Source organism: Thermobia domestica, chromosome 7, assembly GCF_964235325.1.
Source record: "Thermobia domestica chromosome 7, izTheDome1.hap1.1, whole genome shotgun sequence".
NCBI classification, from domain to species: Eukaryota; Metazoa; Arthropoda; class Insecta; order Zygentoma; family Lepismatidae; genus Thermobia; species Thermobia domestica.
Genome location: NC_137460.1, coordinates 82,331,080 through 82,403,168, shown reverse-complemented (window position 1 = coordinate 82,403,168; position 72,089 = coordinate 82,331,080). Strand labels below are relative to the sequence as shown.

The 72,089-nt window shown below is 35.7% G+C and overlaps 1 protein-coding gene across 1 annotated transcript; it reads left to right on the top strand.

Moving 5' to 3' along the window:
- The first annotated feature begins 18,226 nt into the window (after positions 1–18,226).
- On the top strand, positions 18,227–55,271 carry LOC145688899 (uncharacterized). The gene is made up of 2 exons (XM_081763067.1): positions 18,227–18,309; positions 54,399–55,271. The coding sequence occupies exons 1-2, from the start codon at positions 18,268–18,270 to the stop codon at positions 55,221–55,223; spliced, it is 867 nt and encodes a 288-aa protein (XP_081619193.1). The 5' UTR covers positions 18,227–18,267; the 3' UTR covers positions 55,224–55,271.
- Positions 55,272–72,089: the final 16,818 nt, after the last annotated feature.

The following is a 72,089-nucleotide window of genomic DNA, read 5'->3' as shown; positions in this document are numbered from 1 at the left end:
CTTTATTGTACTAACAAATACTGTTCAAACTGTCCCGCACCATGTTGAGTACAAAAGGCACCTCTCTTTAGGACTGATTTGCGAATACCATGATAGAAATACAACAGAGAATCGGCATCTAATCTTTCGAATGGTTGTTCGATTATCTATTTCAAATGATCCAGATCCTGCAGTTGTCCAGAAACCCCTTATCTTTGACAATAATTTCATTGAGAAGTATGGTGTGAGCTGGTATGAACGGGGTAGCCAATCTGTCGTACTCTGATGACCAATCCATTTATCGAAATGTTGAGCCGAGAAATCCCTTACCCAAAATGAGGCTGTGCTCCATTGTGTTGCCACGTGAACTGAATTTTTTTTTCGTGAACGAGTGTTATTTCCAAGTTCTGGAATGACAACTTCCTGCATCATCTGAAGGTGTGTCATTATTAACAGTTCCTTCAGAAAAGACTGATCCTATGACACCACCACTCCGAGTACCACCCCAAACAGTGACTCCAGGGACGTCTAAATTTTTGTCACACTTTCGTATAGATATTATCACTCTAACAAACACAATTGTATCTGTTTACCCGACAATTCATCTTGAATGAGGCCTCATCTGTCCACAAAATTCGTTTCCAGAAGTCTCTGTCAGCTCCGTTCCGAATGAAAAATCACTCACAAAACTCAACAGCGCGGTCCGGACCACGTTCGTGCAACACGTGTGTAAGTTTTGGCCGGTAAGATTTTACCTTCAAATCCCTCGAATGTTCCTTAAAGAGGTATGTGTCATTTCCAGGTCATGTTTGTGCTTTCTAGTAGACTTGTTCGGGCTAGATACACAACTCTGAGCAACAAGTTCAGTGTTTCTTTCATTTCGTACATTTTAGGTTGTCCGCTAGCGGCAGATCATACACAGAACCTGTAGACTCGAATCGTCGGTTCAGGTTTCACATGGCTTGATGTGATGGTGGATGCACACTTAGAAATATTCTCCTGAAGTCTGCTGTCACCACATTTGTGTTTTTGTTGTGTATCCACGAAACTTGCAACACCAAAATACGTTGTTCCTTTGTTAATTTGCGATTCGTCTCAGCATCTGGACTACTCGGCACAACTTCAGTCAGTAAACAACTCTTAAACAAAATATGCACGAAAACATGGTTACCAGTCCCAGCCACATTAAGAGATATGGTGCCAGTTCTAGTACAAAAAGAAAAAAACACTCGTTGATTGTTCGCTTATTTTATTTTGAGGAAAGCGATTTTGTACCTACCCTGTACATATCATTTGATGGGTCACATTGAACTGAACAAAATACGTGCTAGAAAATAAATTGTCGTGCATAGTTTATGAGAAAATCACGAAAAATACACTTCTATAGCGCTAAAAATTATTCAGTGGCGCATTTAGCCCGGGGAGGCCTACAATCCCTCACTTTTTTTTAGCGACAAAAACAATTTAAGCTTTATATTTGAAAGTTTATAGTAAACTCATGATATACCTATCATAGTCTTAGTTCTTGCTGTCCCCCTAGTTTTTACCTTCTAGATCCACCACTGGATTTATCTGCTAGAATAGATAGTTTACTTAGTTATTTATCTCCTGCATATGCATTTATTGTTGTTTATGTTGTTCTATCAGTAGTGCATATATTTCTTGTAAAATTTATTTTAAAAGTGGAACTTTTAATATATGCTATATTATATTTAGATTGTTATAAGATTTTTTAAAATCTTGAATTCTATTATTTTCTGCAAGATAAGATACTAGGAACTCATAAACGGACGGAAATAATGGACTGTACCATTGTTTAATTGAACGTTCCATGATTGTAAAATATACGCAACAGAAGTGCGTATGGATTTATTTCTTGGGATTGTTGAATCAACGAAATTGTCCACGAAATGTTCGATATGCAATGTGTTGTTTGTTGGCCATCGTGAACTTTTATCTTGAGGCAGTTCCCAATATAGATTATAGTTCTATTGCTGTCACGTAACAGGCCATAATAATCGAAGTCACGTTCAGAAACATTGATAAAACTTGCAATTCTATGTATATTTTAAAATAATAATAATAATAATAACCAGCAATGTCAAAAATGTACTAGGTACTAACAAGAACAGGATGTTTAGGTTTAACTTAACGTTTCTGCGAATAGGCATTGTTCTTTACATTCAGTTTTGAGAACACATACCAAATTAAAAATAACAAAATAATCTTAACTAGAATTGTGCTTAATCTCAGTTCAAAATGTTTGAATTTTTTCACGAACAAACTTCTAAATCGCGACTTAGCACCATTGGAAACGTTTACGTCAAACAATATAATAGCTAAATATATTGTGTCAATTTTATAAAGATATTTAACATTACTAATGTAATGAGCTATTATTCATTGGGTTAAATTGCTACGGTCTTATATCGTATTATGTACATAATATTTTCAAATTGGCAGGCGACAATGCGAAAATCACTTAAATTAGCCATATCTGTGTTGTTGGATAAGTTCATGACTGAAACTATCCTGGATATAAGAGAATAACAAGGAAGGGAGCATAGTAATGGTTCTTACGCACTCTGTGTAACGTCGCTATTACGAATAATCTGTGGATCCATAGTGACTTGCAGTAGAAACGAATAGAAGAAATTCTGGAACTAATCAGGCAAGTAAAATCCTTTCGTGTACGAAGTCCTGGATATTTTATGGTGGACAACATCGTGTTTGTGGGGTACTTCCGTTTTTCCACCAATCCGTCCATCATCATCCACTTGCTTTAATCATCGTCTCGTCTCCCTTAGCCCAAAGGGCATAATCGTAAGATGTTAAACTTAAAGATTGCATTTCATTTTTTCTTGATACTTTAATTTTTGAATGCCATAGACATTTGTTCGTTAAACTGTATCTACTACACATATCTCACAGCATGAAACTAAACTTTATAGGATATCCCCAAAGAACGTATTATGTTCTGTCTGTCAATCTACAAGAGCCATTTAAGTTCTAAACTCGCACACTTTAAAATTTCCTTTAGTTGTGGGAAGAGATTGTAGTCTCTGGGAAGTAGACAAATCAAGGAAGTCGGATAGGAGTAATTCTTAGCCCAATCGTTTCAAAATGTCCTTCCTAAAACTGACTGGTCTTGCGTTATCAGTTGCAGCAACCACTGGCGTCTCTGGCATGTAAATTTGGGGGGGGGGACATTTTAAAAAAAGGTATTTAAATGGTACTACCTAACCTAAGCTATGTATTATCTTCGATTCCATTTGTTACTTTCACGGACCCCCTGAGAACTCTGTTATAATCGTTTCGCAGCCCGAATATTATATATTCAAATACGGTCGTTAGTAAATAAATTAAATTAGAATAAAATATGGAATATTTTGTGCTTCAAAATATTGGGGGAACGCGTCCCCCTCGCCCCCCTCCCGCCAGAGACGCCCATGGCAGCAACGACAACTTCTGTAGCTTTTCAGGTCAGTGTTTAACAAACATCTGTCCAGTTAACAGGGTAAGGTAAGAATAATATTCTGGATAAATTGTGATTGATTCTTTTGGCAGGAACTTCACACAGATCATTCCAACACGATTTTAGAATATTTTATGACCAGAGGAACACATGTTTTTGGTGGAAATTCTCCTAACCTGCATCACTCCTTAGATTGTATTTGGCTTCTGAATTAAAGTACGGAATTCATATTTAATTAATTTTTCAAAATAAGTCTCCGTAATGAGTAGAACTCTTGAAATTGACGATAAGCGTTTATCTGTATAATTTCTGATCCGGTCCCTACAAGATAATCCTCAACAAGCTTCAAGTTCGCTGACTTCAACTGACTCATGAGTAGTGTTGTAAAACTTCTGGAAGAAGCTGTTGAAAAAAAAAAAAAAAAAAAAAATCCGGAAAAATTGGGAAGATGACAAAAATCTTTGTATTAGGTTAATTGTACTAGTAATGGAACAGTTTTTCTTCGAACGCGTGAAAAATGTAAGTTGACAAAATTTCAATATTGCGATTTTAAAAAAAACATTCGAAAATAAAACTGTTATAATTGTTCTTGAAAATTAATAGTCTGCACTTATTTCGTTTAATCGTTTATTCGTGGTTGTGCATTACAGAACAGTTGCATACACATCTATCATCATGAAGCGTTTCTGTTGCAACAAATAGGGCTCTTGAATGAAACTGAGTTCTTAAGGTGCTCATTGCTCTGGTGAAATTTTGTTAATTTTAACCAAATTACTTCTTAAAAAAAAAAAAAAAAAAAAAAGAGTACAGTAGGCAAATTTCACTAATAGTCATGAGCTAAAACGTATAATTACTATTATTTAATATTCTAATATAGACTTTATGTAAACACATACCTATTTTCTTGTGCGACAAATTATATAAAAATGAAAGTGACTATATTTGTTACTTAACAACTTTTGAAAAACCAGACCGATCTCGATAAAATTTAACATGAAGTTTGGGCCTGAAATGGTTTTTATCATTTCACTTTGAATATGCAACTTGCAAGAAGGAAGGCGGAATATACAGGGTGACCGCGTGACTATGTTACAAAATATAAGGGATGATTCCTGACACGGAAACAAGAAAAAAAGTTCAAATAAACTTTTGTCCAACGTACATAATTTCGGAGCTACAAGGTGCCGAAAGCGTGGGAAACTGACATTCAACGCTCTATAGCTCGACTATGGTGAATGATAGAGCTAATGCGGCATGGTCACATCAAAGACACCGAAGCTGCTGTATTCAAAAATGCTTAGGTCGAGATCGTGCAATTCGTGCACAAGGGATTCCCCAAAGGAGCGTAGGGATTCCCGGATAATCTGTCAAGAAAGATGGGTCGAAAAGGATACGGATGAATAGCTGTCCCAACTGCTAGCAATAATGCGTCTGTACTAAGTCGATATCTCGCACAAGCACAAAATGGCGAACAGTTTTATACGTGCCATGTGTGGTTGCATAACGCGCACTAAATAAGAATGGGAAACATGAAAGGAAAATGTGAATAATTTAGTACAAATGTTAAATACATGATATTACGCTGTCCTATCATTGAACATACGCATTTAATAAAAGGCAATAGTCATGAAACGTTCTAAAATGTTGTAAAAGGATCACACTATTAGTCTTTCTTCCATGTATTGTTGTCATTGAAAACAAATCAACAAAACTGAGCGAAACAACCATAATGCAAAAGAGGTTGTTTCCTAAAAACAAAAGTCACAAGAATGGGAATAATGTCTTCAACCAACATTTTACAGCAGGATTGAATGCAGCCAAGAACATCATCAATTACCTGTAAATGAGACAAATCTCCCAATTATCCTACAATAGGTGATGGACATGGCGTCCCTCTACTTCAACACAGGCGTTACAGCGTCGCAGTAAGATCTGACGCATCCGCTGTAACAACCCAGGAGCTGTTCTTATAGTATCACAGACAGCGAGTATTCGTGCTAAGTTCTTCTGCGTTGTCTATAGACGTTTCATAGACAAGTGTTTTGACATGACCCCACAAGGAAAAATTAAGTGGATGCAAATCTGGGGAACGTGCATGCCAATTACAAGGACCGCCTCTTCCAATCCATCTGTCACGAAACGTTTGATTCAAATACTCTCGAGCACTAGCTGAAAAGTGGGCTGGGGCGCCATCATGTTGAAACCACATCCGTTGACGAATACCGAGAGTGACATCCTCTAATAACTCTGGAAGTATGTCTCGCAGGAATCTCGTATACACTGGTGCAGTTAATCGTGGTGGTAGTAAATATGGAACTATTATCTGATCACTGATAATACCCGCCCACATATTTATGGCGAATCGGTCTTGGTGGCCCCTTTCCACAATTGCATAAGGATTTTCGTCTACCCATACATGACTATTGTGACTATTAAATATCCCGTCTTTCGTAAAACAAGCTTCGTCGGTGAAAAGCAGGTAGGAAGCAAACTGTGGGTCAATTACAGAGCGTTGGAGAAACCACTCTCAAAACCGAACGCGAGGTTGAAAGTCAGTTGGACGTAAGGCCTGAACCCTCTGCGGGTGATAGGGGTGTAACTGTTGCTCGTGTACTACTTTCAAAACAGTATCTTGTGCTACTCCCCTTTCACGTGCTACTTTCCGGGTACTAACTGTTGGGTCTTGGGTGAAACGGTCAAGCACTTGTTCTTCAAAGTTCGGAGTACTTGTGGTTCTTCGTCTTCCTTGTTCGTAGTATTGAGGTTGTAAATTCCCCGTGTCTCGTAAGCGTTGAAAAAGTCTGGCAAACATAATATGGGCTGGATGTCTTCTTTCTGGATACTTCAGTCGATATAACCTATTAGCTTGTCGATTGTTGCCATTTGCTTGACCGTATACCAATATCATGTGCGCAAGTTCTGCTATCGAATACTCCATTTGATCTTACATTCGAACAAGCAAAGCACAAACTGCACTAAGGAACTCGTACGCTACGAACAAAACCACATGAAGAATGACCTTCCACCTTCCACAACACCTTCTAGTAGGGTTGTCTTATACTTTCCTTACCTTCGATTGTTTTCTACGACAGAAGGAAGAACAAATGCTTGTGATCGAACCTGCAAACTGTGGTGTACTTCAGGTGATAGCACCGTCTGTGAAAACAAAATATCTTCTAAACGATAACAATACGACATGTTAAGCATTCTAGACAAAATCTCGGAATTAGCCCTGCAAAACATCGGAAGCAGCGACTAAAACAAACGTCCTGATAAATTGTTTTTCCTTGTTCTTTTTCAATGTTCGGGTAACGCACATTACGGCTAATGATAAGAAACGGATATTTTACTGTTGTTCTCTGGCAGTGGTCAAATTAACATGGGATGGCGGAAAAATCCCCCTCTCGTAAAAAGTATCCTCGGCTCGTATCATCAAATGAAATAAAGTTTCTGCCTGGAAGAAAGCACCCATATCCCCCGGTTTTTCCCCTTAGTTTTACTTGCTTTCAATGACAAAACTACATGAAAGAACACAATGATAGTGTGATGTTTGTACAACATTTTAGTACGTTTCATGATTATTCCCTTTATTAAACGCGTCTATACGTACAATGAACAGGACAGTGTACTATCATGTATTTAACATTTGTACTAAATTATTCACATTTTCCTTTCATATTTTCCCCACTCTTATTTAGTGCGCGTTATGCAACCACACATGGCACGTATAAAACTGTTCGCCATTTTGTGCTTGTGCGAGATATCGACTTAGTACAGACGCATTATTGCTAGCAGTTGGGACAGCTATTCATCCGTATCCTTTTCGACCCATCTTTCTTGACAGATTATCCGGGAATCCCTACGCTCCTTTGGGGAATCCCTTGTGCACGAATTGCACGATCTCGACCTAAGCATTTTTGAATACAGCAGCTTCGGTGTCTTTGATGTGACCATGCCGCATTAGCTCTATCATTCACCATAGTCGAGCTATAGAGCGTTGAATGTCAGTTTCCCACGCTTTCGGCACCTTGTAGCTCCGAAATTATGTACGTTGGACAAAAGTTTATTTGAACTTTTTTTCTTGTTTCCGTGTCAGGAATCATCCCTTAAATTTTGTAACATAGTCACGCGGTCACCCTGTATAATGAAAATGACCGACATAAGTGTGAAATCCATAATTTTCGGGGTCGTTGAGATGAACAGTGACATTTCCGATGCCGTTTAAATCAAAATTCAGCACCGTAACTTAGGGGCGAGGGAAGGAAAATATATAAAAATGATCAAAAATGACAAATATTAATGTCGAATCCATAGCTTTTGGAGCCGCAGGAATGAACAGGAACACTTCCGATGCCGTTTAAATCCAAATTCAAGGGGGAGGGAGGGAGAGTTCTCCTAAGGAGGAAGGTCACATGTAAAAATAATTGAAAATGATCGATACTAGTGTCGAATTAAGAGTTTTTGGGGTCCCAGTTAATTGGTGACAGTTTTGGTGCCCTTTATGTCCAAAATGAAAGTATTCTCCCCATGCAAAGAATAGGTATTTTGCTATTCTTTAATAGTAACGAACGGAAGTTTCACATGTTAAATTCTTTAATATAGTTCTCGCTGCTCAAATTTACGCACTTATGGGGTGTATGTGTGTATGTGTAAATAAGATCATCTTTTGAGCTGTTCGAAAACTGTAAAAATAATAAAGAGGGATTTTTACTAGAAATCAGAAAACTAAAATGTAAGCGAAACGGATTGTAAATATGTTGCTGACACGTTACAGCAAAGAAGATTAGTATCAGGCGAAAAATACTTTTAAATTATATTTCCCGGGTTTTGCCAATATTTCCGAACAAAAGATTTTTTCTAATGAGTTCAAAATTTCCGGAAATTTTACACAGCACAAGGAAGAGATGTATCTCCATAAAATATATATTTGATTTTAACATACCGGTATTCACTAAAATGATTCTGGCGCCGTAATTTTAACACTTCCTGCCATAAAGCGGGAACTTCATAAGATTGCTTAAGATAATTTAAATGCGTCTACGTTAATTAATGCTAGGATTATATTTTAGTATCTTTTGTAGCCATAACTCTATTTTCCCACGATGTTTGCTTTGAATTGTTTGGATGAGTGGTGAACATATATTTGTTCCCCAAAATTTTCCCTATTCTAATACAAGAAACATAAGCAGTCAATGATCTTAACTGTAAACTAGTAAATATAAAATAGTTTTCATTTTAAAATCATCGAAACTCAATTTTCCCAAATTTTCTGTTGTTTTTTTTTAAACTCGGTAAAAAACGGTAAAAAACTGGTTTTTAACCCAAAATTTCCAGGCCTTCACATTACTCATGAGCATGTTATGTAGCAATAGCTATAGCCACATTAACCTCTCAAATATTCATATTATTTACCATTGGATATATGTGGGCGGAAAGAGATCTGTAGCCAGAACACTATATTTTTTTGGGGAGGGGGGTAACTAGAGTTTTCCTTACACTCATTCATATATTAACAAATAACTTAAAATTTCAGGGAGGCCGAGGGTGGTCGCAGTGGGGGTTATCAGGTCTTCCTGGACACTTTCTACCTATGGAATTCATTATTCGAGTTATTAATGCTATCACAACCTGAAACAAGGCATTCGGTTCGCTTTTGGTATGTAAAAATCGGGCTCCCCTCACAGGCATTACCCCCGTCCCCGAAGAAAACTTGCTGGGTACATCCCTATGCCGACAGCTCGACGTTAGAGAGTGTATATTCTGGATAATTTCTTCTTCATATGATAGATTACATGGTGATGGCACTTCCGTTAATTATGCGTTTCTACTTTATGACTTTAATTAGAGATGCGGAAATGTGTTTCTCAAATGTTACACTTTCTTTGTGATAGATTTTACTCATAAATTTTCTAAATAATGGCCCTCATAATCAACCTGTATCTTTTCAAACCAACTTCACTTCATCTTAAAAATACTCAACAATTGTGATTCATTTTAGGCATAAATGTGTATTATACGAGACTTTACAATACACCTTTCTCTTCATGTGTTTGTATTTAAAACACACACACACACTTTTATAATGGAATAGAAATGATATTACTATTTCAGTAATTGCATTGTCTTATGTTCAGGGGCGGATCCAGGGGGGGCAATCGCCCCCCCCCAGAAGAAGAAACTATCTTATTTTATATATAAATAAATCCATCCATAAAAAGTTTGGAGCTCTTAAAAGTAGCTCTAAGTAGCAGTATTACTACCGACCGCCCCCCCCAGAAGTCCGTCCTGGAACCGCCCCTGCTTATGTTAATATATCCTTTTATTATATATGTAACATGGTGGGGACTCTTTCCGTATCAATCGCAAAATTTGCCCACTGCAATTCAACGCGAAATATCCTACTTTTTGATGGAGACTGTGAGTGTGAAGAACTAAGTTGGAAATGATAGAAGATTGCAAAACAACATTTGCATGACTAATGCCATATCACAATGTCAGTATGTGGTATAGATTATAATCTATACCATAATTATCGTAAACAAAAACGCAAACTTTTTGCGTTGTGTTGACGCAAACCGATACGAATCAGTCCCTTGATTATTACCCTCATTTGACATAAAGGGCGGTATGCAGAGTCATTTTGACGCATGATTAGTGCCATGCTAAAGAGTTCGACTAACATAAGGTTCCTAGTAGTCAGACCTTTAGTACGATAGTAATCATACGTCAAAACGATTCTGCATAAGGCGGGAAATGTTCTATTACATCATCTCTGAGCAAGCTATATTCGTCGTCTATATTCGAATACAAAGCCGGAAGTTTTTAATAACTATTAGGCGACGTCATAGTGCACGCAATCAACCAACAACTAAATATTAATTTCCTTTAAAGACTTAGGTATAATTTATGTGGTTCTTTTTCTGACATAAATGCGTTTTTCTGAAATGTGATTGTGTAATTTGGCTTAAGATCAATAAGCGAAGAATATGGATAGAGCTTAGACATTATTGCACCTATTAAAGTGCTCTTTATCTAATCTGTTGGAACACCATTGTTTAATATTGGTGTAATTTCACTGACTTTCAATATATCATAGTATTGACGCAAATTGTCGTAAAATAAGATGCATATTACCTATGCCTACATTCGCTTGAATTTGACTTCGCATCCGAGCAAACAATATATTCAGATGCGAGGATACCATATTCAATGTCTATTATACTGCTTGTAGACGATCCAAGAAAGCTTGAACAAGACTCTTGTTCAAGACCATTCAAGACTATTTGATGAAAAAGACGTCAGCAGTGACGTCATTTTTGTCTTGAATTCAATAGTTTCGTTCAAGAAATTTCCTTTCGGTCCTGTTCTAAACAATCCAATTCAAGAGCATTCAATAGCCAATCAAGGCTCGAGTTGAGTGCAGGAAAATACAAAACAAGTATGATGGCGTCGTGAGACAGAGCTGCAGTTGAATAAATATCTTTTCGTTACTCTTTTCCATAAATATCTGATATTCCAAGTGTGCATTGTAATAATGAACAAAAGCTAACATTTGCGCCGGGAGATATTATTAGTATTTTTTGTTGATAACATACACGATTTATATAGTTATAATGTTTGCATGCTCATAACTTTTGTTAAATTTTGAGGTAATGAGAAGTATAAGTATTAATTTGGGAATTTTATATATGAGAATACCGGGTGTAGGTTAGATTAAAAAGAAGAGTCCATTAAATAAAAAAAAATATTTAACTGACATTTCTTGATTTAATAAGACGTTTTGTACTGTTATTAATCTCTGATAATATCAAATAATTGCGTACAGATTGACAATATGCTCGCAAACTGAAATATCCTGGAAATGATTACATGTTATCCTATTGTAATCTAATTATTTTATCACGAAATCCACACGTATTATTTCAGAAGTTATTTCTTAAGGTAGAGGTTGCTTTCACGCGTGCAGATTAATTCTACCAGTGTTTTCTCGTAAGGTACAAATGTGCCTCTTAACATATGCTACATACAAGACTGTAAAAAATATTAATAAATAAATAAAATCGAGAATGTTATTTAACAATGTCGGGGCAGGAGCATTGAAGGGGGTCCAAGGGAGAGTACGTCCGTACGAAGTAGGCGCGTCATTGACGGAGGTTATAGTGTAAGAATAAGAATCATGTATAAATGAGAATAGTGCAACAAACCCTTGACTTCGTATTCACTCATTTGAACTGAACTATAGCCCTTGTCATGATTTGATATTGGTAACATTAAATTTCTAAACATAAAGTACTGGTTTCCTACATTATACAGGCATGTTCTGACAATGAGAATTATTACGGTATCTCAGATAATTCTCCTTCATACACACTCACACATTTTAACAGTAAAATTACTATTCGTTTCTCGGGTTATTCTTAACCAGTACCAAATCAGGGATAGATTTGTGAAGAAAGTCTGAGGCAGATATGGGCGGTAAGTCCAGTAGCTGAAAAATAATATCATTGCTTCGTTTGGTTTTCTGTGATTTCAGCCTTTTCTTTAAACAGTCTTCGATGGCATAGCATAAATAACATCAAATGCTTCGTGATACACACAATTTTAGGAAACAGTTCGATTTTTCCCTTTGAGTGTGGTTCTGTCATCAGCACGCCATTTGAAGAATCAGATTTTTTTTTTAAAAAAAAGCTTAGTATAGGGAACGATTTTATACCTAAGCAGCACTTTACTTATTTTAACGTTAGCTAACCTAACTCGCATTTAATGTAAAAGGGACAAACTACTTAATGAAAATTCGATGGTATTGCTGCAAAATCAATTGGCCTGTTTTCTAAATTATTTAATACAATCTATTAAATTACAAATTCCTGTAGAATGTTACGAAAAATATGCTAATATTATAGTTATTCGTGCGCAGATCTGATCTATTATCAGTACGCAGTTTCGCTTTTATTTGTTTTCATAGTTACAGTGACTTGTTTTGGACTGTCATCTATTAACAAGAATATAAAGCAAATTCAATACCTCTATGATCGTGTAAAAATTGTTTTAAGTCCATTCGAGACTCTTGTTCAAGTGTCTTGAACAATACTCCTTTGAACGTGCATTAGGCATTGCCTTCTTAATTAGAAACAGCGATAACTAGAAATTAAAATTGTTAAGCGTAATTTGTATGATTCTTACACTAACGTTAATACATTCCTTTTTTCTAAAATGTGATCGTGTCAGTTAGCTTAAGATCGCATCCAAGAGTATAGGTGGAACTTAGCTCAATATTATGCAAATTGAGTTGCATTTTACAGAAAATGGAACCTTTTTCAATTCAATTGCCAAACTGTTCGTCGCCTTCGGCCAAGAGACGAGTCAGTCGAAGTCCTGTTTACACAGTCAACTGGTTCGAAAGTGACGTTAATCCAATTGAATTTACCATAAATCGACTAATTAAAAACGAAAAAGGAGAGCAAGTAGCCTTTAATTTTGATTGACATAATTGAACGAAATCTAAAGAACGAGTTCGACGTAGTAGCTTCAATTTAGACAACGATGCATTTTTCGTTGCCGTCCCTAATCTATGAATCTTTTCAAAACAAAGTAGTGAGGGAAAATGAAAACAAAGAACAAAAAACTTCATTGAAAATAAAAGAATGATGCTCAGTTGCATCAACCCAGGATTAATCTATTGATAGAAATGAATTTAGGACAGAATGGCAGGAGGACAAAATGGCAGGGGACATAATGGCAGGAGGACAAAATGGCAGCGGACAAAAATAAAACTAAAGTTAATAGTCGAACTGAGGATAATGGGAGTTCCGTGATGCATGTGACAGTGTTAACATCTCACAAAATGAGGTGCAGAAGAGAAAGTGGTTAAAGTGAACAGTTTTCATCGTACACTTATTTTATACATCTACAAATACTCATGAAAACACCTAGATCCATCTACAACTACTTTACACGTCTTCATTTAATTTATTTTTTACTTTTACCAATTTTCATACTCTGACCAATTGGGTGGCTGGCCCTTTTCTTCCCGTTGGAACTCCTTCACGATCTTGATTGCATTTATACCTTATTTAAACTATTATTACATCCTATTGTGACTATACATTTCTTACATTGATTTCGACAAACTGTTTTTATGATCTTGAATTTGCACTATGACAATTTTTATTCGAATACATTTTCTTAACATACTATATATAACAGGCAATTCGACTCAAAAGTCGACCAAGAAATGCAAATGGCGGCATCCGCCATTTGTAAATTTCTTTACAATTTTAATACAAATAATAGAATTTATGAATAAGTACGCGTAATTCAAAATACACACATTTTTAGCATACCTGACTTATATAGCTGATTCACCTATTAAAGCACCATTAATGGTGAAGAAGACACGGCAAGACAAGAGGATAATGTGTTGCACTGAAACTGATTTGAAAAGTATGTCCACATCAAGGATCTTATAAAATAGAGGATGTGCCCTTACACCAAAATCTTGAAGCCATACGTCACAGTTTCACCACCCCTACTCTGCCCACTCCACCCAACAGGATCGCAATGTTTTGAGCCAACAAACATGGCGGAAACGAAAGTAGCCAATCAGACGATTGCGGAAACTAGAGTAGCCAATCAGACGTGCCGATGCTCGGTTGTTTTTTTGGCTTCATTATTTAATAGGATGAAGATATATATGGGCAGATCCTCTATTTTATAAGATCCTTTTTCCACATATAATCAGATTCAGATAAACCGTTGAAACTGGAGAGTAATCCGTGATTAGCGTTTTGTAGGGAAATACAGCTGTGAGTTAGTTGTTACTGCGATTATCTCAATCGTCCCTAAAACAAGAAAGAATTATATTTCTTTTAATAATCTATCATTAACCACAATAAAATGATTAAATCATCAAATTTGCACTACTTTATTATAATATTTATTTTATTACAGTACAACCCCTCAAATCCGAACTAATTGGGGCTGAAGCCTGTTCGGATTACCCGGGAAATAATATTACGTACTTATTTCGTCACTGAATTGGCGGTAAAAGAACGACTGAGGTTAAACAGGGTGGCCCAGTGGTCCAAAGGGCAGTGACCTTGACTGGCGGGTGTACACTCATGTCCAAAATGATTGTTGCATATCTATAACTGTCTTCTTGTAAGAATATAATTAGATAATGATTTAGAATAAGCATTAAGTCCAAAAATGTTAAAACCTTAAAAAAAAAACTAAATTTATGTGATTAAATCTAATTTTTTCATTTTCCAGCTGTAGTTATTTTTTTCTCTTGAGAACGTGTTCGGATTTGCCGGGTTTTCGGATTTCCGGGGTTCGGATTTGAGGGGTTGAACTGTAATTAGTTTATATGTTCACTGTAGTTTGTAAATTGAAGAAATTAGATTTAGGTGGTCACCTAGTACAAGTGGACACAGTACTTAAATTTTTGTTACATTTAAGCTGATTATCTTTTTAAACAATCTACTTTACTGCATGCCACTCTCTTTCGTTCAATTATGTTTTAGGCCATACGGCACCATTTATTCATTTAACAGACCTGCTGACATTTTAAATCTTTATAATTTCGCTTTATTGGAGTTGAATATGCCCTTGTATATTAAATACTATAGTACTAAACACGAAAATCAATTAATTAAACAATCTGGATCAGTAAATCAGAACAGTTAACTATGTATGCCATAAAAAGAGAATTGCTCCAATCCTTGCATTAAATTTGCTGGAACGTTTTCGAAATTTTACCTAGATATCTAGAATAAGAAACTATTGCTTGCTGGTGCACTGTTAATCAAACACAGAAAACTGAATACTATCATGCTTTCAACAAGGAGAAAGCAATAACTTTTTTAACTACCATATGTAATTACCTGATGTGTATAGTTAATGTTAAAAAATGGGTGCATATTTACTGTACGTATTCATATTTTTGTAAAATTTACAGAACAAAATTGTAATAATATTTTAATAGACTAATGTGTAAATATCAATATATGTTGTACTCCTACATGTGCGATGCATATCTACATAAAAATACATTAATGATATTTTAACTTGTTAACCACGGATTCATCCATTATATAGCCATTAACTACTATACGAACTATAAATTAAATACTTGAAATCAATGTCCTAATTTATGACGCGCAATCATAGAAATGCCCAAGAGTTATGATACCTACTCTGCATACTTATGAAACTTACGTTAGTAATGTGTTATATTACTTTGGAACACAAATATGCTAATAATGGGCACATATCGGGATATTACCCATAACAGCTTTATTAACATATATATAATTCAACACGTAATGTGTTTTTATGCCATATATAGTGTTTGCGCTATCCTCGTTTATATGTATACTCACCGTCGCTGATGCGCCTGCTTCATTTGGACACTCCCGCTCGGGCCCGGTTGTGCCCCTGTCTCAGTTGGATAATATTCATGCTTTTAGAGGCCATCTAGCATAATTTGGTTAGTGCTTTTCGGTTAATAGTTCTTATGATGTACATACACTAAAACCCTCCTAAAATGAATCTGTACAGATATATGAAAGTCCAAACCCCAAAAATGCTTAAGTTTCAGAGATGCGATTTACAGAAAAATAAGTATATATGCAATGAATTTAGGCGTAGATCCGTACAATAAATCTGCACCAAAATATGTGATCAAATTTACATGAACATTATGCAAACCCAATAGTAAATTAGTAAAACAAACTTTGTTTACTTAGTTAACAAGTGCCACATTTACGTAGACTAGTGCTACTTGCTGGAGTTGAGCAAAACAAACTGGCGATACAAATATAAACTTAATTCAAAATTTGGATTTTTAGAAAAGTATACGACTCAGGATCGCGGGCGAGATTTTTGTTGCGTACCTGTTAAATAAAGTACCGTGGTGTAACGCAGTCATGAGGTGAGCTATGCAACCTAACCTAATTTACCCTACATTTGAAACTAATGGCTAAACATTGGATGTAAAGTGGGCTAACGTAAGTCATCTGCTCTACTCTACCGTAGGTAGAGGGGTTCAGTTAAAGAAGTGTGGCTCATTAGAACATTAAGTTACTTTTTCAGCTTTTTGCCTACAATATCTGATCTCCAGATAAAATAAATTACATTATCCATAAAATTAAATTGAGCGCCCCCAATATTCTGAAATGTCAAAAATACAGACTCCTTTTAAGTATTTGGTATGGCATTTTTTCTTCTTTCCAGAATATCTTCGTATTTGTCCAAGGATGTTATAAAATAGAGGGTCTGCTCATACAACAAAACCTTGAAGCCATACGTCACAGCTTCGCCACACCTACTCTGCCCACTCCAAGCCACTAAGATCGCGTTTCGAGCCAACAATCATGGCGGAAACGAGAATAGCCAATCAGATGATGCTCGGTTGTTTTTTGGCTTCATTGAGTTCATATGATGAAGATACGTATTTGCAGATCCTCTATTTTATAATATCCTTGTATTTGTCTACCTTCCCGAGGATTGAAGCTCTTCGTCCGCTTTCTTTCCATATGTAGTAACAGAGTTGCCACATGGTATGCGAATCAGTTTTCGGTTGTTACGAGTTCTAGCCAATCAAATGTACGATATTACATGACGTCATGTCGTAAACGTAATAGCTTTATGGAACTTCCGATTATTCGTGGATAAGTTCACAAACTGTTCGTGCAACAATCTAAGATTCTTATCCAAAGATGAAAATAACCAACGGATTGTCTTATCTGATTTTAATCCTCAATTTGTGCAACTCAGCATGAGTCAAATAAATATCCAAGAGCAACGACTATGTCGCGTCCACACGCCTGTTAAAACTAAATGGATGTATGAAATAAATAATAAATAAATCGGCGTTGCCTCCTCTGTCGACCACACGTCAGCTGACATACACGGGAAGAATACAGTTAAGAGGAACGCCTGCATTTCCATCCTTAAATCTTCGTTGAAAGTAAAGGAATCAGTCAAATAAATAACGAAGAGCAACGTCTTTGGCGCAGCCGTTCCACACTTTGGCGTTGCCAACCGTAATTCCTGCTCAATACCGATTTGAAAATAAAAAGACATGAGCGATATAGGCTAAATAACGAAGAGCAACTCCTTCGGCAATGTCGCTGTCGAGAATAAAGAAATGAGTGAAATAAATAACGAAGAGCAACACCTACGGTAATGTCGCTGTCAAGAATCAAAAATGTGTGAAATAAATAACGAAGAGCAACACCATCGGGTATGTCACCAATCATCTCAGTGACCCCGTTCACCCCTATACTATTCGTAGATAAGTCTTACCCCCGAAACATCTTTTTTAGATTAAAAGTTGTATTGTAACAAGTTTTGTTAAAATTACTCCAGGTATTCCAGACATATCCTATAATATACACAAATACATACGTACATTTCTATAAAGGTATATGCCCCTTTTAGCCCTTCTTAAAACGGAAATTTTAGGAACACTGTAACATGGATTCGTTTATTTCTAGTGAAGAATCTATTTACCAAGTTTCATCTTCCTAACTTGACAACCTCGTGAGATACTCAACTTTTAACTTAAATCATGACACTCCACACTCCACCCTTAGTATGGGCATTTTTATAAATTTAATGTCATATGACTGTTGGAGTGCTAATGTTCAGGACCATGCCAAATACTTCGATCGGCCAGTAGTTTATTGCGTGTCTCTACTAGATATAAAATCACATTTCCTTTTATATAATAGATTAAACTATATTTCTTTCATTTTATTTTCAGAGGCAGAAGGGAAAGAGATAAATCCAAGGTTTTCCTTAGCAGAATGATGATCAAGATTTTAGCAGCTCTGCTAATAATTACATTGGTGAGTAAATGAATCTACTAGTCACTTTATTTTCTCAACTTTACTATATGTATTCCCATCTTCTTTCTCTCCGCTTCTTCTACTTATATGGGGTTGACGTTTCTGACGATTCTTCTCCATGAAGTCCTGTTCCGCAATTCTTTACCTATTATACCTTTTCCTCTGAATTCATTTTCTTCTTTGTCTCTCTCTATCTCTCTTCTTATCCGCTTCCGTTGCCATTATTCTTGAGACCATGGAGTTGTTTGTTCTTCTCATTAGATGGCCATATCACTGCAATCTTATTTGATATCTCTACAACTTTGGTTGTTCTCATTACTTTTTCATTCCTCACTTTGTATCTTCTTCTTATCCGACACAACACATCCAGCGTAATATTTTCATTTCGGTAACATTCATTTTTTTTCTGTATTTTCTTTATTGGTCATGTTACTGCTCCATATACGTACTGATTACCTAACCACTGTTTTTGTAAATCATCGGTTTGTTCTTTACCGTGATTCTGTGGTCACACAGAACGCCATATATTTTCTTCCTAATTGGCCACTTCTCTTATATGATATGTGTTACTTCCACGTCGAAATCACCATTCTTGACAACAGATGAGGCTAAATATTTAAAAGTTTTCACTTCATTTAATATTTCTTCTTAGGTATTCACTTTTTTCGCACTAATTTTGAGGTCTCTATCTTCCAAAGAACTCCAACTCTATAATTTCTTTTCATTTTCCCCCTTATTTGTATTCCAAAGTAAAATATCGTCGACAAACATCTTACACCAGGGGATTCCATTGAGCTATATTATGTGTAATCCAACCCTAACAGGAATTTGGCATGGTAATCTCACACTACTTCTTACTTGGTTCGTTGCTTCTATATACATATCTTGAATTATCCTTACTTTTTTCTCTGGCACTCTTGTTTTCCTCGGACGTTTCCATACTACCAGGCGCGGTACTCCTTTGTAGGCTTTCCATATCAAAAAGACCCTATGCAGTCCTATTTGTTTTTCTGTTGTTTTCCCATGGTTTATCTTAATTTATAACTTATAGTAGATAGAATACATGATTAGTACGTAGATATTATTTACATATGAGTTATAAAATAACAAAATATAATGTGTAGACTATCGAGAAATGTTGCATTGTGAAGATTTTCAGGATACGCCACTAGTAGATATTCCGTCGATATGCTCTGTAAACATGTCCTAGATAGACTCTGTTAACATCCTGTAGAAATATTATGTGGTTATCCCGTAGATATACTGTGATGACATCGTGTGATATACTCTGTAGACATTTCGTGAATATATTGTAAAGATGTCCTGTAGATATACTCTGTAGACATTTCGTAGATATACTCTATAGACATCACGTACATATATTCTGTAAATATCCTGTAGATAGACTCTGTAGACATCCCGTAGATATATTCCGCCTTATACAGAGCCGTTTTGACGTATGATTAGCGTCATACTAAAGGTTTGAGTAGTGCAGGAAACATATGTTAGTCGTACTCTTAATATAGCACTAATAATGAATCAGAACGACTCTGCATAAGGCTCATTATGTAGTTATCCCGTAAATATACTGTAAAACATCCCGTAGTTTTCTCTGTAGACATTCCTAGATAGATACACTCTGTAGACATCCCGCATTTTATTTGTTTTTACTTATTTAGCATATTTTCACCTAAAAGAGTTCATTTTTTACTTCCAAACTATGAATAAGTAAGGAAAGCCTTACAGAATGACTACGTCTGTCCGTCCGTGCCCCTGTCGACAGATATCAGAGAAAAAATGGTCAGATATATTGAATAGTGGATTTCAAAGTCAATTCAATGTCCCAAGAATAGGTTTCATATGTCCCCTTAATCCTCTATTCAGTCCAGAAGTCCTAGAAATTTACCATGTCTGGTTTCAATATTTATTACCATAGATCAAATCGCTAATAGATAGTAAGATGCGATTTAGTGTTCCAGAGATAGATTTCATATCCACCCTTATCCCTCTCTACTAAAACCGGAAGTGACGAAAATCTACAACCACTCCTGGTTTCAATATTGATCTCCATAACGTATAAGCGATATCGAGAAACGGCTTTCTTATATGAATTCAGCGTCCCACGTACAAGTTTCATCTCAATCTTCATTAGAATCACTCATTATCATCATCACAGATATTCTGCCGTTATTAGCAGATCACATGCTGCAACTAAGAAGCATGCTCAACGGTCTTCCGCTAATCTCTTCATCCTCATGTACGATTTCTGTTTTGATATCGTTTATTAATTGTAGTTACCTTCATCCCGTTTCTTTCTTTCCTGCCATCATACCCTCTAGCACATCTCTCATGATACAGTTCCTTTTTTACTCAATGTGCAAACCAGTTTCTCTTCCTCTTCTTAATAATATCTAAAATTGAAAGAAGACACTAAAGTATAAAATTATCAATATAATGTAGTTTTATTTTATATTATAATAACTATTTTGCAATATTTTAAGGCTACCGTCGGCAGGCTCGGTAGCCCAGAAAATATGTCACTGGTTCCAGTCACCATGGCTTTTGCCTTTCTGACATTTATTTTCATCCCATATTCTTCATAGCCCTTCCTCACGTTTTCTAATATCTTCTTGACTTTCTGTTCAGATTCAACAGGCGCCATATCATCTGCAAATCGTATGCACCTAATCATCCTACTTCTTACTGAAATACTGTCTTCATTTTGTAGGCTTTTATCACTGTCTCTTCTAGATAGATATTAAATAATGTAGGAGAGACAGTATCTCTGTCGAACTCCCCTTCCAATGCACGCCCCTCTATCATTTCCTCCCCTTATTCTAACAGTTACTTGTTGGTTCATATATAAGTTTCGATTCCAACCCAACTTTCTTTAGAACTTCGAACAACAATCCCCAATTCACGCGGTCAAAAGCCTTTTCTAGGTCAATGCGACTTAAAATATTGTTTTGTTAGTATGTGTCCGTCCGAGCGTTACTCCGCTCAATAACTCTTGAATGGATACGAATTTCTTTTCTTTTCTTTCTTTCATTTTTGCAATAGATAGCTAGAGCGATTATTTCAGCCGAGTTCATTAATAAAATCGGTTCGTTAATATCTTAACTGGTAACGGCACTTTAACGGAGGTTATCTATAACACACAGGTGGGCTATATTCTATAGGTGGTTATCTATATTTCATATATGCAAGTATGGGATATTTGGTAAGTGACTATCTAAACTAATTATGGCCTATGGAATTCGCAGGTTCAATGCCACGTTCACAGAAGCTGTTCATTTGACTGGATCCAATTTCTACTTTGTATTCGTATTTCTGCAAGATCCATCTTAATATTGTCTTCCCATCTGCGTTTAGGTCTTCCTAATGATCGTTTTCCAATTGGATTTCCAGTTAAAATCTGGAAATGTTCGTACTTTCTTCTGTTCTGGGTATATGACTCGCCCACCTTAATCTCCTAGACTTAATAACCCTAAGAATGTTTGGTAAAAGATATAAATTATGCTGTTCCTTGTTATGAAGTTTCCACCATTCCCCATTCACGTTTCTCTTGGATCCGAATATTCGTCTCATAATTTTATTCTCTAATACTTTCAGTCTACGTTCTTTCCTATTCTCTTTATTGACTTTACCAGAGTTTGTCTTTCTATTCAAACCGAAAGCGCTGAAATTCTTCAATTTTTGGTTTCAGTATTAATCGTAATAGTGAGTAAACTTGAATATACATATATTGAGAAGCACGGCCGGATCCAAGATTTTCTGATGGGGGTGCACCAATAATTACTAGTACATTTGAATTACGTTTATTTTTTAAATGCCTTTAGGTATCTGTGATGTGAATGAGGAGTTTTCCCGAAAATGTGTCTGTTCTCGGTAAATCCTTTTCCTTCAACCTTCAGAAAATTGACAACTATTGCTTTTGCAAAACTCCGCTTTCGTTTATACCCGAAACGAAAACATGACATGACATTTTCGGAAATTATTGCTATTTTCACTGCTAGATAGTGTATACTCACAACGAAGAGGAAGGTGGTGAACGTGTGGGGTGCACTTCCCTAATTCCGGCCCTGTTAGGAAGTAGTTTCTTGCTATTGGTTCAGTACTATAAGAATAGGTTTCAATTCCGGTTTTTGTCTTCTATTGAAACCGGAAGAGCAATTTGAAATGGATTCAGCTTCCGAAGAAAATGCTTGATCTTGAATTTTCTCCTTCTATTCAAATTGGAAGGGTTCGATTTCCGGCGGGAGCTCATATGGTTCGGGTTCCACGTTAATCAGTAGGTCCCGTTTCATATAGCCTCGCTGCTGAAAAGGACGTTAAACTCAAAATCACCTCAACTCAAATTGGAAGTGGTACACATTTAGGATTTATTGAGTTGAGTTGAGCTGATTTTAAGTTTAACGTCCCTTTCAGTAGCGAGGCTATATGAGACATGGGCCTACTGATTAACGTGGAATCCGAACCACATGAGCTCTCGCCGAGAATCGAACCCGGGCTCCCATTAGGATTTATGGTTTGAATTCTGATTAACATGGTGAAAAATAGTCAAAAGATTACTAGTGTTTTTTGATACGGACTCAGTACCGCAAGAATAGAAAAATGAAATGAAATGAAATGAAATCTTTGAGTTTTACGTCCCACGATTATTCCGCCTAGGCTAATGATGTTGAGAAATGAATGGAATGAAGAAAATGGGAGGAAACGGGAGAACCCCGAGGAAACCCACGCACACGGTGTTTGTCCATCACAAGGTTCAGTTGGCGGAAGCAGGGTTTGAAACCGGGACCCTATGCACCAGAGGTGAACGCTCTACCAGTGAGCACCCGCGGCCCCCTCAAGAATAGGTTTTATCTGTGATTTTGTTTCTGTATTCGAAACTGCTAATTTGGATTTGTAAATTGGTGTTCATAGTGTGAAAACAACAATAGAAGACGACAAATGGTTTTCCAACATAGATTCAGGATACCAAGAATAGATTTCATCTCAGCTCTTGTAATTCTAACACTGAAACCGGAAGTAGGTAAAAAACGTAGTACAACTTCCGGTTCGAATATTGATCTCTTCATAGTAATACGTGTAAGAGATAGCAGGAATTTGTTTTAAATATCTGTTCAGCGTTCTAAGAGCAAGTTCCATCTCTGATCACATTTCTCAATTGCAAAGGGAAGTTATAGCGCTACTAGTTCCGGTTTCAATGGTTAATTCTCATAGCTTGGAATATGAAATGAATACAGTACAATGTGAAATGGATACAGTAAAATACAATATGAAAAGAAACTCACTTGTTTCAATTTGAATTTAACCTTGAGGAATACTTAATGAAATTTGCCTTTTAAAAAATTACTAATAATTCTAATTTTACAAATGACATTGTTTATATATATATATATATAAAGTTACCGTTGACATGACGACAGTGCTGTTGTTTATATTGAACACTCAATTATACGAGGAGTGATCAGAAAGTAAGGTTACAAAACCTGCAGTGAAACATGTATATATTGTTTCATACAACGAATACAGCCAACAGATAGTACATACATTAGGTTATTTTTCGACATAATCTCCATATCGGTTAAGGCACCTGTCTTATCGTGGGATGAGTTTGGAAATTCCCTTCTGGTAAAAATCCTGTCCTTGTGTGTTCAGTCATGTTGTTACTTTCCGGTGCTGCAAAATATCGTGCACAAGGTAACGAATGCTTTCGAACGACATTCCCAATTCTGTCATCAAATGCTGTAACGTGATCCTCCTCCTGAATCAGCTCCTCCACGCTAGATGTTTTCAAATCTGTTGATGCCATGCTTGGTCGCCACTACGGTCCTCGTTTGTAACGTTTTCTCTACCAGCCGCGAATTTTCGACATCATTCTGCAACATGCTAACGAGATATTACAGTTTCTCCGTAAACCTATAGCAGCTGCCGATAAATTTCAGCCGCGATTACATGTTTCGCCCACAGAAATCGAATTACTGAGCGGAAGTGATGCCAATTCCTTCAAAGCCGTTTTCCCTTCACAAGCTTCAGAATTTCCCTTTTCCGGACAAAATTTCCCTTCATCCAAACCGTTCAAGTACTGTATTTAGTAAACGTATTTTTAATCGTTTTCGCTTCCACCCCCTTACCCCAATCTTATAACCACATACAAGCAGATACCTGACAGCCTTCTTTTGAGCTTACGCAGAATTTGAACTTGATTTGTTGTTGGGACCCGGACAAATCTGCCAATTACCAAATGCGCCAAACGCGAAAATGACCAAATGTGCCAATTGTGAAAATGGACAAATCAGCCAATGGACAAATCTGCCAATGGACAAATCTGCCAATTGACAAATCTGCCAATTACCAAATCTGCCAATTACCAAATCTGCCAATTACCAAATGCGCCAAACGCGAAAATGACCAAATGCGCCAATCGCGAGAATGGACAAATCTGCCAATGGACAAATCTGCCAATTGACAAATCCGCCAACTACCAAACCTGCCAATTACCAAATCTGCCAATTACCAAATCTGCCAAACGCGAAAATGACCAAATGCGCCAATCGTGAGAATGGACAAATGAGCCAATTACCAAATCTGCCAATGGACAAATCTGCCAATTGACAAATCCGCCAATTACCAAACCTGCCAATTACCAAATCTGCCAATTACCAAATCTGCCAATTACCAAATCTGCCAATTACCAAATGCGCCAATCGTGAAAATGGACAAATCTTCCAATTGACAATTCTGCCAAACGGAAAACACCCAACTCTGTTTGTATTATCATCAAATAACTGGATAATCTAGTAAAAACATAAAGAAAGAAAGTATTTATGAATAACAAGCAAGAAACTAAGAGTAATTAAGAGAAAGTAATCAAATCATCGCCCAAATATTTGAGGATTTGAACGAGGTAATCATTTACAATAGCATTAACATTTACTTATTGGGGGAGATCGGGGCTGGTTGACGAACTGCATATAACTCCTTCATTAATTAACATAATGAGCTGTTGCTACTGTCATAAAAGAGCGACCTATGGATGCAGCTGACACCTTTATATGGAATTTGTAACTTGCGGATTATTGTGTCTATTAGATAAAGAGTGTTTTTGCCAGTCTGAAGTATTTTTTTCAGTTCTCTGTTACATCACAGAATCGTCACTACTTGGGGTACAGAGGTAAGTAATATAGCATTAGTTAGATCTGAACTTTGTTTTTATGGATATTCAAACAATAAAACGTAAATGCCAAACAATTGCTGAGTAATTACGACTTTGTTGCACAAAATGGGCTTGGGGTTAGTTGGCGTATAGCATTTGGGGTTGGTTGGCAAGTGCGCCAAACAACCTCATGTGAAATTTTATTTCATTTTATTTTTATTGTTACATTGTTTGTTTTATTGTTATATAGTTTACATTTCTACCAATCTTTTACTTCAATGTTATAGAATAGCATGCAGATATTGGATTGCTGTCAAAATTTAGAAATCGAGAAAAGACTGTATGCCGGACTCTGAATTTTCTGAATAGGCCTAATTCTCAGGATCAAGAATATTTTGCATGTGTTCTTTTGTTACAAAAATAGAGGCCTAGCTATTGCTTTTTCTTTCTTTGTGGAAAGTAGGAAATAAATTGCATTTCTCGATAACTCAGCTAAAACATATCTTAGTTTCTCTTAGCTACTTTGTGAACAGCGAGAAATAAACTACCTTTCTTGATAGTTCAGTTATTTTAATTACATTTTGAATTAATATGAAGAATTAACCTACACCAAATCATATTAAAACTGATGTGGTTTGATAATCTTGTAGCTTTCAATGTCATGACAACCAAGCTAGAATAAAAGAAAGAAGTTTTCATATTTCATAATGCTGATTCTTTTAAATGTTGTGAATAAAAGTAATTTCAAACTTCAAATAGCCTACTTCATTTCAATATATATAATAGAATTCAGAAAAATAACGTATATTTCTAATAAACCCAATTTTTTGTGTGCTTTGCTATATTTAAAAAGAATGCCAATTAGCCCCACGCTATCAGCCAACCAGATTCTCAGTAGGGGTCGGTTGGCATACTCCGTTTTAAAAGAAAGAAAAATTATTTCTCGAAAACTGAAAGCAACAAAACAAAAAAAATGGAATTTATTAGAGGAAACATTGGTCTGTCCGTACACATCCATTACATTGCAATACAGTGCACAATCTGCTCATAAAAAAAATAAAGAATGAAAAGTTCGCCAACCAGCCCCGTTCTCCCCTATATGTTTAAAAAGTTGGTTATTTTGTGAAGACCGGAGAGACATATGATGTAAAAGTTCAATAAATCGTACATGCTCTAAGGCAATGAGAGATAATTTGCTTGTAATTATGTGTTAATTTCGATGAATTTATAACTGTTAAAAATGAATGTTTTTGTTATTTGCTGAAGTGATTGGCCACTTTCAGAACTCAGGTTATAGTTTGGGGCGCCCGACCTCTTGGACATTACTAGTGATGGGCAGTGGGAATATTCCCAGTGGGAAGGGATTTTAAAAAAATAGGAATATTCCCGGGTTTTTTCCCTGGCCTATAAATTCCCGGGAAGAAATTTATATCCATTTCTTTACTTTATCTTCCAAATTATAAGAACGTAATGAATAATTACATTATTTTAATATATTATTTGGTCTAGGAATTAATTCGGGCGCTTTATACGCACACATTGAAGCTGTAGTACAAACACAAAATACATAAATACCTTAAGAAAAATATTGTCCATCGCTAGCCACCACTTTCGCCCATCTGTCAGGCAATGTACGGATTCCGTGGCGAAAGAAGTCCTCATCCTTGGAAGCGATCCAGTCAGAGACCCATGTTTCGATATCTTCTGAAGAAGTAAACCGCTGTCCAATCAAATCGTTGTTCATGCAATCGAACAAGTAGTAGTCCGAAGGAGCAACGTCTGGTGAATACGGCGGGTGGGGTAAAACTTCCCATCCGACATTTTCTAAATAGGTTTTGACCGGTTTTGCGACATGTGGGCGAGCGTTATCATGTTGAACAATAAGTTTATCATGTCTGTTCTCCCATTCTGGTCGTGTTCTGGCCAGAGCTTGCTTCAAACGCATTAATTGTCGTCGATAACGTTCTCCATTCATAGTTTCACCCGGTTGCAGCAGCTCATAGTACACCACACCTTTCATATCCCACCATATGCACAGCATAACCTTTGCACAGTGAATATCTCGTTTTGGTTGTAATGGACCTGGTTCACCTGGTTTCACCCAGGCCTTTTTTCGTTTAGGGTTCTCGTAATGGATCCACTTCTCATCACCCGTAATAATTCGATGCAGAAACCCCTTTCTGCTCTGTCGTTGAAGCAGCAATTCGCAAATGGTTTTTCGTCTTTCAACGTCTCTGTCTTTCAATTCATGTGGAACCCAATGTGACATCTTTTGAATCATTCCCATGGCTTTCAAGCGTTTGCAGACTGTTGTTTGATCAACGCCTAATGCTGCTGCAAGTTGTTCCTGCGTTTGACACGAATCCTGCTCGAGCAATGCTGTCAATTCTTCGTCTTGAAATTTTTTTGGCTGTCCAGCTCGCTCTTGGTCTGCCAAGCCGAAATCACCACTTCTAAACCGTGCAAACCACTTCTGACACCTTCGCTCAGCTAGAGCATGGTCACCATACACTTCCACCAAAATACGATGACTTTCAGTCGCACTTTTCTGCATGTTAAAGTAATGCAGCAGGACACCCCGCAAGAACACTTTATCAGGCACAAATTGCGCCATGTTCACTTAACTACAAACTGGTGTTGTTGACGCTTTAATCCACTGCCCTATACTACGAACGATACGCGATGACAGGGGTTTGCAACACATGTGTGGATACACGGAACTGTGGGACGCTCCGTTCATTGCGCCATCTCTTGTCCACCCGCACGAATTAATTCCTAGACCAAATATGATTTACTTCTAGATTTTAAAGAATTTGGAGGTTAAAAAATTTAAAATTTTTTTGACTGTACTTGACATAATTAAAAATATGAGTTTTTAAGTACCATTTCCATTTGCACTAAAAGGTAGGGTAATTGTTTAGTATTGGGGGCCCAAAACTAGCAAAAAGTAGGACGATTTACGGAACAAATGAGTTGATAGTGGTGTTCAATTAGTCAAGAAAGTATTGAACACAATTTTGTTTAGGGCAGTAGGGGATTTGTACAAACCGTAAAGGTAAGTGGAAGTGATTTATGTGAGAAAAGAAAGTGAATTGTTGGTAACGAAGATAGAAAATAACGTGCCCTGCGGGGCTCTACCCCGCCTTCACTCGCTAACTCTCGCTCGGCAATGCTATCTGAATTTAATGTTGGTAACGTAATTTAACGTATGAAACCATAAAACAACCGCATCGGAATAGAATATCGCAAAAAAAGTAGGTGCAAGATCTGGACCCACCAAACTAAACAATAGCCAAAAGTAGCAAAGTACTAATTTACAAATGATGAAAAGAATCCATTTTGTAAAGTAATGTAGAATTATGTAGAAATAGAGATGAAGTACTATTAATAAACCCTGAACCACCGTTAGTAATAGACGTCGGTTTGTCTCCTGTCTCTGACTCGAATTTCTGAAGAGGTACTCGGACTTCTCTTACATGTGAATTAAAGCATGAAATTTCGAGAAATGGGCAGGAAAAAATGTCGTGTATGGCAATATTACATGCAAAATTATAAAGATAAGAAAGTATCTTGCAATCGCAAATGTTGACAAAATGGTGGGACATGTGTCTTCTGGCACTTATCCAACCTAATTTGTTTATAACACTTAAAAATTTAATATGTTTATATCAGTAGTAGAGTCAAGTTCAGATAATCCACTTACATGTAAATTTAAACTTTTTAGCGGTTTAAAAGTATGTCGACTTACTATACCATTTTTGAAACATATTTACTTTCGTAGAACATATTGTAAATAAATATAGATTTATGCGTACTCTCTAAATATAATAAAATATTAATAAAAAAAACATCGTTCAGAATATACATTTTAAAGGCTCCGCTGGGAACAAGAGTAATAATATACTGTGATATAGAAACGAATTTAACTTTGAAATCATAATATAGTAATAGAATGCAATTTTATTTGTGATTGTAGATAAATTCCCGGAAAATTCCCATTTTGGGGAATCTTCCCGGGAATATTCCGGAAAAATATCTTCCCGGGAATTTACCCATCACTAGACATCATATATACATGTTACAGTTGGCAATACTTTTTAAAACTAATACTTTTAATGACGCAGTTGTAAGAAATTTATAAAGCGATCGTTGCTTGTTTTCGCACCTTTGATACTTGACCAACAGTTTTTGGTAGTTGTGATTACCACATATTCTCCTAATTTCACGACTTTTAGTAGTATTGCCAACTTTAACATTCATTATTATATCTCCTAAACGGTGTAAAATATCAAATTGCTGTAAACGGCATTATGATCATTACATCTCTTGAAAATAATCTACGTAATTAGATGTGATACATATCTCAGCTCTTTTTCGAAATAAAGCCCTTTGCAAGAAGTCAAGTTTTGAATTCCTTGTAGATTTTTTCTTCTGTTTGATACAAATAAATCATATGCTGACCATAGTATTCGACACTAAGGTGCTTTCGATGTGCGATGCACCATCCGTCTCACTTGCGTCATCACTGTTATAGAGACCTCCAAAATTGGGATGTTTCTGGATTTTTGTGATATTATAGCATAATTAGTTTGCAACACTGAACAATAAAAGTGGTATTGTTTGTTTTCGATTTGTATATAGACTTAAAATTTGTAATAACTTAACGTAGTGCAATTCAAAAAATACAACTTTGTGTTGAGTTGGCAACATTTTACATCCGGTGATATTAACCAATACGCGGCTAGGTGTCCCCTTTCCTACAGTTCCTTCATGCAAGGTTTCGCTTCCTTCTCTCTTTTTGTTTTTCTCTGGTCACAATGGGAGAAACGTCGAGAGGAAACGGGCGGCGGTAATTTTGTCACCGGAAAGTTCGTCACCGAAAAGTTCGTCACGGTAATTTCGTCACTGGTAATTTTGTCACCAAAATATTACCATATAGGTAATTTCGTCACCGAAAATTTTGTCACGATAATATCATCACCAGTGTCTTTTAGAATATAATACAAGTACAATGAATGAATCGGAAAAGTTTTTGAAGTTGCTTTCTTTAATCTTCAACTGAAGCAAATCGAAATATAATAATAATAATAATAATAATAATAATAATAATAATAATAATAATAATAATAATAATAATAATAATAATAATAATAATAATAATAATTATTATTATTATTATTATTATTATTATTATTATTATTATTATTATTATTATTATTATTATTAAATAAAGAGTTACATATTTCAGATATCGTATTTGAGGGGATACGGCTGTTTCGGTGTAGGATGTTTTGATGGACGTTTTGGTACAGGGCGTTTCGGTGTAGGACGTTTTGGTGCACGGATGTCTCGGTGTAAGGACGTTTAGGTGTGAGGCTGGTTCGGTGTAAAAGTTCCAATGTTTACATCGAAATGTCCACTCTTCAAAATGAAAATTATTCGTTACGGAGAAATAAATTCATGAAGTAGAAAATATAAATTAATAAATAAAAAAATTAAATGCTGCTGTAATTGGCAGGGGTTACTTATTTATAGTGGGTCCCCTCGCTTCACTCTATGTCAGAACTTCTTATATCCTCAAATGTTATAATTATGAATTGATTGGGAAAACGTTTTACGGTAATGATATATAGTAAAAAAAAGTGTGTGCTGTATAAACATTGTGTACACCACACACACCTTATTACGGCAATAACTGTGCACAAATCGCAAAATGCTGCACAATCTTTGAAAGGAAATTTTCAAACACAGGAGGTTTTTCTTCAAAATAACCGCTTTTATATCATGCATACCGAATAAGATTAGCAAATCTAGGAGAAGAAAGCTGATTATGAATCAGTGTTGGGATCTTAATTATATTATTACGGAGATGTAAATTGATGTTATAGTTGTAGAGAAGGACAGTGTCAGATAAGTGTCTCAAGAAAATTTTTTAATGGCCTAAAGAGCACAAAAAGAGCCTGAATCCTACCAGTTGTTCCCGCAGAAATGGTTTATATTATGAGTTACTCTTTTGTTCTTAAAATAGGTTCAAAGTTGATGAAATGTGACCACTCCACGAAGCTAATAACAAAATGGACTTTGGATTAGACGCTTGAAGAAAAATCTCTTGGAACCATGATCTCACAAGACTTGATGTTAATTTTTCCGGATTTGATGTTTTTACGAGGATGCTTACAAATTTAAAGAGGTTGTGTTGGACTACAAGACCAAATGTTCCATTGTTTTCCTACAAAAGAATTAACAGTGGTGATAACAAAACACTATTTACAGAAATTATAGGCTGTATGATGTAGCTATGAGTCATAGAATTTACTGACTGCGCCACACTTTCCACTGTTTGTGTCTCTGTAAACAGTAGAGTACGTCCCGTCTACATTTAAAAATGAAACCATATTGATCAGAGTTATAAATATTTTCTTTTCCAATAACATGTGTTGCTTCTTCTTCGCGACAAATGCATTGGTACTGGCTTCTAACTTTTTGGGCTATAGATTTAATCAAACGTCCTGCTAAAATAAGTACAGAAAGGGGTTTCGCGTCAGTGTGCACCTTCTCTCAGTAGTCCCTGCCAATTATAATTGTTCTTGGCTAACTGCAGAACATTTCAAACCAGAAGACTATTTGTAATAGTAATCATCATATTGGATCCGCCAATTTGAATTATGTAATTTTAACGTCAGGTTCTGAATCACCTGTCCTAAAACCCCCTTGGCAGTAAGCTGGCTGTATCATTTAATCTTCTATTTTAATGATTATTTTCTGTTTATGCTTGGAAGCCACCTCTAAAAGGGTGGTTTCTACCCTTAAATCCGCACCATTGCCAAAATAAAAAAAATATATACGTGACGATTATTTTTTGATATTCTACAAGTTTGCAAAGTTTCATTCAAATCAGTAAATTACACTTCCGTAAGTCTCCTTGTTAGTGCTGTTCAAATGGAACACACAAGTTAATTGGCGGACATGAAGTCAGAAAAAAGAAAAAAAATACGCTGATGTTACGAAGAGACTGAGCAATAACAATGAGACTCAATTACAATATTAATCAGTTTACGCTATTGCAGAGTGACTACACTATGACACTTCATGACTGTTCAATACAAGCATATGATTAATGCAATCAAATATTAGGCTATACACCGAAACGTCCTTTACAGCCAAGCGTCCTTACACCGAAACGTCCTTACACCGAAACGTCCAGCACCGAAACATCCTACACCGAAACACCCTACAGCAAAATGTCCTACACCGAAACATCCTAGACCCGTATTTGAGATAAAAGTTTCCAGTAATTCTATCACAGAAATATTATCAACTCGTGTACAGCATTGCTTTTTTTTCACCTGACTCACTCATCGTGGAGAAAGGTTCAAGAGATTGGATTCACAGAACGGTGCAAGAGCAATGACTATTATGGGAGAAAATGAACGGATTGACATTTCTTCCCGCAACAGATGTGCATCAGGAATACAAGAGGCTTCGGAGGAAGAGCTGGAACTTCTGGACTATTTTGATAGTACTTAATTCAACAAGTTGAAGAAACGGTTTCAACTGAGCTACATCAAGATGCTGTGGGTCAACCACCAAAAAAGAAACTAAAAGAGTGTTTCAGATTTTGCAGAAACGGCTCCAGTCTTTGTGTATAACGTATAACACTGGAACTAAATGTTTGAAAAAAAAATTGCTTGTTGTTTCCTATCATGTTATGAATAGTAGAAAATCAACCTGCAAAACACTTATTGCATTATAACAAGTTATATTTTTTTCTATTTTCTGTTCTGAAATTTTGAAAACTTAATATTTGTAAATAGTGATATATAAATCCATTAACTACACAATTTGCCTATGCTTTTAACATTTTCTGAAGCTGACAGTATGTTCTTTTATTATTGTTTGTTCTTGCGTCAAGTATCCGAAACTTTGATTTTCCAGAGTCGAACACCAACTGAATTGTTTTCCAAGTTTGATTAAGATAAGATTAGCTGTTTTGGTCGTTTACTTTGTCTCTACTTAGTTCAACAAAGGTGAAAAAATGACCATGACAAAATTTCCTACATTCTAATATTTTGGTGACAAAATTACAGGTGACGAAATTACTATGTCAAAATTTCCGGTGACGAAATTACCTAAGTTCAGAGGAAACACCTTGGCATATTTCTTCCTCGTTGGCAGCAACACGATCGCATTACTAGGTGAAAGTCAGATGGTGCGAGGATCTTTCCTCTCGACGTTTCTCCCATTATGCGATTGTTTCAATGGAGGCACAACCAACCCCTGTTTCCATGTCAAATTTTGCAGATGACCCCCGTTGGAGATATTCACGATACCCCACTGGTGTCGCTACTATTTTTATTGCATTCTACACATACGATTTAGTAGTTCATTTTTTTGTTTGACTGCTCTATGTGCATTATTAGCTGAGATAAAGGCCTGCTACGGGTACTCAGATACAAGTCTGCAACAACGCCTCTAGCGGTTAAATGGGAAGGGATATAACAAAGTTTGTTCTCTAAAAGTTGCATGGCATTTAATGTCCTTTTGAACTATTTCAACAGTTATACCACTTTGCATTGCAAATTTCGAAGTTGCTCCCCGTTGGAGGTATTCACGAGAAGCCACTGGTCACGCTACTATTTTTATTGCATTCTACACATACGATTTGGTGATGCAATTTTTTGTTTGAAGGCTATACGTGCAATATTAGCTGCGATATAGGCCTGGTACAGCGGGGGACACTTCTAAATGGTACAGCCATATGGAGATTTACGGCTAAGGTGTACCATTTAGAAGTGTCCCCCGCTGTACATTCTTATTGAATCACCCGGTATATATATATGCAAAATGGTGTCTAGTATTTAAATAGTAGTAAACCAGAAGGAGACCCGCACGCTGAGAATTAGTCGACAACGTATGGAACCGGCTGGGCTAGCCACTTATGCCCTATCCGTACCTCCTAGTGGTGCAGACTGGTAACTTCCTGTCCACGGTGAAACTAACAGGCTTCCCTAATGATAGGAAGGCGAACATTGAGGGCTATCACCAACATGCCTGCTAGGCACGGTGATTTTTGCCAAATACCTTCAACTTGTCTAAACAATCATGATAGGACACAATAAGCCAAGAAGACCTTTATTCTCCGGAAGCCGAACTGTGTCTGGGCAAGGCAACGTTCAGAATCACATGCAGGCAGAGGGTGCTAAGAATCCCCGGAGTTACGGACTAGGTTGCTATTTAAAACTGACCATGGCTACATACAATGCAAAATCCCTGGCTTCAGAAGCAAGATTCCAGGAGCTGGAAGAAGAGTTACAGAAAGTCAACTGGGACACCGTCGGATTGAGGGAAGTAAGAAGAAAAGGAGAAGAATTAATCGAATTGAAGAAAGGACACTTATTCAACTACAGAGGATCAGAATGTGGCAAGACTGTCGGAGTGGGATTTCTTATCAACGAAAAATTGAAAAACAAGGTCCTTGAGGTAGATAGTATATCTAGTCGAGTAGCAAGGCTTGAAGTCAAATCTCCCAGAGATATACACTACAAGTGATTCAAGTGTATGCACCTACTACAAGCCATTCAGAAGAGGAAATGGAAGTGGAAATGGAAATGAAATCTTTAAGTTTTATGTCCCACGGTTATGCCGGTTAGGCTAAAGGAGACGGTGATAATGAGAAATGAGTGAAATGGTGGAATGGAGAAAGTGGGAGGAAACGGGAGAACCTCGAGAAAACCCACGAGCACGGTGTTTGTCCACCACAAAGTCCACACGGCGCGAGCTGGGATCGAACCAGGGACCCCAAGCACCGGAGGTGAACGCTCTACCACTGAGCCACCGCGCCCCCTAAGTGGAAATGGAAGATAGGTTGTTGCGGAAAAGAGTTGGAAAGACCTTCACCCAGCACTGTATTGACAATGGTTGACTATGATTATATATCCAGTGAAACTTGTAGAAACCGGAACTTGAATAAAACGGAAATCTGTCTATAACGGAAACTCCTCACAGTCCTTATCGCTGTTATTCCTTCGAGTAAAATTCGGACCCACCGCCTTCTGTTTTATACAAGTTTCACTATATATATTAGCTAAAATGCTAGTTCTTCGCACAGTATGACGAAGTTTGTGCAAAATATTTGAATCCCCCAACTCCCCATATAATGCTCATTTCAAAGATTGATTACCCGGTTTATTTCGACTGAATCTATTCTTTGTTCATGTCATACTCACCGTGACTTTTTATTTTTAACTCCCCCCTCACTTCCCATACCAGTGGAGGCAATATTTTACGGTAATGGCATTGAGAGTCACCATTCATCTCCGTGACCCCGAACACTAACATAAGAATTTGACACTAATACCAGTCATTTTCGATTATTTGTATATGTGATCCCCCTGTGACCCTCTTGGGGATGATAGATGTATCTCATCCCTACAACATTTTTTCCTGATTATAAGTAATATGTGTACAAAGTTTCGTTAAAATTGCTCCGGGCGTTCCAGAGTTATGCTACACAATATATAGATACATACAGACACACCTACATACATTATTTTTTACATATCATCCTCTTGTGACCCTCCTAAGGATGAAAGGGGTATCTTTCGTCCATAGTGTTTGTTTCCTCACTGTAAGTAATACTTGTACCAAGTTTGGTTGAAATTGCTCAAGGCATTCCAGAATTATGCTAGAACATATACACACATACACATAGGGTCTAAATCCGTTCATACATACGTATTTTTTATATACAGTACATCCACGTTTATCCAGACTATCTGGGACCAAAGGCAATCTGGAAAATCGAAAATCCGAATAATCCTGATAATATGGATAATAAGCAAAACAAATCCTGAGTCAATTCACTTCAACGTCTTGTGAGTAAAGCTTTCTAAAACTCGATAAGAATCATTTTATGTACATTATTACCATAATTTACTGTGAAATCTATACACGGACTGTACATTTAATCAAAACAAAAAGAAAATGTTTGTCGTACTTATGATTACGTTCTTGCTATCATAGTTAAAAATTATTATCTATGTGAACATTAAATTTTAAAAAGTTTGCACAAATCCGGTTTGGATTATCCGGAGATCCGGGTGAACGAGGGCCGGATAAACGAGGTTGTACTGTACGTAGATTAAAAACTTCAAACTTGTTAAGGCATTATCTATACATATAAAAAGGATGTATGTATGTATGTATGTTCAAGCATAACTCTCCAATTCCTGGAGCAATTTCAACCAAACTTGGTACACGTATTACTTGCAATGAGGAAACAAACACTATGGGCGAAATATACCCCTTTCATCCCTAGGAGCGTCGCAGGAGGATGATATGTAAAAAAAATAATGTATGTAGGTGTGTTTGAATGTATCTATATATATATTGTCTAGCATAACTCTGGAACGCCCGGAGCAATTTTAACGAAATTTGGTACACATATTATTTATAACCAACACAAAATGTTGTAGGGGTGAGATATACCTACCATCCCCAAGAGGGTCACAAGGAGATGACATATACAAATAATCGAAAATGATAGGTATTAGTATCGATTTCTCAGTTTTCGGGGTCACGGCGATAAATGGTGACAATCCAGATAGCGTTTCAGTTTCAGTGGAGATCAGATACCCCTACCATCTCTAGGGGGTCACAGGGGGAATGAAGTACAAATAATCGAAAATGAGCGATATTTGTTTGGAATCCATGGTTTTCGGGGTTGTGGAGATGAATGGTCCCAAACCCGATGGCGTTTCTGTCCAAATGTGGCTAATGAACCCCAGTCAACCCTTCGGGGTCACATGGGGGATGACATGTATAGTCGGGATGAACCGTGTAATCAATTATTGAAATGTATATTGTTAGGGTAGTTGGGAGTTCAAATATTTTAATAAACCTGATCTCCCCGTTCGAAGAACGGGCATTTCAGCTAGTTTAACCAATAAAATACAAACCAGCGACATACACAGGCGATAGGTTCTGGTGGTCCGGACTCAGCTCCCCCCCCCCCAAAGCTGCTTTTCTGTGAATTTAGTCTAATTTTAGGAGCGATTTTACAAATTTTAAAATTCTTTATTCTCAAATTGAAATTGGACCCCCCTCTAGAAAGAAATTGCTGTGTATGCGCCTGATAAAAACAGTAGAGGGAAAGTGGGTTGGATTGATTGTAACTACCGTTCTAAGAGTGATTCGTGCAATTAAATAGGGATATTAATTGGTGCATCGATCGGCATCAGAGTGATAAATTTCGGAATAAATTCCAGCGAAAAATTCTACGGGTGCTGAACGCCTATCAAAAATCCTCTATAAATGTTTGATCCTAGAAGCACCCATCTAATTAGTTAATTATTAGTGTTTAGCGTTTCTTTCCAGCACCGAAGCTATATATAACTTGGACCTAGAGTTTGAGATGGGATCCGAACCACCGCAATGCGCTTAAACTTAAAATCTCTCCCACTGGGAATCGAACCCAGGACTTCCTGTGTGGCAGATATATCCTAGTAACTAGACCTGTCTCAAATCCAGTCTCATGTGTAATTATATTATGCGCTTATCGTAGACACTTTTGTCTGATTATCAAATGAAAACCACCGGTTAAGTTGAAATTTACGTATGTGTATACAGTTACTGTAAGCAGTAATGAAAGTGATGTTTAATTTTGTATAGGTGAAAATTCTTTGTAAGATCTCCTTAACATGCACAACGATATGTTCAAAAAATATTTCTAACGTTAAATAAACCACCTGTAGACCTTGTAAACATATTTTATATTTAACTCAAAAGTCGTAACAAGGTACAACACTTTTTAGTAAAAACACTGTATAAGATGTGAAGTTTTAATACTATAACAGTATCTTTATCAGACTTAAACAAAGTTATCTAATGTTTTTTTTTTGGAGGGGGGAAGACCCTGCTATGATCCAAGCTTCCAGCAAGTGAGCCTTCTGGACAAACATCGTGTAGTTTTCTCTAGTTATTTCCGGCTCCTCTCACTTTCTTCATTTCACTATTATCGTCTTTTTTCTTAAATTTGTTACATAATCACTGGAAAGAAAATCAAAATGTTGTTTCTACTCTTTCTACATCCCGTGGTGTAGGCCAATGTTGTGGTTGCAATGAGGTACCTGAAAGAACACCAAAAGCGATTCTACTAATGTAATGTCGTATAATGCATTGCCCTTCTTCCTAAGATGCCTCTATTGGCATGCAATAGGTTGTAATAACTTTATCAAGAACGTGGTATGTATAAGCTTTAATGTATGACATTTTAACGAACATACGTAAGACACTATAATATTTATACATGCCATTAAATTGTGTAATTGTGACTCTATATTATGTTTGCAATTGTAAAAAAAAGTACATTATATATCTAAAACAAGGTGACTGAATGAGAAATGGAAGAAGAATACATGTTGATTTCGAAGTTACGACTACTTACTTTATAAATTTATAGTTTATATCTATTCTCAGGTTATCGAAATGACTAATGAAAAATATATAACTACAGTAGTTATGCAAGTCAAAGAAATATGAGTCGAAATGTTAAGTTTTGTGTAAATAAGTTTATAGTTATAAATAAATTTATAAGTACAGAAAAAGGAACATGTCATACGAATCGTTATTTTAGAGAACCTAACCTATTCATTGAAAACCATAAAGTGAAAATTGTAAGAGAATAACACTTACCCGAATAATAAGAAAATATATATACTTTATTATAAGTAGGCAACTTGTGATACTTTTATTGAAGTTATAGCATTTGTTCCAAAGGACGAAACTCAACATGCCCATGAATATATTATAATGAAAGAAATACAAGAGAGTATGAAGATAAATATGTGAGTAATGTTCGTCGCCCGCATGGCAGAGGGGCGTAATTTGCATTTTTAATTTTTTACAGGAGAAAAGAAAAAAGATTTTGCTTGATTTGAATCTCTCGGTACTCTCTCAGATTAGAAGCAAACACAAATCTTTTTGTCATTTTGATATTTGAGGTCAAAGTTTATTTATCATGCCTTTTATCATGTGCATTTTCATACATAACATTTTTATTGAATTTCTACATGTTAGTGTCGTACATACGCCCTTATGTCATAAACAATTTATTTCCAACAAAGTACTTTAATGAATTTCTACATACCGCTGCTGTTTACTTACGCAATAATAAAACAGTATACACAAAGATACAGTATACACAATGAATTAAAAACACAATTATAACAGTAGTCCTTTCCGTCAGTACTTTTTTCTATCAGAGGAATAGTAATTTTTCTAGATTGGACTTTACCACGTTCTGTTTACACAACCAAGATAACGAAAGAGAATATTCAATACTTTTTTTCATACATAGAGATGCAATAGTGAGATTCAATAGTGCTGATTAATTTTTACCCATAACAAGATTAATTCCAATCTTCATTAGCTATTTCAGATTATGCACAAGTACTTTTACTGAGTGCCCGAGTAGGAAATCTCTAAGTAGTCCTTGGCGTAATCGAATGTAACAGGATTTATGGAAAAGCTGTGATACTCTTACAGGATTACTTTAGTGTTACAGAGTTTCATTAAATCATTCTTCATTTCCTTGGAAATTGGTAGCAGTCCTGAGTACAGATGAAAAGGATTGTATTTCTTTCTAGGTGTTCGGAAGGATCTTGAGTGTGAGGATTCTCTGAAAGGCTCTGTCATCCTTTCCTTGAAGAGAATCTTATTTTCGTATTTTGTGAATCTCAGCCATCTTAACTTTTGCCATGGAAAAGTAACACCGTTCCGATCTTCGAATGTAGCTAACTTATAATAGCTTTTTGCTGCATCAAAATTATAGAAATATTCTGTTGTCATCGAATGTTCCGTGAATGGCTACAGCTTTCGTCTTGCCATCTTAGCAACTATACACCAATCAGAAGGTGTATAATTATCTATGTTCTTCTTTGCGCGTTCTATGACTCTATGCATGGAATCAACTTCCATATGAGTGCGTTCTGGTTCAAGAAACGTGTGGTCAATACAGGTTACACTTGTATTATGGCTGCATACATACACATTGCTGCATTTTCCTTGTTCAAATTCTGTCCACTACAACAGTCTGAATACATCGTCACTTGTTTACTCCAGGAGGTAAATTTCGCAAGTAGAGTAGAATGCAGGAGGCAATTTCATCAGGGCCTCTCTTACCCCTTGTTTCATCCCATATGTAACAAAGCCCTTCGCGCGTGGCTAGATTTTAGATGGTGAGGTTGTAAACATTAAGTTTACGAACATAATACATAACACCCGTTTTACGTGAAGGCGTTGTCAAGACTTGTTTGAGATCAAAACAGATAGCTATATGAGTATCGTCCTTTGTTGCTTTTTCTTTGTCTTTTTGCTCTTCTTACCTTGCTTCTTTTCTTTTCAAATGTTATTAATAAACAAATTTCTCTCTTTCTTTTTCCTCAGAAGACAAATTTTTAAAACTGACAAGTTTTATATTGATCTTTCTTCGGCTTGTGTATCTTGATATTCATTTCTTTCAGAATTTTCCAGTATGAAGTAAGCCCCATCACATTTCCAGGTGGGACTTTCTTCTCCTTGCAGTATTCCTTATAAAGGTTGTAAAGCTTCACATACGACAGTCCTGCCTCAACATAATAATAGCAGGTTGAAGATCGACAATAATGAGAGTCAACTCGGGACATCGATAGCACATGCTCTTTTACAATATTTTTGACTGCTGATGTTAAACTGTGTTTCGGTTTGTGTTTCCCTCGAAGCTCGTGACCTGTACTTCCCGAAGAAAGCCCTTTCTGCAAAACGAAACGACACACTTTATCACTAACGTCAAGAGTACAAAGAAAAAAACTGCTTGCAAACTTGTATCATTTTCCCATCGATAGTTAAATAATAGTCAACTGTGTATTGCCTTCTGGAAGTGGTGTTATATTTGTTTTTGTTTCTAAACTATAATCTGATCTGGTGTCTTGTTAGTACATTTTAGCGTTTAATAAACATGCAAAAGTTCGATACTCTGGAAGTTTGGTGACTTTTTTTTGAGCATTGATGCCACTGTTACATAATTATGCAAACAGGTATTTATTAATTTGGGATAGCGGATACTGGATACTGTAGGCAATGCTGTGAGAAGTCATATGGTTTTACACTTGTTTAGTCATGGTTCTGGCCATTCTAAGCTATGTTGTCGGGTGCCTGCTTGGTTATCTGAAACCGTAATAATGCGACTAATCGAATGAATCGCTGATTAGAATATTTGAGGTCTATTAGTCTACTAATACTCATAGCGAAAATACATGCGATAAAGCAAGTCCTAACACTGCAACAGAATATCGATTTATGAATATCTTAAAAGGACATGGATGTTTGTTCCAACTACATTTTCAAAGCGTGCGAAAACTCAGCTATAAAATTCAAGAAGTAGTTTTTTTTTTTGTATGTAATATCGAATCCTCTTCTGGTATTTTGTTCAATACATGACAAAATTGGTAATTTTGAAAAGAAAAAGCAATGTATGTTCAAGATGATATCAGAACAAGGGTTCGATATTGCAAACTAAGAATTAATTTCAATTTTATTCTTATGGATATTATGCACGTCGTAGGTGCAACGCTTCTTTCATTCACTTTTGTGTTTTCTTTAGTTAAGTAGTCTTTAACACCAGTGGACCAGCGTGCACTCTAGTTGCATCCATCCAGGAAAAATTATTGCTAGCTAGTGTGTGTACTGATACAGTTTCCAGCAATTCGATAAAACTTGGGTCAATATATATTGCCCAGCAAGAATTCCTACTGGATCTAGCAAGAGGGCACGCTGGACCGGCAAGGACCTCTAGATAGGGAATCAGTGTGATAATTACCGTAAATCTTGTACGGTAATAACACACCTGTGCTTTTTTTAAAAAAAAAAAACGATCCCTAAAATATACGGTACCAAATTTGTTTCTAAACACGGTCAATATTATTTTGCTTCTAAATATACGGTCTGCCGTTTTTATGAAAAAACGGTGGTCCGTAAAATTTAGGGTAATCGGATGGCAGCGAGAGTTGACGGTATTCGGTCAGTAAATTTAAGGCTAAATTTTTTACAGTGTATATGAAAAATAACTAAATATTCTAAACTTTCTAAATATAGTACTCAAAAATGATTTCAAGATACGTGTTTGTAAACAAGTCATGATTATACTAACTACTGCTTACTTATTAACGATGTTATTATTGCTATAATAATTACATTTCTTCTTACTTTCCTTATCCATTTTCTGTTAAAGATTATAGCTTCTTATTGAAGACTTTTTATTATTAACTGATTACCAGCTGCATTCTTCTATTATAATAAGGAATACATATATTGGTTTATTTCGAAAATATAAAAAAGAAGCTGACATCCGCTTAATGAATTAGGTCAGTCATAGACAGGGCTGCTCGTAGATTTTATGGTCTTTTACACAAATTCTATCAGAGGTCCAACCAAACTTGTGAAATCTCCATCCCCGTAAAGGTCGTCAGCACAGTTGTAACATTGTTTTCGTTGAAATAGTAAAGTAACAATATTTATATGGTTCAAGTCCTTTTTTATTATTTCTTCCACTACTTTTAAAGGGCTTATGACACATCCGTAAGGTGTCTGCACCACAACCCTCGATTTTGACGAAACTTCGTAGATTAATAGGACACTTTGCATAACTAATGTAACTAGCAGGAATTTGTCGAAAAAGCTGTAGTTTCTGAGATTCGATTCAGAGCCAGTCGACTCATTAAAAATGACATTTGTCGTGATATCTCGGGAACGGTTCCACCGGGAACAAGCATACTTTGCAAGCCATAGTAGATACATGATACCTTTGAAACGAGATTAAAACGAATTGTCTGCACCTAAGCAGAGCGTAAGGATACACTTTCAGGCCTATGATCGCGGTCTATTGGAACACATCAGTGTGATGCAGGCATCTATGCATCAAAGAAACATGCCAAAATCATAGCCCATAGGGTTACCTATATATAGTTAGTGTTGCCACGAAACGAAACCTTTTTCATGTCTCGTCTCGTCTCAACAACGAGCAAACACTTCGAGACAAAATCTGTCTATTATTTGCAAGACGAGACACGCGACAGTGTTGTAAGGAGACAAAATGCGACAGCCCCAATATCCCGCCTCGTCTCTTAGCAATACTACCCAGTTGTATAAAGCAAAGGCTGACGTAAGAGATCCGCGACGGTAGTTACACAGGCGTGTTCGGGTCACGACTAGCATATATTCGGTTTTTCCTTCAATTTTATCATGAGTTTTGTCTCGTAATGTTCTACGAGACGACACCAGTATCTCATGTTTGCGACGAGACTGTTTCACGCGACGAGATGAGACAACACCAAAGGTTTCATCTCATGGCCACACTAACTATATATAAGTAAACCCTATGACCTATGATTTTGACACTTTTCTTTGAAGCATAGATGCCTGCATCACACTGATGTGTTCGAATAGACTGCGTCTATAGACCTGATAGTGTTTCCTTACGCTCTCTTAATACTGTGTTACTGTTGTGTAACATTGAAGACTTACAGTACTTGATATCACTACACCCGAATATGGCGACTATTAATGTTAACTATATGACTTCTACACAGGTTTAATGGAAATGTATGACTGAGAAACCAGACAAAGTGCGTAAGTAGACACGGGTGTCCGGGGCCAGACCACCCTAACATCTTCTCACCTGAATTGGTTGAAAACGCTCACCTTTGAGTCTAGTTTTTTTCTTGCATTATGTTATACTTGTCGTGTAGTTCAAACTAAGCAAGAGAAAAAATATCGCAGTCTTCACGTTTTCGAGATATGCGAATGCGCACAATTATTTTCGCATTATGCGCAGTTTTGCGCAGGTGCAAACAATTCGTTTTATTTTTTTTAAAGCTATCGTGTATCTACTATGGCTTGCAAAGTTTTCTTGTTTTCTGTGGATTCGTTCTCGAAATATCACGACAAATTTGGTCTTTAATGAATCGACTGTATCTCAGAAACTACAGTTTTTTCGACAAATTCCTGCTAGTTACAGTAGTTTTGCAAAGTGTTCTATTAGTCTACCAAGATTCATCAAAATCGGTTGTTGTGACCCAGATACATTATGGATGTGTCATAGGCCCTTTAAAAGTAGTGGAAGAAATAATAAAAAAGGACTTGAACCATATAAATATTGTTACTTTACTATTTCAACGAAAGCAATGTTACAACTGTGCTGACGACCTTTACGGGGATGGAGATTTCACAAGTTTGGTTAGACCTCTCATAGAATTTGTGTAAAAGACCATAAAATCTAGGAGCAGCCTTGTCTATGGCTGACCTAATTCATTAAGCGGATGTCAGCTTCTTTTTTATATTTTCGAAATAAACCAATATATGTATTCCTTATTATAATAGGAGAATGCAGCTGGTAATCAGTTATTAATAAAAAGTCTTCAATAAGAAGCTATAATCTTTAACAGAAAATGGATAAGGAAAGTAAGAAGAAATGTAATTATTATAGCAATAATAACATCGTTAATAAGTAAGCAGTAGTTAGTATAATCATGACTTGTTTACAAACACGTATCTTGAAATCTTTTTTGAGTACTATATTTAGAAAGTTTAGAATATTTAGTTATTTTTCATATACACTGTAAAAAATTTAGCCTTAAATTTACTGACCGAATACCGTCAACTCTCGCTGCCATCCGATTACCCTAAATTTTACGGACCACCGTTTTTTCATAAAAACGGCAGACCGTATATTTAGAAGCAAAATAATATTGACCGTGTTTAGAAAAAAATTTGGTACCGTATATTTTACGGTAACTTACCGTAAAATTTAGGGATCGTTTTTTTTAAAAAAAAGCACAGGTGTGTTATTACCGTACAAGATTTACGGTAATTATCACACCGATTCCTTATCTGGAGGTCCTTGCCGGTCCAGCGTGCCCTCTTGCTAGATCCAGTAGGAATTCTTGCTGGGCAATATATATTGACCCAAGTTTTATCGAATTGCTGGAAACTGTATCAGTACACACACTAGCTAGCAATAATTTTTCCTTGATGGATGCAACTAGAGTGCACGCTGGTCCACTGGTGTTAAAGACTACTTAACTAAAGAAAACACAAAAGTGAATGAAAGAAGCGTTGCACCTACGACGTGCATAATATCCATAAGAATAAAATTGAAATTAATTCTTAGTTTGTAATATCGAACCCTTGTTCTGATATCATCTTGAACATTCATTGCTTTTTCTTTGCAAAATTACCAATTTTGTCATGTATTGAACAAAACACAAGAAGAGGATTCGATATTACATACAAAAAAAACTACTTCTTGAATTTTATAGCTGAGTTTTCGCACGCTTTGAAAATGTAGTTGGAACAAACATCCATGTCCTTTTAAGATATTCATAAATCGATATTCTGTTGCAGTGTTAAGACTAGCTTTATCGCATGTATTTTCGCTATGAGTATTAGTAGACTAATAGACCTCAAATATTCTAATCAGCGATTCATTCGATTAGTCGCATTATTACGGTTTCAGATAACCAAGCAGGCACCCGACAACATAGCTTAGAATGGCCAGAACCATGACTAAACAAGTGTAAAACCATATGACTTCTCACAGCATTGCCTACAGTATCCAGTATCCGCTATCCCAAATTGATAAATACCTGTTTGCATAATTATGTAACAGTGGCATCAATGCTCAAAAAAAAAGTTACCAAACTTCCAGAGTATCGAACTTTTGCATGTTTATTAAACGCTCAAATGTACTAACAAGACACCAGATCAGATTATAGGTACTCAGAACAAAATTAAAGATAAAAATATTTACAGAAATATTTTTCAAATCTAACAATTCATTTATCCAGAAAAAATAATGACAGCATGGGCGCCCGATGAAAATTTTCTAGGGAACTCATCTCCCTGGTTACTATATACCCTATTCCATTGGATATTTTTTAGTTGTATTAAGAAATTTAATACGTTTTCGTTAACTAGGGGAGCGACCCCCTGCCCCTCCTACGAGCACACATGAGTGACAGTATACTTTTATTTCTGTAACATGAAAAATTCCAGTTGATGTAACACAATTTATGTAATGCTGTACTAAATACGGTAAACTACGAAGCACTTATCCTAATTTTTTTCTTTTTTTAAAAAAAAAAGAAAAGAAGAAAGAATTTCAACATTGTGATTCTAATTCTAGTTTCACCACCACTCGTAGTTGGCTACATTATCATAAGACGTTAGTTTATACATCCAGCAGCTTCTATAGTTCACTGAGAGACAGCTTTGCTGGGTTCTTAGACTGTAGGAACTTTGCCCATGTTACAAGTAACTGTTGTCCTCTTGACCTGATTTACAGTCGTGAAATTTAAAACCGAAAGTTATAATAGAAGAAATTGTTTTACAACTATAAATTTTGGTATTTATTTTTTGTACGACCTTGTACTTAGTGAGAAATTCTAATTTGTAATTGTGAAAGTTGTGAATATTTGAAAGAATGTGAATAAATATTTTTATAGTCTTGTAAATAATAAATAAAGTAAATATTTTAAGTAAACACTTTTGTAATTTTCTTCAAAAAGATTCTAAAGTGACGGCTTATATTTTGAAGTCCCTATTCAAATTAACCGTCCCGGAAACAGGTTCGGATTCATTTTAACCAATTTGAAAATACTTATTACCAAGACTTCTTAATTAACTTGATTGTTATTACCTACGATTACAACTAGCATGTTCGAAAACGTATATGTGTGTCACCTTACGAAAAGACAAGCAAGCTGCTAGTTCGCTACTGAAAGGACAATGAATGAAAGCTGTCACTGATTATTGGCAACGAAAGATTCAGTTGTTAGTGCAGCATATTTTTAAAAAAAATAAACTAAACATGTAAACGTGTACTCGAGCATCTCATTTTAATTGGTTCGATGTGATTTATTGATTTATACATATATAATGTGTTTGACATATATATATATATATATATATATATATATATATATATATATATATATATATATATATATATATATATATATAGGCACGTAGCCAAGATTTCGTTAAGGGGGGGGTCCGTGACATGAAATACTGTGGTCATCACACCAGGAGCTCGATCATTCTAAACTATTTTACTGAAACATATATTGGTTCGTTTATCCAGGATTTCGTAACGGCGGTGGGGGGGGGGGGGTTGAAAAAATTCTGAAAGCCCAGGAGCTTGTGCTTTGTTAGGACAATAAAATGAGGATATGTTGGTAAGTATTTTAATAAAAAACTATGAAGAAATCTCGAGTAAAATAATAATAATAAAAAAACGTATTGAAGATTTTACAATATTTACGTTCTTCCTCAGTTTATTAAAATATAACAATTTTCCTTTCATTATGACCCCAACTATTATAAAAAGTACATATTCACTATTATAAAAACTACATACTCAATAATGTCTTGTAAACTATATTACAATATCTGTGCTCCTTTCTCTGTTGAATCGAATGCTAACAGAACATTCCACAGAAAAAATTTGTTTTTATTATTCCGCCAACTACTGTCGGTTCCAAATGACAGATTAAAGGAGCAGTAGAAAATTTTTCTTGAAATAACATGTTTGATACTGCAAAGATGCGATGACGAAAAATTATGATAAAAAATGTCCACACTGTTACACAACAACACTATGCTTTCGGAATTTTGAAATCTCCCTGACTAGTAGCAGAAATTCTGAGAATTCCGTAACTTTTCTAGAAATTTCAAATTCCCTGACTCTTCCAGGATATCTCGCTTAGCTCGCCACCATGTATTGCAAATATTACAAATCTCCTCATAAGAAAGAGTAACCAAAGCCTTCCTTTAGTTTTTTTAAATAATTTTTAACGTTGATCCTTCTCTTTCTCATTTTATTTTGTTCAATCCTTCCTTAATTTTTTTTTCATTTCTGGTCTCGAAGGGGGGGGGTCCGGAACCCCTGGACCCCTCTTTGGCTACGTGCCTGATATATATTATTTTTAAAGGAAGAAAATCAATCAACATTCTGGACTATATTTCATTATCTGAGTAATGTAGTCTTAGAATTGGTGTAATAAAGATCTTAATGACAGAGACGACGACTTCTATATAACTTTGGGGAGGCATTGAAATATGTGTAGTTCCTTGTCACAAATGCGAATAAAGATATCTACATCCAGGGAGGCCGATCCCTAAGATCAGCGCGCATGGTTAATGACGATATAATTCAGTATCACTTTTATATCAGTAAGTAGCTGTAACAAAGCATCAATTTTCATATCTACGAATAGGATGTTTTAGTACATGTTCTAGAAAAGTTTACACGGGTTTTTACATGGCATTTTGTTTACCTCAATATTATCAATGGAATGATATATGTCTCGTCATTGGAAGACTGTTAGGACTACGCGTATCATCCTTGGAAATATGTGTGTCAGTGTTAAGAGAAATGAAGCAACAAAGGGTACAATCCGATTGTTAACAGTTAATATTTTTCACTTTAGGAATCTGTTATCAAGATCAAAAAATTATTTTATGCACTAAGCATACAAGTTACAAAACACTAGTTGCTAATGTGGATTTACTAATAGATGAAAAGTTAACTCAATTATACTAATTTTCCTTTTATATCAACTAATCTTGGATCATATTTAATCCACATTAAACGTATTAACTACATAAAGAGAAACTTGCTCTGAAAACACTGGTCAACACTGAAAATGCTTCGGAGATAAAACTAATCAATTCTCACTAATTTGAGGGTGCTGATAACGAATATGAAATTCGTTTTTGAAGATTGGTTCGGGTTTCAAAGAAATACGTTATCATCCGATGTGCTCTGCTGGGCAAATTAAGGGTTCGTAGCAACAGAAGTTGTCTACTTATTTCAATAAACTTCCATTGTTTGACGGTTAGTTTCATTGCTACCCTCAGGGACATACGCAGGGGTGGGTCCTGTGGGTCTTGACACCCCGACTTGTTTGTAAATTTAGTCTAATTTCAGGTTATATTTTACAAATTGTAATATAATTTAGCTTCAAATTGTATTTGGACCCCCGAAAAGCTTAGGGCCCCTCCCGAAATAAATTCCTGTGTAGTCTCTGCCTATTCATATTGCTCGCACTTCATCGCTGACAAAGAAATATCAACCACTTCACGGTTTAATTTGTATTGAAGAGTTTGACAGAGAAAACATGTTGTGTAACGTTAGTTTGTAGTTACAATTTGCCATCTCGGAAGTAGTGGTAGTGGTATATTGGGCGGGAGGGTGGGTGCTGCTATTATTATTATTATTATTATTATTATTATTATTATTATTATTATTATTATTATTATTATTATTATTATTATTATTATTATTATTATTATTATTATTATTATTATTTATCTTTCTATGACTATACTAAGCAGAAACATGTCGCGTAAATGTGTTTGCAGTGAAGAGCAAATTGTTTTTAACGAAGTGAAGCGAAAAGTGGTATTTCGCTCCTATCATAAAGAAAACCTATCACTTGTCACTTGTACTTTGGCTGTAAAGTGGGAGATGTGGACAAGAACTGAGCACCACATATATGTTGTAATACTTGTTCTACAAATTTGCGGGACTGGCTACACGGAAAAAGGCCATGCGTGCCATTTGCAGCTCCAATGATATGGAGAGAACAGACAGATCATACTTCAAACTGCTATTTTTGCATAGTTCTTCCAATTAAAGGTATATCCAAAAAAAGAAAAAAAGTGGACTGCTACTTATTCAATTCAAATATTCCTTGAAATGTTCATCACTGAGCTACACTCTGAAGAACTAAAGGTTCCACAACTTCTCGTACCTTACTCCAGTGTTTTACCCGATGAAGAACAAAAGGTGAACAATGTCGACCCACATTGTCAAATTCTGCTGCAGATTCATCGTCTTCCAACGATTCTAACCTCAAAAAACCAAAATATCATTATCTATTCACCATATGATACTCAACCTGAATTAAATTACCTGGGGTTTTCAAAAAGTGGCGCAGAACTGCTGGCATCCAAACTCAAGAAGTGGGGAGCTTATTCTGAAGATCTAAAAGTGTTCGTGTTTTGAACAGGTCAGAATCTCCAAACAGTAGTTTCAGTGGAAAGTGACATATTACGTTGTAACTATGTAGGCCTAACTGATCTTATGAGTAAACTTAACATAGACGATAATCTCAATGAATGGCGGCTATTCATAGACGCATCAAAACATTCTTCAAATATATTCTGCGTAAACTTCCACAAATTGCTGAAACTAAAATCAGGTATGAATCCTTATTGGCACTCAAATTCGCCTCCTCAATTCAACTCCTCAATGATCCTGAATTTGATGCAGTGTTAGAAAATGAAGAGAGGATTGCATGAGATTCTTTCCGAAAAGTGGTGACGAATGTTTTGGAAAACGAGCGGTCTCAGAACTATAAGAAAGTAGAGTTGCACCTAATACCTTCTACCAAGCAATATGGTGTAATGTATCACTAAAAATACATATGTTCCACTCCCACATAGATTTCTTCCCAGAAAATTGCGGAGCAGTCATTGATGAACATGGAAAACATTTCTATTAAGTTATATATATGATGGAGAAACGATATCAGGGCTACTGGAGCAACTCTGCTCTTGCCGATTGTTGTTGGACGGAAAATTCCCAATTTTACCCTTTTCTCGTACAACACACACACACACACACACATATTATCATGATATCATTTGAAAGCCTGTTTTATTCTGAAGAGAATGACGTATAAGTCATGATACTCAAATAAATAATAGGGCCGCGGTTGCTCAGTGGTGGAGCGTTCACCTCTGGTGCTTGGGGTCCCGGGTTCGATCCCAGTCCCCGCCAAGTGAACTTTGTGGTGGACGAACACCGTGTGTGTGAGTTTCCTCGGGTTTCTCCCGTTTCCTCCTACTTTCTTCATTCTACCATTTTTTCATTACTCATCATCACCGTCTCCTTTAGCCTTACCGCCATAACCGTTGGACGTAAAACTCAGATTTCATTTCATTTCAAATAAATAATACTGTTCGGACTAATTTGATTTTATAGTTATCTCACTTTCTTTCTATATGAAATTTGGTATTGTCTAGCAGAACTGAGAAATATTTTTCCGTCACAACTATTGTAGGTATTACAATGAAACTTGGCACATATATTATTTATAAACTACAGTAGTTTTAAAGGTATATTATATTTGGGTGCCTTTAGTTGGGGCCGTACCAGGGGGTGCTACATTTGAACAAAGGGACTTTTGGACGGGAAATTCCCAATTTTACCTTGAATTTCCTTCTTCTTATACATCATGTACACATGTGCATAGTACCATTTGCAAGCTTGGTTTATTCTGAAGTGAATGGCGTATGAACCAAGATAATCGGATGAACAGAATTGAAGCAATAGCTACTTAAGTGAAAGACCAAATAGGCTTGTTGGCTATCCAATAATTACAACAAACATTAATCTTTTCGGGTTCGATTCCCAGTGAGAGGGCATTAAAATTCAAACGTGTTACGTCACGTCTCATATAACCTAAGTACAGCAATGGGATACTAAACTCCAAAAACCAACATCAGTAAACATTCATTTTGAAACATAATTGCGAATTTATAAAAGTAAAACATATTAAAATTAAAATACCCTTTTCCGCTCTTTCCTTCCTCTTCTACTTTGTAATACTGTGGGACGATGATTGAAGAATACATCTAAAGTAAAATGATAGTTCGGTGACTTATCCATTGGCAGATTTGTCCATTGGCAGATTTGGTAATTGGCGGATTTGTCAATTGGCAGATTTGTCCATTTTCACAATTGGCGCATTTGGTAATTGGCAGATTTGGTAATTGGCGGATTTGTCAATTGGCAGATTTGTCCATTCTCACGATTGGCGCATTTGGTCATTTTCGCGTTTGGCGCATTTGGTAATTGGCAGATTTGGTAATTGGCAGATATGGTAGTTGGCAGATTTGGTAATTGGCAGATTTGTCAATTGGCTGATTTGTCCATTTTCGCAATTGGCGCATTTGGTCATTTTTGCGTTTGGCGCATTTGGTAATTGGCAGATTTGGTAATTGGCAGATTTGTCCATTTTCACAATTGGCGGATTTGGTCATTTTCGCGTTTGGCGCATTTGGTAATTGGCAGATTTGTCCATTGGCGGATTTGTCAATTGGCAGATTTGTCCATTTTCACGATTGGCGCATTTGGTCATTGGCAGATTTGTCCTAGGCCCTTGTTGTTTAGGTATCTAAGGCGTCGCGATAGAGGAGGGGAAAGGATATGGAAAGGTGTAGGCTAGGACCTATGTTAAAGGTGCAATCTCTGCATTTGTCTGGTGTGGCTGAGGAAAAACCCTATAAATACCTCGCTCAGGACGGACAACCTAAATAAATCATAAAGAATATAAAATAAATATTATGTAAATTTAATTTTTATCCTAGATATCATGATAGATTTTAATATTAATGTAGCCTAAGGTACAAAGAAAATATTAAGTAGGCCTATATATTTGGTATGTACTTACTTAAGAACAGCACTCCCATATTTACTGAAACGAATACGAACAGTTACGAAGAAAACTCTAGCTGCTACTGTCTTTGGCTGTAAACGAGGAATGTTCGTAAGCACAATACAAACTAAATCAAAGTTTAGAGATGCGTAATTCTTAAGAATTTATAATTCTGTGCGCACAGTCACCAGGAAATTTGTAAACTTACACAAACACACATACACTAATGACCCAGTATTCGCCCATGTATACATATTTACATTCACTATACGCAGATTTTTTTCTGTTACATCGATTAATCTTCTTCACAATCAATTTTCTGGTTGGGAAAAAACATCTTCTGATTGGGAAAACCAAACTGTTATAATAGTTGGAGTGATAATTTAATTGAGAAATATTTCATCTTATTGCATTGCATTTAATTCAACAATGGGAAGATTAATTTTGATAGATCTTAAATAAGCATTGTTGTAATGTTTCGAATTTAACTGAATATGTTGATCGATGTGTAATGTTGATAAATATTAACGAATGCAAAGCAAGATAACTTGTGAGAATTTATGTGAAATATGTACAACGGATTATGTTTGGAACAAATAGGATGTTGAATTTATACTGAATTTTAATGAGATTAATCAGATACGTAAATACATTCAATCTATAAATGATTGAAGAGAGGTTCAAATTTCCCTGCAATATTGAGAGATTACAAGCAATTTCTCTTTTTCCCTTTTCTTCAAAATTTACTCAAAATTTCCCTGCGCCAAGGGAAATTTCCCTTCAATTGGCATCACTGAGCGGACTTCGCTTCGCGAAACCAGTTTTCTAAACGAGTCGTCATTTGTGTTCACCTACAACTAGCGCCCTAAGTGGCGGTTGGCTGAAACTTTGTACAATATTACCAACTCCATATATTAAAATTACCGCATACCCCTCATTCCTATAAAATAGACGAAAACACATAAATATCACCCTTGTAACCTTAGTTTCTGATCCTCCATCGTATATTGTTCAAAGAGATTCCAATGAGTTTTTGTATATTTTAGAAAGGTACATTCTTTGTTTAGAAAAAAAAACCTGGCCTCTCTTTCAAAAAGCTTTCACTCTTACCTACATCTGAAATAAGTTAAACAAATGTGGATTTTCTTTGGTCAATTGATATGATCATTTAGACCAAAGTGTGAGAATTGCCTAAATACTATTGTCAGATATGGGCTTCTAAATTAAGGCAGGCCGGGGAGATTTTTTGAACAAGATTGTACATTGTTCCAGACTACTTTTTAACACGTAAATACAAATTATTATTATTATTATTATTATTATTATTATTATTATTATTATTATTATTATTATTATTATTATTATTATTATTATTATTATTATTTCAGTGTGATACTACGGCCAATACTATCCGTGTGAGGAAGGAAGTGGGAAGAGTGAGCAAACCGACATCATGTGGAGTCAAGTCATGGCTATGTCTCAACAACGTTGTCAACACTGCTGTTATCCGTAAAGAAAGGAATGCAAATGAAATTTTGGTCTCTACATCACTTGATCTTTCCAATGAAACATCAGTTAATAGAAAACAAAGCCTAGATAAATATTCCCCATTTATTCGTCCCAACGTAATTAGTTTCCAACCTTTATATGAAGTTCATCAAGCAAAGGTTCACAAAAGAAATGCACCAACTAAAGTGGCATACAGACCTAACGTTGTAAGTGCAGGTTCTCAGAAACGAAATACATTCTTATCAACTCTTCGGAAGCATAATAACAAAGTGCAATCAGCTCATCAGGAACATGATAAAAAGGTAGAATCAAGAATTTTCTACGACCCTGAGACTGAAAAGATAATCTACTACAGGACAAATGCCACAAGACGAAATTTCAGGCACCTAACAACACATCGTCCTCTTTCGGCAAAGGAACTTGAAGAGCTCGTAATAGCAAGTAATCCAGAGTATCGTGCTCTACAGTATCATAGACGTCACCCACAACATTTAAGAATTTCACCTGAAGACGAATCATCAGGAAATGAGGTCAAGGAGCACTTCCTAAGAAGAGGACGAAAAACAAAATTACACAAAATGCCGGTATTTGTGGATGATTTATCTGACGTTGAAATCGTCACTAGGTACGATGTATCTAGGCACAATGATGAACCTTCAGAGACCAGACAGTATTTTGTGAACAAGGCAAAGAAGAAGGGCTAAAGTTGTAAACGAAAATGGAATGTTATTTATATTCATTTAATACAAGCCAATATATACAATATTCCATATTTTTGTGTTGAGTCAATAAACATTAACTTTAAGACGATTCTACATTCTATTTTTCTGCTGTATAAAAAACTTTATATTATATGTATGTATGTTTGCAACGACTGGGCTGGATTGTAGAGAGGATAACTGGAAGTGTTCTGAGAGGTACGGACAGGAGTGTAACCACGTGGCAGATGGGATCACGGCTCCCAAACGACTTCCTCTCCCCTCCAAATGAGATTCGCACGTTATGTATTTTTTAAACTTGTTTAAAACTTACAGCAAATGGAAGATGTTTATAATTGAATATGAAAGAAAAATATTTTTAGAAACCAAATCATATCAATACCAGAGATGGCATCAAGATCCAAACTTGTATCGAAATTTCGAGACAACCCTGAAATCGAGACGGATGTTTCTAAGTCGAGAAGAGATCAAGATTAGTCGAGACGAGATTAAGATCAAGATCGGCACTTGTGATTGGAGAGGAGATCGAGCCCAGTATCGAAATTTTCGGTCTCATCTAGAATATTGACCAAAAAAAAACAAAAAAAAAAACTGAAATTTCCTCTACACAAAATTCGTTACGTTGGTTGTCATATGCAAGAAAGTGAAACTATTGTTCTTGGATGGTCGCAGTAATAGGTGTAGAATAGGGTGGGCCGATTTTTTTTTTTTTTTTTTTTTTTAATTTCGATTGGTCGGTTGCGGAAAAGTTGCCTCGTGTTGGTGGTAGTCCACACAGAAAATTTGGATTTCTTGATCAACCCTTTCTTTTGTCTCATGTGACTTGAGTATTTTCATAGCTGCGGCTAAGCAACTCGCGATACAACGAAGAAAATTGTGCTGCACAGCCATCCCCTTGATGACCTTCTGCTTACACAAGTGTCTGCTAGTATTCGCAGAATACCGATGATGATGATATTTTTTATTTTCATTTTTAATATAAACGCTTGATGTAGGGTTAGTGGTGTAATGTTTATTCCCCTTTCTAATAATCTGGACTCATCTATTCAGATATCCATCAATTTACGATTATCTGAATCCGATTACAACTCTATTATTGGATACCATATCAGGATATCAGAGTAGAAAATACCAGTTACATGATCGTACAGGTGATCTTAAGTTACTTATTCCATATGAATTTCTTTTGTTCCTGACTTTTTTTAAAATCACAAATTCTTGGAATCGTGAATTACTGATAATTGCGACGTGTTGACGTTAGCAATTATCATATAGTTCTGACTCATAGATCTCCGTGCATTGAATGTAACAAACACTGATTTCCCGTTGAGTGCTAACTTCAGTAGCGTACACAGAGTTGATTACTCGATGCTTGATTGACTCAGCAAAAGTTTTACTACTGATAAACTGCAATGACGTGGCCTGTTGAATTCGTTGTTGTTTACCAGCATTTCGGAAAATGTATATTTTACACACAGTTTAATTGCTTTCAAAATAGACAAATAGACTGTAGATATAAAGGGCACTACCAAATAAAATGGGGACGGAAAGCGAAACGATTGTTAGCTTGAATGCAGTGAGAAGAGATTCCTACTTGTAAACCAAGGATGAACAAAATGTTTTATGATTTTGTACAACTGTTTCTCAACTCGCAAAATGGATTCCAGTGCTACATGTTTTTACTGGCTTCTCAATAAGAACAGCTTTCGATCGAACACCTTTAAATTCAGTCGTACAAATTCGCAGATTTTTCTAAGGATGCAAAACTGACATTAAAGAATAGTCATTACTTAATATTAAAAAAATAAATAAATGAAATATTTCAGTTTAACCGCTCCCGATTATGCCTTTTAGGTTAAGGCAAGAGTATGATGGTGGAATAATTGGTGGAATGAGAATGTAGGTGGAAATTGGAGTACCTCGAGAAAACACACAGGCACGATGTTGTTCACCACACACTTACTTGGCCGGGATCGAACCAGGTACCCCATGTACCAAAGGTAAGCACCCCTACCACTGAGCCACTGTAACCCCCATTTCATATGATATATTTACCGATTGCCTATACACTGTAAAGGCCTAAAACAATAAGAAATAAAGACTGTAAGAAGAAAGAAAACATTCAAAAATTGTAAGTTCCCCCTAAAAAAAAAAAAAAAAAAAAAAAAAAAGTTGTGAAATATGTCAAAATAAGTCACCAGGAAACTTCTTAGAATTTTTATCTAGTGTGAATTAAGAATTTTGGAGGAGTCGATTCTGATTCCCGTGCACTCTCGAATCTGCCTTGGACAATGGCATACACTAGTGGATAGCTCCAAGTTGAAACCTCCCTATGGAAAAATAAAACTTTGCTATATTAAGATATTTAAATAACAAGAGTACTAAAAGGAAATGAAATTTAGTGCTTGAACTCCCTTGACAAAATTCTGGGAGTTCAAGCACTAACCTACCCTAAATGACGCCTCTGTTACGGCCCTTGTCTTAATAATAAATAGCAAAGCATATTAATACTCAACACCATCACTATTCGTTTTGAAATAAAAAAATGAAACAATAAAGTTTAAGTTGCAATTTAATCGTGACAATAGATTTAAATTTGCATATTCCTTGCATACTAGCGCCTGTATTGACCTCAGGCATGCAGCGCAGGTAGCAACATCTATTAACCCGACTGCTAACTATTGGGAATTAGCGTTACTCACAGACTAAGACGTTTCCATTTTATAATAAGCATTATATTAATTGTTTGCAGTTTTACATCCCTTTCCAGATTTTAAGAATCTATGCTGCGTTTATCCTCACTTTTTCGACTTTTAATAATTTAAAGCCAATGAAAAAGAAAAATTTAGAAATAGTGGAACATAGCATCTACAAAATACAATTTTTTTTTTTTAAGTAATAATTAGTGTTACCCACGAGACGAGACGAGAAATAAGGTTTTGCCATCTCACCTCGATTCTTCGGAAGATTTCTTCTCGTCTCGTTTTCCAAACTTATATATAAAGTTTATGCCTTGATTTTCTTCTTGATTTCATTTACAAGTTAATTGGAATCCTTCCTCGTCATGAGAGGTCCGCAAATGGTGTGATATAACCAGTCTCGGACTAAGGGGTATAGGGCCCCGGCAGGAGCCTCACTTGAAGGCCCCATCTTCCCTTCGGGGGTTGGCTTTTCTTCATAAAGCTGTCAGCTTCATTTACGCATGGTAATGGGACCCCAGGGTGGGGACCTGTTCTGCTTCTTTATGATGTTGCAGTAACTAATAAACAACTAACAGAAAACCCCAGCAGGACTTCATAAAACTAGTCTCATTTCGACATTCACGGGACCTCAATACACATTTAGACAATATGGTACTGGGCCCCCATTCTTCATGTTGTTGAAATATATTTTTACTAAGCCACAAAGAGCCCCAAATAGGACTTTATAATACTGTTAGTTTCATTCCAATAATGGGACCCCAAAACCTTGCCCAAGACTAGATTAAATGCTGGAACCACCGAACTCTAGGAACGGAACAAACTACAACGAGGCCTAACTATGCTCCAAAACAGCAGACATGTTTTATCTTACTTACTATGTTATTCAATATTCATTATATATATATATATATATATATATATATATATATATATATATATATATATATATATATATATATATATATATATATGTTTAGAGAGGGCCCCGGCAGGGATCGCTGCCCTCCTGCCCTGGCCATTCCGAATCTGGATATAACAACATTTTATTGCGTAATGATATATATATATATATATATATATATATATATATATATATATATATATATATATATATATATATATATATATATATATATACAGTGGCGGCGATTACACGTTAAAACTGGGGAACAAGACATGATCTGAATATTTGCATATCAATGTTAGTTTTTCTTGTTGCTTCTAACACTTTGCTTGACGAAAGGTTGTATAACTAATAGGATACTATCTTTTTCAGTTAAAATACCGTATATCGTATTTCATATTTTATTAAGTAATTTGACAAGACCAACGCAAGTAGGTACTAGTCCTTTGTATTCTAAGGAACGAAAATGTAAGAAAAGATTTGATTCCTTGCTCATGAACATCTTAAAATTCTGTCTGGAAAATTGTGTGATCAGATTATTTAATAACAAGTTTGCAAAGCAAATAAATAAAAAGAATAATATTAATCATAGTAATGAATAATGAAGCTTGTTTTGTAAAAGTTACATTGAAACTGGGGATTAATGAACAACTTATTTAATTCCACATATGCCATTAAATGTATATTATTACTCTTAGAAAATGAAAGACAGTAAATACTACAAGCATGTGCTACGACATTTAAAGAAATATGCAATTGCCATATTAATTGCTTTGAAGTGCAATTAAAATGCAATTCCTGTAGCTTTCTTAACTCCACGGGAAGACAAATAACCAATACGTACTCACGCAATGGCAAATATTATATGGCGTATTTTTTTCTATGAACCGGTAATACATACAAAAACTACATTTCCAAATGAAACTATACATTAATGGGGCGTTTCAAAAAAGTGAGGGGGCAACTGTCCCCCTTTGCCCCCCCCCTCTAATCGTCGCCGCCCTTATAAGCTTTTATACATACATGAATCATGTAATACTAGAACAGTATTCGTGCTCTAAGACTTGGATGAACCAGTGTTCACCACGAGACCCGAAGATATTTCTTGTCTTGTCTTGATTCTTGTCTCTAGAAAACGAGACACAAATTGTCATGTTTTCTCGTCTCGTGTCGTGACCAGAACAGACGAGAAATTTCTTATCTCGTGGGCAGCACTATTAATACGTAATTGTTTTCAAAATCTTCCATATAGTCCAAACATTCCATATGATCGAGAAATACAGGAGAAATGTTATAAACTGCGCACCCAGATTTCTGGCGAATTAGAAAAGGCTTAGGAACAGTTCGTAGTTATTTTGCAGATTTAAATCTAATTTACTTTCAGAACTTTATTATCCTTCATTTCCATTAAACTATTTACTAAAATTAAAGAAAAGGTATCAAATATCCTATAGTGGGATCAGTGACGTAACTAAGGAGGGAACGGGTCTTGTGTCCCGGACGCCAGATTGGGGGGCGCAAAACTGGACAAGTATTTATTTTCACTATGAGGCAAGGAAAAGAGTTTTAGTGAACTATAGATCACAAAAAAGCATCTCAGAAACTTAACAGGACAACAACGGCTCACTTACCTTAGGATCATATTCATAGAGCATAAATTAGCTTCAGACTATCTTCTGAGGACATTGTAATAGCCTTTGCAGCCAAAAGAGTCCACAAAGTTAAATTTTAGTTCCAGCATTTTGTGTTTTCATTTAACTTACACATCGATTTGCAAAATGTCCGAGTATAATACTTGAGACAACAGCTTGACTGTTTGTCATTATTAAATATTCTAGTCTTAAGCAGCAGACTGTTGATTTGTTCTATACATATGCACATCTCGATATAATTCCAAAACCATTGTGATTCGCAGTTATTATAATAAGACTTCAAGAATATCTCAAGCATGCTACTCTCAGTTATTTGACAATCAAATACTAATTAGTTTGGTGTTTTATCTTGTACTAAAAATTAAATTATGTACTGTAATTTTGAAATGAAGCTTTACCACTTGAAGAAAAAACGAATAGAAGAATTACTGTGTGATGCCAATATTAGGTGTAGTCGAGGAGCGTTTTGGTTTGGTTGGTCAGAGTGGGGTGCACTAAGGCAAGTTCTTCCCCCGGGCGACAACTAGCCTAGTTGCATCGTTGAGTGGCCGTACTGTTACAGAACCTTTATTAATTTACTTTTCTGTTTGTTAGAATCAAATCTTGGAACTTAAGTTTCACGCATTAACTAGAGCTCTGAAATGTTATACAATCACGTAAAGATGACAATAAAATATCTTCACACCGCTTTCTATAAGATTAACAAGTAGAAATGGCACTTGTACACCACATAAAAGAATTTGGATATTGTGGCGTAATATTGGGTCTCAATTAATGTTAATGTTTTCTCAACTAAAACGGAAGTAATATTAAATTTCAATCACTCCCAGTTTTGGTAAAGTGTTCGGGATAATCAGATACGTTGCCTTGAGAAGCTGAATCGTTACTAAAAACTGCTTCTCGCTATCTGTTTCCGTTTTCGTTGTATGGCGATAAACGTTGATAATAGAAGTGCCTAATTTGATCCACTTCCGATTTAAATAGGGAGTTAACGGGGGAGGTGGAACCTATCCTTGGGATAATGAATCTATTAAGAAAACCACACCTTGATGTCTCTTATTGTTTTTGCTCTGATATCTGTCGACAGACGGACGGACAAAGCCGTTCTATAAGACTTCCGACACTTACACATGGCATAGTTTTAAAATAAAATCATTGTTGAGCGCTTGCTACTTATACAACCTACGCTCACATGGGAGTTTAGCTGATTACAGAGTACTAGGCATTATGTTGACTATATCAACAAGTTGAAATAATTTTTCTTTTCGTAATATATAATATTGACTAAAGACTAAAAAATAAGATATAATAAAAGGAAGAAATGGTTTAAAACAATGCTTTTTATAAAATATACTAAAAGGAAAATATGTAGTTGGTGACGTAGCTCACCAGTACTGCCTCACTAACAGAAGTTTAGAAGAAAAATTTTCCAAAAAAGTTTTTTAAAGAGTAAAATTAACAAATGAGATAACACTAAAAACATTGACCGCTCTTCCTAATATTGAGGATTAAGTTTGCATAGGTATTAGGAAAACGGTTCACTCGCACCTAATTATTTTAATTTCACCCCCCCCCCCCACACACACACAGAAAATTGAAATTTGACATTTCCTTTCATCTTTTAGGCTCGAGTACAGCATAGGAGCTAATGTGTACGGCGATCAAATATATTTGAGATCACCGCCACTCATGTTCTAGGTTAACCGCAAAAGGAACATCCTAAGTTCGAAAATGGACCTAAATATGGTACCAACAATATCACCTCACATGTCCTGAATTAAGAGTATGGAAAAATTCGTTTTCACACACGTGATAAAAGATACTGAGCTGCCTTGCTCATTAGTTGATCATTGGCTAGTACGAGATTCCTAGCGTGGGGTTATATCTTTAAAAATAGCGGAAGGTGTGTATCAGAGCGCGCTCAGGTGGATGGGGGTGGAATTGAATTTGAATTTATGTTATGGTATTTATTTATTTACCGCAATATCAATTAGAACCAAATACGAAAGTGGAGTCATTAATCTTTGGATATCTACATCCTATATGTCTTGCACATGGTAAATTTGTGATTGTATTTCTGTGAATTCTTGATATCAATAAAATTGCTTCAGATTTTATTATATCTTTAAAAATAGCGGAAGGTGTGTATCAGAGCGCGCTCAGGTGGATGGGGGTGGAATTGAATTTGAATTTATGTTATGGTATTTATTTATTTACCGCAATATCAATTAGACCCAAATACGAAAGTGGAGTCATTAATCTTTGGATATCTACATCCTATATGTCTTGCACATGGTAAATTTGTGATTGTATTTCTGTGAATTCTTGATATCAATAAAATTGCTTCAGATTTTATTATATCTTTAAAAATAGCGGAAGGTGTGTATCAGAGCGCGCTCAGGTGGATGGGGGTGGAATTGAATTTGAATTTATGTTATGGTATTTATTTATTTACCGCAATATCAATTAGACCCAAATACGAAAGTGGAGTCATTAATCTTTGGATATCTACATCCTATATGTCTTGCAGATGGTAAATTTGTGATTGTATTTCTGTGAATTCTTGATATCGATAAAATTGCTTCACATTTTACATTTGCAAAGAAATAAAAACAGACGCTCTTATTTAAAAATCTTTGCTATGAGTCTTTATGACTTAGAAAATTTGCTATCTGAATTCTGTGTAATCGTACGTCTTAGAAGAATGTCAAGTGTACGGTAGACTCATTCAGACACCACTCTATGGAATCATCACTAACAACATAGGGACATTAATGATCACTTTTTCCCCTCCTCAAAGCGAGAATATTTAGCATATCACACGTTCGTTCACAGCTTTTGCCTCATTTTGCGAACCAAAAATACTTCTTTCGCAAATATATATATATATATATATATATATATATATATATATATATATATATATATATATATATATATATATATATATATAAAAGAGAACGTACAAAATCCTTTGTCCGCTCATCACGCTAATACGGCTGAACCAATTTCTTTCATTTTTGGGGGGTTATTAGGATTTGGACCCTAGATGGTTTTTATCATATCACTTTAATTTTTAATTACCAGTGTCTTGAGATAATTGACCATTCAAGTGTCCATAACGTACAAATCCTTTGTTATTAGTTCATCATAGGTAAAAATAAACGTATTTATATGCAACCCGCATGACCGTGTCACTCGGCGGGTTAACATAAATGACAGGCGATATACAGCGGAAAATAGCTTGAATCTTCTGTTTAAAATTTTTTAATTGATTTGCTTATTTTTACAGACACTTTTACAATATGCCAGCACCGGGATGACCGCAGCGAAGTTGGGCGGGTTAACATAAATGACAGGCGATATAATGTTAAGATTTACTGCAATCTTCTATGGTTTTTATCATATCACTTGAAAGCGAAAAAGTAAAAATTATCTAAGTAACAAAGTTTATTGCGTTCCGGGGTGACCGCAGCGAAGCGGGGTGAACGCTGCTAGTATATATATATATATATATATATATATATATATATATATATATATATATATATATATATATAGCGTGTCCACTATACCAAGCTATTTCTGTAAAGTTTTTCTCACTTTTCATTTGCAAATTTACAATAAATTGCCCAGTTAATTTTATGCTCTTTATGGGGCTGAATTAACATTGAATATTCTTAGGCTGTCAAATGTCCCGGTTTGACTGAGGCAGTTCCGGTTTTGAGAGGTCTTCCCGGCGGGTTTCATGTTTAGTCCCGGTCAGACGGAAAATTTAGTTTTATAGTCGCAGAGTTACTTAACAACTTCTAGCACTTTTTCCAGAGAGAAGTTTAATGAAAAAATCAATAGTGAGAGGATTAATGCTATGCAAAATGAACTTTGCAATGTCTTGGAGTGAATTCTTTGATAAAATAAAGAACAATAAGTTTTTTTTTTTTTTTTTTTTTTTAAGAAATATTCATCCAATTGAAAAGTATAAGTGCGAATAAGTCCAGTAGTTCTTTTCCTTCTCGTTTTAGCAATGTTAAACTAGTTAGTTGTTAAATTTTGTCTTGCTTAAAAAAAAAAAAAAAAAAAAAAATCAGCAGAAACAAGTCTTCAGAGAAATTGACGGTGTTAATGAGAAATGAGTGAAATGGTGGAATGAAGAAAGTGGGAGGAAACGGGAGAACCCCGAGAAAACCCACGTGCACGGTGTTTGTCTACCACAAAGTCCACACGGCGCGAGCTGGGATCGAATCAGGGACCCCAAGCACCGGGGGTGAACGTTCTACCACTGAGCCACCGCGCCCCCAGACTAAGAACATATTACTAGTCAAATGAACAGAATAATTGTTGAACTTGGTTAGTATTGCATAATGAATATCGAAAGTTGAATTTACTTGTCAGCAGGCATAACAATGACATACTCAGGGGACTTCAGTGAGAGAGACAATTACTTCTCCCACGCCCTGAGTTTGAGATGATATGTTTTATCAATAATATACTAATGAAAAGTTGACAATCTACATAGTATATATCAGACAGTCTTTCCCCTTTCCAGCAAAACATAGAATGACGCTATGCTTTATTTCGTTCTGTCTTTTCCTATTTTTTTATTTTTCTAAGGACTAGTATTGTCAAAATTACGCATAAATTTTAATATCAAAAAATATTGTAAACGATTTTCAACTGCTCTCTTTTGTTCAATACATTCTGCTTTCATCGCTATAAAAACTAAGACTTTCCTTAAAAGTCTTAAAAGCAGGATAAAAGGGAGGGGAAGGCGGGGGACGCCGTTACCCCACTTCCAAAATAATATCAACGGCGTCCCCCTACTTCCTAAAAAATACAATGGGCAAAGGTAGGCACGGGAAACGGTGTGACGTCATGCGTCCCCCTACCTTTTCAGATCCACTTTTACCCTTGCTTGTAAGTAAGGATTTGAGATAAGATGTTTTAGTAGCTTGTAACTTTTAAAATAAAGAATAGTTGTAAACTGTAAATAGGCCTATTTGCAACAAGAATATTCATTTATATTAATCTGAAAAAAAAAAATCCAGTTATCATTTCTGATAGTCTTGAAAAATTATTATCCGCCCTCAGGAGTTGTCGCCCCTAGGCACGTGCTTTGTAGGCCTATTTGGTAATTTGTCACTGCCTGTGAAAACCACATATCACAAATTATAAGTCCAGAAACCACAGAAGTTCTATAGCGAAATTTTATGATGCTACCATAAAATGGCAGGTCATCGAACAAAATAGTGCATGTGTGGGTTCGTAATGTTTATTTTAAATTATGATAAATGTATTTTCAATTTTGACCTTCAAAGGCTGCATAACTTGTAGACGAACTGGTATATATAACATAGTTTGAAGTGTACTGATTATTACGGCACACTTCAAACACAATTGTATTCTTCAAAGTGTCTTTAGTGCCATGGATTAATATTAATTAATCATTATGAAATACGTATAACAATGAATAATAGGAAGATATTTATCTTTAAGTGTTTCATGTTGATTTTCTACTCTTACTAAATCGTTCTAAACACAGAGTATTGGCGTTGCTTAATGTCTACTGAGGTTGTTGATCTCTTGATTTATTTCAATTTTATCTTCCTCCTTGACCTTTGGATTGATGATTGATCATTGGAATGTTAATCTGCTGAAGAGTTTCTAAAGAAACAAACTTACTCTTTATCATCTCTGGAAGCAAGAATAAACTTCTCTATGGCTTTACAAACCACGGAAAGCTATGGGCGCCCAGGCCGCTTTTAGTTGAGTAGTCAGCACGTCAGCTCTCTTAGAGACTGAGATAACTTTCCCAGTTTCATAAAGCCTGGTGTGTCACAGAGTATAGATTATGCAGTGGTTCCCAACCGCTATGCCGCGAAATTTTAGAATTTAAAAAACATGAAGCATTTAATAAAAATTTACTATCAATCTTGAGACAGATCGCGCAAGTCAACGCCTCCGTCACAGTGGCAGTAACAATGCTCAGTACTATATACAGTCACTGTTGCCAACAACAGCCGTCAAAAAGTAGAATAGAATAGAATAGAATATTTTATTGTCATTGAGCTTTACAAGCAACAGACAACGTCCGAATGAGATATACATATAGATACGTATATATATAAAAAATAATCATTGCATACAGACAATCAGTTATTGGTTAATATTATAATGAACAACCTAAAAATAAAGTGCCACTTCAAATTAGGACACAATGTCTTGACATTCACTAAACTCTTAAATCGAGTAAAATGGATTCGTTACTAACCAATCATATACTGTAACTTTTTTCTTATAGACCTTAAATGGCAGCTGTTGTATGGAGGATGTTAGTTTATTAAACAGCTTTGGTCTTATAACTAAATAACTATTTTAGATCTTCGATTATCTAGTGAAGGGTATATCAATTTTCCTATACGATCTAGTGTTATATGTATGTACTTCATCCCTGAGTGTCATATTTGCCAGGTTTTCTTAGTGTAGTAGCACTTGATAAATATATATATTAACTACTGTCATTATCTTAAGCCTGATAAATAGTGGTTTACAGTTTTCTTTATCATGTGTTCCAACAATAATCCTGATGGCTTTCTTTTGCAAAACTAGAACATCATGTGCTTGGCTACTGTTACCCCAAATCAAAATCCCATACCCAATTATGCTGTGAAAAAAAAATATGCAAAATATGAATTCCTCAGGTACTCATAGGGAACTGTATCTTTCAATTTTCTTAACAGAAAGAGCACTCGGGAGAGCTTTGTACATACATATTTGACATGTTGTTCCCAGGTTAGTTGGCTGTCTATACGTATACCAAGAAATTTAACCTCAGATACATCATAGTTTCCTCTATCATTGCAGTGATTGAGACTAAAGGTTACTTTTTTTTTTTTTTTTTGTTTTATCTTGATTTAGCACAATACCATTTCTTTTAAACCAGGTCGCTACCTCTCGTAATGCAGCTTGAGCTTCTATATACACTTCTTCAAAGCTTGTATTTATGTTAAGTAGGGTAGTGTCAACCGCGTATAGAATTGATGTGGTATTAGTATTTAGAGGCAAATCATTTATCATTATTAAAAATAGTCCCGGACCCAGAACAGAACCCTGCGGTACCCCATTTTCACTTCTAAGATGTTTGAATGCATGTTGTTAACACTGACTATCTGTTTACGTTCATTTAAATAGGATTTTACAAAGTTTAAACTGCTACTATGGAATCCGTAATACGCTAACTTATCACATAGAATTTTATGATCTACACAATCATATGCTTTACTTAAATCGCAGAATGTAGCTAGAGCAAAACCCTTATTTTCAAAAACTTCATATATTTTTCTCGTTAGTGATTCTACTGCATCAATTGTGGATTTCCCAGATCTGAATCCAAATTGAGCTTCTAGAATTATGTTTTGCTCAGTCATATATTTGTATAGCTGATCTTTAACAATAGTTTCCATAATTTTAGAAAAAACTGGAATAAGAGATATTGGACGGTAATTAGACGAACACGATCGATCTCCCGTTTTGTATATAGGAATAACTTTTGCTATTTTAAGCGCTTTAGGAAAAATACCTTGAGAGAAACATTTATTGAAGCATATTGCAAGAGGTTGCGCAATGTGATTAATGATAGCTTTTATAAGGTTGCTCGATATGTCAAATATATCCTTACTGTCCGAAGTTTTCATTTTTTAACTACTTTCATGACATCATCAGGGCTAACATGGTTAATAACAAAAGAGCTATTAAATGGACTATGTTGACTTAAATACTGATACATATTTTTTAGTATCTGTATTGTTTTTCTTGATTTCCTCTACGGAAGTAACAAAATACGTGTTAAGAGTATCAGGCGACGGCGTAACATTATTGTTGTTATTACATAAATTACATATAGAAACTAACTAAAAATGACTAAACTCTTCTAAAATTATGGCTAAATTTATGGGTAACATAATTTAATAATAAAAGAAGTACATTTAGTAATTTAACGGAACATACCTAAGAATAGTGTATTGTTCTTCTTGACATTCAGAATCAAACACTGTTACCCGCAACTCATAACAAAATGCTTTGCTCGCCACTGACCACAGATACTAAATATCCACAGTTGGATTTAGGTATGCTGACTGGTAGGGCATAAGATATTCAAGGTAATGGAACCCTTTATGGTACAACTGTCCTTTATCAATGACAAACTGTCGCTTTTTTTTTTTTTTTTTTTGAATTGAATATATGCTAATTGACGGACCGAAATAAATCTAGTCATTTGTATGTGACATATTGACAAGGCAACCAGCCCAATGCAGAACGTAGGCACCCTATACGCATTAGTGATATTTCAGTGAGAAATAATAATGAGTAAACTAGCGATATTTTAGGAAAAAGACTAGCAGGAGGGATCCCATTACTTACATTTTAAGAGCCTACAAAACACAAAATACTGTTGATACATGTACGCATTATTATTATTATTATTATTATTATTATTATTATTATTATTATTATTATTATTATTATTATTATTATTATTTTCTATTTTGGAAATGTAAGATATCCACCTTTGTCCTTCAAACATTTTTGGCCCCTCTAAGGGAGTGGGGCCCTAAACTATTGCTTATACGTGAATCCGGGGTTGTAAATATCGCTTGAATTCTTCCTTCGTTCAAAATTTTTGCGGTAATATTGGCTATATATCGCTGTGCTGGGCAATGTGAACCTCCAACAATGTCAAGACTATCTCCTGACTTTTGGCACACCCTGTATTTTAAACATATGTAACTATTAAAAATAAATAAACTAACAATACAGAATTCCAATCTTAGGATACCTTTACATTATAGTATCGCCAATAGTCTAAATCCAATAGTTCTATCGTGGTTCTATGATTCTACTTTACTTTGATAAAGGAAAATTTCAGATAATAAAGGAAAATATTCCTCCTTTAGAGACTCAATGAATTTCTCCCTCCTTAGTTCTTGTCTTCAATAGACTGGCTGCTTATTATACCCTAATATGGGTTGAGAATATCAATTTTCCTGTTGTTGAATCCGAAAATTACTCTTATTGAGATTCCCCGGGAAGATGATGACCTTTGATAAGATGTAGGCCAATATTAATATGTTATTTTGGAGTTCATGTTGCTAACAACAAAAGTGTACATAGCTACTATTCAACAACACAATTTCCCTTACTATAAATATCTTCGGAATGAATTGATATATTACAGTATAATGTTCTCGTAGTCGGTATAGTTGTAATTAGAGTGGTCCAGGTACCTCTGGAACATCCTTGATACTGGACCACAGGTTGTGATGAGTATTTTGAAAAAAATAAAATAAAGTGTGAAGGCCAGTTGCAGGCTTTAAAACATATATCTAAAAGGAATTTACCCCAGTCTACAGGTAATAAACTCTGCTATAGACAATATATCATGCTATTCCATGTATAGAATATTCGAAAGGAAATTTTGCAGTACGAAATTATATGTATCCTTTATTATATGCAACCAATATTTCGTTGCTGCTGTGTAGGTTGCATACAAGTTAAGGAATGTCATAGGTTTTAAACGGGATATGAATAACCACCCTTCAAGTAGCAATTACCCATGAAGATGCTAACGGGTTGACTCCAATAATGAATTCAGCCTAAATAATCATGTTCAAATCATGAACATATTTTGGAGTAACGGACGGACGGATGGACCAACAGTAGAATCTTATTTTCTGCTGTACGTGATCCTAATAAAGAGGAAAAAATGATAGAAATAAAAGTGACAATAAGGATCCAATTCTAAAGGTATCTCCGTCTTCCTCACAAAGTGATAGACTATAGAACTAAAGGGAAGAAAAAGAAATGAAATTTTTAAGTTTTACGTCCCACGGTTATTCCGGCAAGGCTGAAGGAGACGATGATGATGAGAAATGGATGAAATTATGGAATGAGAATGTGGGAGGAAACGGAAGAATTCCCAGAAAACCCACACTCACAGGGGAGAGAGAAAAGAATTTGAAGAGATTAGAATGAAAATAGAGCAAACGCAAGTAGCATGTGTAAATTGCCAAACAGAGTGCAACGGCAGTGAAGGCAAGGATTGTTAGGCTCTGAATGTAAAAAAGAAAGAAAAAATAAATATTTCAGTTAAACATCCCACAATTATGCCTTTTAGGGTAAGGGATGATTAAAGCACATGAATGATGACGGAATAATAGGTGAACTGATAGTGTGGAATGAAACGGGAGTACCCCGAGAAAATCCACAGACAAAAAAGAAAAAGAAAGGAAAGATTCAGAAAGTAAGAGACCAGGACAGCAAAATACTCGAGTTATACCAACATCAATGTATGTCAGGGGCATAATTCGTTTAAGTTGCTTAAAACTAAAGGAAACTTGAGCCATGCATAATTTCAACTAATATTTCCTGCGGTGACACATAGAATAGTTGGTACATATTAAGGAAGTAATTCAGAAGCATTTTAATATGATTACGTCATCATTTAATCATCGCAAATCAGTGTTATCACCGGAAGTGACTAGTATATGCAAAGAATGTTCGCGCTGTTTTCTTCAATCTATTTCTACGACCAAAGTTTTCGACGGGAGTTTCTATCTGTGCATTGTGCAACTGCGACAAGACAGATGAGAACATTCAGGTTGTCGACTAGAGGATTATTTTGTTCCTTCCGTTGAAGATTAAAAAGATAGTCCTTTAAAGCCTTTACTATATCCAACATACATATGGGCGTTTCATCCTTTCTAAGAACATGCCAAGCCAAGGGTAGTTCAATAGCCTGTGTCACATTATGTCGACTCCCAACATGTCTGAATGACGTCATCTTCCTATGCACTGTTGTTCTAACACTTCGTGTCTTAATTACTGTATTATTCTTTATAGTCATATTATAACGAGAAGAAACAAAGAAGCATTTTGTGCTATACTGATAATAATGAGAAAAAAGTGGTTTTATATTTATTTGTTATTACATTTTTTTTTAACTCTCACCATTATCCAAAGCTAATCTTTAGAACAAGTACTATGTGTTCCCACAGTGGATTGTGTACTGCATGGGATTTCATTTGCAGCTGGCAAAGGATGTGTGTGGAATGTCACAGCTGCGAGATTTTTTTCTTTTTTTTTTAAATCATGGTTGCAGCTTGGAATTAGATGTCAGTCGTTGATCTGTGTATTTGACCTTGACGTCCCTGTTGTAGAAGGCGGTAGTGAGGCTGAGTCATTCATAAACCACTATCTCTTGTAATAAACATCCCACAGCAGAAGAAAGGCAGCTTTCTTCTTTCCACAGGCTATGTGTTATAACGATGCTGTGATTAACCAAGGGCAGCAAGCTGTTTGCTGCGTGGTTTATTTCATTTACGTACGTTTAAACGTACTAGCCACAGACTACTCAGAGGGTATTATTTTGCCAAAAAGAGCAAAAAGAAAATTTTTATATTCGTAATTTTGCTACTACGCATGTAACTAACACCGCTGCTTATGCAGAAGATTCTACCAAGAAAGGCATTGAGAATTTGACTCACAATGAGTAGTTTTCTGTTTAAGAGTTGTAATAACAGTTTTTAAAAGCTATACC

Excerpts from the sequence above, each read along its gene's own strand:
- LOC145688899 (XM_081763067.1), top strand. The coding sequence starts at position 18,268 with ATGATGATCAAGATTTTAGCAGCTCTGCTAATAATTACATTG. Across the intron at positions 18,310-54,398 it reads CTCTGCTAATAATTACATTG|TGTGATACTACGGCCAATAC; the intron begins GTGAGTAAATGA and ends TTATTATTTCAG.